This window comes from Lolium perenne, chromosome 4 (genome assembly GCF_019359855.2).
Source record: "Lolium perenne isolate Kyuss_39 chromosome 4, Kyuss_2.0, whole genome shotgun sequence".
In the NCBI taxonomy this organism is placed as follows: Eukaryota; Viridiplantae; Streptophyta; class Magnoliopsida; order Poales; family Poaceae; genus Lolium; species Lolium perenne.
The window spans coordinates 270751258-270823118 of record NC_067247.2 but is presented as its reverse complement, the minus strand read 5'-3'; the positions used below and the strand labels follow the sequence as shown (position 1 = coordinate 270823118).

The following is a 71861-nucleotide window of genomic DNA, read 5'->3' as shown; positions in this document are numbered from 1 at the left end:
TACGCGGATCATCAACCATAACCTTTCACTTACAAATCCTAGTATGAGCACCTCTCCCATGAGCTTGGCCTCCCAGTGACGACCAACTGTCAACCTGGGAACTGCACAGGGCTTGGGCCGGACATTCACCTCATTTTGCATCATATCATATCATTTCTTTTGTGGTAGAGGCAGCTTTCGGCATAACCCCGATGACGCTTGTTTAGAGGGAACCCATACTAAGACGCATAAACTTCCAGTTAAGCCCTACCCATAATCAGGTATTGTGGGGGTACTTAATAATTGGAAAGGTATCGCATTCAAACCAACATCATTGTTTTATCAAAAAAAAAAATCACCATCTTCTCTTGTTCACATTCACCTTCAAAATCATTCAATGGAATGCATCTTCATTCCAAGGTTTCAAAAATCCTTCAAATTCACATTGTTCCCATCTAGAGTAGTCAAGTTTTAATTCATTAGCACTAGCTCTAATTCATGAGGGGTGCTAACTTGCTTTGCTTGGAGAAGACTAACTCACTACTCTAGTAATCAACTTGTACTTTGACCAAAGTTAACTATAAAAGTAACTCATTTAGAAAACAAGTAAAAACTTGTAAAGTAAAAACTTGGGATGGGTTCATATAAGAAAAGATAAGAAACATGGTGCCTTGCCCCAAGGGGCTTTGCACTTTGCAAGAATATTAGCTTGCATTGGTAATAGCTTGCCTTGGTAGTTCTCAAACTGTTCCTCCTCCTCCTCTTGGTAGCGACCTTCTTCTTCGGCGTACTCTCCGGTGCTACCGTCTAAATTTGAATACGAGTATAATTACTCACTAGTTCAATGGCTATTCCATACATCACATATAACACACAAACTATTCTATGCACACAAAAAAATTAACTAGAGTACATGGGTTGTGGGGTTTAAATAGAATTCACTTCTTTGTATTTAATATGTAAATGATAGTTTCCATAGGGTTCTTGAGAAATAATTTCCTCTCATTGAAATCTTCTTAAGATTTAATTTCTCACACAATCATGCATGAACTCATATTGACCTTAGTCAAATGTTCATCATCATTATTTGGGAAAATGATTTAAATGAGATGGATCACCTCATACCATTTAAATAACCCTACATTTGATTTAACTCTCAAGTAATTCATATAAGAGAGTTTGGAACCAGGGGTCCAAACATCCCATGAATTCATGTGAGACAAGTTTAAATGAAGTGTAGGACTCCACATAATTTACTTTAATAGTTTTGGACAATATCAACTAGTTAAACTAGCCATATCATCCATTAATTAAACTATGGCATGATCATACAAAGTGACCACACCATTTTATTGCATAAACAATTAGTGTAAGTCAATTGTGAGCTATTAGAGTTGGAATTAACTTAATATCTATTTTGGTTGATTTTTAGGAATTATTTGAATAGGGAAAAGTCCCTGTCTTGTTATTTTGATCACATTTATTCTACAAAGAATCTGACCATGGGGCCAGTGGCATTGGCTAGATAATTTCAGTAGCTTTCCAACCATATAAAGTTTGTTAAATTTGGTTTAGCCAATTTAAATCTATTGATTTTCAAAGTGGAGGCAGTATTGAAATTCATTTGTAAATATTTAAACCAGATTTGAATAAAAGGGCCGGCGGGAAAACTAAACGGGCCAGATCATTTAAACAGGCCCAAGGCCAGCCCAGCCACGGTCCAGTGCCGCGCGGGCTGCCTGACAGCGGGGGCCACCCGTCAGTGGGCGTTTAAACCCGAAACGGTACAGATCAACGTGGGGCGTTGGATTAGAAATGGATCGGAGGGCCGTGGTTCATCGTCGTCTCCGACGAGAACCTGACGGTGCGGCGGTGGCAGTAGGGGGTGGGAGAGCTTACGGCAGCTCTAGCGAGGGATGGCAGTGTGCGCGAGGTAGATGTGGACGACGACGAAGCAGCTGGTAGCAGTGGCGGAGCTCGAGGTGGCCTGGATCAATGGCGATTGCTCCAGGGCTTCCGCGGCTCCGATCTTGCAATTGGCCTTGCTCCGGCGACGATCGAGGTGGCTAATGGTGCGAGGAGAAGTGGTGAAGGGTGGGGAGTGAGATGGTGTGCTCCGTTGCTTCCAGGGAACGTGGTATTTATAGAAGCGAGTGAGGGTTGCGGGGCAGGGTGGTGGTCGACATGGGCGCGGTGATTACGGCGACTGGTCGAGCTAGGCGAGGTGGCGGCAGTGCTCTACATGTCCAGGCGAGTCTAATGGCAGCGACAGCTTGGTCGGGGGAGGCTTGGTTGGGTCGCGTTGCTTCCAGGCAGGTCGCGGCAGTGGCGGGATCTTCTTCTCCGTTCACGGCGGCGGCGGTCCAGGGTCTGGTCGTGGCCATGTCTGGCGGCGTCCAGGTGGCGAGTGCAAGCTCAACGGCTAGTCAGCGGGGCCAGGGCGAGTGCGAGGTGGTGGCGCGAGAGGTGGCCAGAGCGCGTCCATGCACGTGCTGGCGCGACGCGGGCGGCGTCCAGGGCGCGTTCTGGGCGCGCTGTCTCCGGCGTGTGTCGTCGTCGAGCTCGACAATGGCGATGCTAGGGTGGCGTAGGAGTCTCGTTGGCGCACGGTGGCGAGGGGGCCAGGGCAGGGGTGCAAGGAGAGGAGAGGGAGCTCGACGAGCTCGGGGACATGGCCGGCATGGCCATGCCCTAGCTTGCTCTCTCTCTCTCTCTTAGCCTCACTATGCTCCATTTAGGGCTTAAGGGGACCAGGGAACATAATGGAATAGGTTAGGGTAGTTTAGGTTAGGTAGATTCACTATTTGCAAATAGTGTGTAATAGTGTCATATTTGGAAAATGTGAAAAATGTCCAAATTTGAATTAATTCAAAAGGTGAAAGTTTTTGAAATGTGAGTGTTGCTATTAGTTGTAATTGACCAGAGGTGATTTGAGGTGGTGGTGGAAAAATTAGAATTCAAAAGTTTGTCAAAATGGCTAAGTGGGGAATGTTCCATAAGTTAAAAAGTTGGAACTTTGGATGAGCATTGCTCATGATCAAAGATGAATTTGGCATGATGATCTTCATCAAAGTTGCTCACCTTGATGCTGACTTTGAAATGGTGCAAAGAGTTAGCTAAAGTTGGTTTGGGAAAATTGAATGGCAAGGGCTCAAAGTGGTGATCAGACTAGAATTGTCAAAATTGACCATTATCATATGTGAGTGGAATTTGTGTTTGAATTTCATTTGAAATGTGAAACTTTGATTCCAAAAGTTGTAATAAGTGTTTAATAACATTATTCAACTAATGGTGAAGACCAAATTGGTCTAGGGTCAAAATTTATAAAAATGCCATAGGGCATATGTGAGGGTTTTTAGGGTTTTGCATTTTATGGATTTTCTTCCTATTTGATTTATTTGGTTGGTGATCTTCATATGATCACACTAGGGTTTTAGAGCATATCAAATACAAGTCAAAGCAATCATCATGGAATATCACTCAAATGCACAAGTCCTATGCATGGTACTATATGCAAAAGAAAAGTTTTTGTTGGTTTGAAATTTTGCTTTCTGGAATTCTCTAACTTTCTTTTTATTGAAATTTGGGGTGTTACAAACCCTTCCCCCTTACAAAATATCTCGTCCCGAGATTGAAAAGAAAGTTAGGTACTAAAGAGATCTGGGTACTCCTTCTTCATGAAGTCTTCGCGTTCCCATGTGGCTTCATCCTCGGTATGATTGCTCCACTGGATCTTCAGCAACTTGATGCTTCGGGTGCGGGTGGTTCGGTAAGCTTCTTCCAGGATGCGAATCGGCACTTCGCGGTAAGTCAGATCCTTGTTGATATCCACCGATCGGTGATCTATGTTCTTGAACACTTCGGTCTTCTCCGGGACTTCAAGGCATTTCCGGAGAAGTGAGATGTGAAACACGTCGTGCACAGCCGACATTTCTTCAGGCAACTCCAGTTGATAAGATACTTCACCTCGGCGGCTAAAGACTTGGAAAGGTCCGACATAGCGGGGTGCAAGCTTTCCTTTCAGTTGGAACCTTTGCATTCCTTTCAAGGGGGATACTTTGAGATAGACGAAGTCTCCGATCTCAAAGGTCATCTCCCGACGTCTCTTGTCGGCGTAGCTCTTCTGTCTGGATTGCGCAGTCTTGAGGTACTCGCGGATCTTGTGGACTTTCTCTTCGGCTTCACGAAGAACATCTGGGCCGAAAACTTGGCTCTCTCCGACTTCTGACCAGTTCAGGGGGGTACGGCACTTCCTTCCGTACAAGGCTTCAAAGGGGGCCATCTGTAGGCTGGCTTGGTAACTATTGTTGTAAGAGAATTCTGCGTAAGGTAGGCAGTCTTCCCACTTGGATCCGTATTCCAGTACGCATGCTCTAAGCATGTCTTCCAGTATCTGGTTTACTCTCTCAGTCTGTCCGTCGGTCTGAGGGTGATAGGCGGTGCTGAAATTTAGGCGAGTGCCTAGTCCTTCATGCACTTTCTCGCGTAACCTTGAGGTGAACTGTGATCCTCTATCTGACACTATCGATTTGGGGGTTCCGTGCAGAGCGACTATTCTGGAGATGTAAAGTTCAGCTAACTTTGGGCCTTGATAGGTGGTTTTGACGGCGATGAAATGGGCGACTTTGGTCAATCTATCGACAACTACCCATATTGAATCATTGCCTTTGCTGGATTTGGGCAGTCCGGTGATAAAGTCCATTCCTACGGAGTCCCATTTCCATTCCGGAATCTGGAGGGGTTGTAACAGTCCGGCGGGTCGTTGATGTTCTGCCTTGACTCTCTGACAGATGTCACACTTAGCGATATAGCTACCGATCTCTCTCTTCATTCCGTGCCACCAAAATTGTTCTTTTAGGTCTTGGTACATCTTGGTACCTCCGGGGTGGATTGAATAAAGGGTGTCATGGGCTTCTTGCAGGATGACTTGTTTCAAGTCAGAGTCCGATGGTACGCAGAGACGTTCTTTGTACCAAAGCACTCCGGCTTCGTCTACGGTGAATCCGGGGGCTTTTCCTGCGGCTATCTGTTTCTTGATTCCGTCAATGCTAGCGTTGTCTTTCTGGGCTTCCTTGATCTGACCAACCAAGGTGGGTTGCAGTTCTATGCTGGCTAGGAATCCTTCACTAACAAGTTCCAGTCTGAACTGTTCAAACTCTTGATGCAAGCTGGGTGATACGTCTCCAACGTATCTATAATTCCTGATGTTCCATGCTTGTTTTATGACAATACCGACATATTTTGCTTGCACTTTATGATGATTTCATGCATTTTCCGGAACTAACCTATTAACAAGATGCCACAGTGCCAGTTCCTGTTTTCTGCTGTTTTTGGTTCCAGAAAGGCTGTTCGGGCAATATTCTCGGAATTGGACGAAATCAACGCCAAACCTCCTATTTTTCCCGGAAGCGTCCAGAACACCGAAGAAGAGTCGGAGAGGGGCCAGGGGGCCACCACACCACATGGCGGCGCGGGCCAGACCCTGGCCGCGCCGGCCTAGGGTGTGGCACCCCCAGGTGCCCCCCTGCGCCGCCTCTTCGCCTATAAAAGCCCTTTCGACCTAAAAACGCAGTACCAATTGACGAAACTCCAGAAAGACTCCAGGGGCGCCGCCGCCATCGCGAAACTCCAATTCGGGGGACAGAACTCTGTTTCGGCACCCTGCCGGGACGGGGAATTGCCCCCGGAGCCATCTCCACCGCCGTCTTCACCGCCATCTTCACCGCCATCGCTGCCTCCATGATGAGGAGGGAGTAATCCACCCCCGAGGCTGAGGGCTTCGCTGTAGCTATGTGGTTCATCTCTCTCCCATGTACCTCAATACAATAATCTCATGAGCTGCTTTACATGATTGAGATTCATATGAGCTTTGTATCACAATTCATCTATGTGCTACTCTAGTGATGTTATTAAAGTATTCTATTCCTCCTGCATGGTGTAAAGGTGACTAGTGTGTGCCCCATGTGGTTCTTGTCGTAGGCTATGATCATGATCTCTTGTGGATTGTGAAGTTAACTATTACTATGATGGTATTGATGTGATCTATTTGGTTATGTTGATCTATCTTACACTAAAGGTTACTAAAATATGAGCATTATTGTGGAGCTTGTTAACTCCGGCATTGAGGGTTCGTGTAATCCTACGCAATGTGTTCATCATCCAACAAAAGTGTAGAGTATGCATTTATCTATTCTGTTATGTGATCAATGTTGAGAGTGTCCACTAGTGAAAGTGTAATCCCTAGGCCTTGTTCCTAAATACTGCTATCGCTGCTTGTTTATTGTTTTACTGTGTTACTACTGCTGCAATACTACCACCATCAACTACACGCCAGCAAGCTATTTTCTGGCACCGTTGCTACTGCTCATACTTATTCATACCACCTGTATTTCACTATCTCTTCGCCGAACTAGTGCACCTATTAGGTGTGTTGGGGACACAAGAGACTTCTTGCTTTGTGGTTGCAGGGTTGCATGAGAGGGATATCTTTGACCTCTTCCTCCCTGAGTTTGATAAACCTTGGGTGATCCACTTAAGGGAAAACTTGCTGCTGTTCTACAAACCTCTGCTCTTGGAGGCCCAACACTGTCTACAGGAAAGGAGGGGGAACGTAGACATCAAGCTATTTTCTGGCGCCGTTGCCGGGGAGGAAAGGTAAAAGGTACTCACACTCCGAATCTCGGCTACTAAGCTATTTTCGCCGTTGTAAGTACTCAAAGCTATTTCCTTTAGATCCTGCAATTGCATCTTTTTGTTTCTTGTTTACACTAGTTTGGCATAATGGACAAGAATGAGCTTCTTATGCTATTTCCTGATTTAAAACATGGATTGTTTGATGCGAAAATTAAAAAACCTATGGAATCTTATTTGCATGCTGGTAGTAATATTAGTATGAATGCTTTGAACACCATTGTTGATAATAATATAGAAAGTTCTAAGCTTGGGGAAGCTGATTTTCATGATCTTTTTAGTCTCCCAAGCATTGAGGAGAAAATTTTCTTTGATGATACTTTGCCTCCTATTTATGATGATTATAATGATAGTGGTCTTTTGGTGCCACCTACCATGGAGAGTAAATTTTGTTGTGATTATACTATGCCTCCTACACTTGATGAGAATAATAATGATAGCTACTTTGTTGAATTTGCTCCCACTACAACTAATAAAATTGATTATGCTTATGTTGGGAGTAGTAATAATTTTATGCATGAGACTCATGATAAGAATGCTTTATGTGATAGATATATTGTTGAGTTTGCTCATGACACTACTGAAAGTTATTATGAGAGAGGAAAATATGGTTGTAGAAATTTTCATGTTACTAAAACACCTCTCTATGTGCTGAAATTTTTCAAGCTACACTTGTTTTATCTTCCTATGCTTGCTACTTTGCTCTTCATGAACTTGTTTCTTTACAAGATTCCCTTTCATAGGAAGCATGTTAGGCTTAAATATGTTTTCAATTTGCCTCTTGATGCTCTCTTTTGCTTCCAATACTATTTCTTGCGAGTGCATCATTAAAACTGCTGAGCCCATCTTAATGGCTATAAAGAAAGAACTTCTTGGGAGATAACCCATGTGTTTATTTCGCTACAGTACTTTGTTTTATATTTGTGTCTTGGAAGTTGTTTACTACTGTAGCAACCTCTCCTTATCTTAGTTTTGTGTTTGGTTGTGCCAAGTGAAGCCTCTAATCGAAGGTTGATACTAGATTTGGATTTCTGCGCAGAAACAGATTTCTATCTGTCACGAATCTGGGCTGTTTTCTCTGTAGAAAAATCAGAAAAATATGCCAATTTACGTGCGTGTTCCTCAGATATGTACGCAACTTTCATTAGTTTTGAGTTTTCTGATCTGAGCAACGGAAGTATTTATTAGAAATTCGTCTTTACGGACTGTTCTGTTTTGACAGATTCTGCCTTTTATTTCGCATTACTTCTTTCGCTGTGTTGGGTGGATTTCTTTGTTCCATTACCTTCCAGTAGCTTTGAGCAATGTCCAGAAGTGTTAAGAATGATTGTGTCACCTCTGAACATGTGAGTTTTTGATTATGTACTAACCCCTCTAATGAAGTTTATGAGAAGTTTGGTGTGAAGGAAGTTTTCAAGGGTCAAGAGAGGAGGATGATATACTATGATCAAGAAGAGTGAAAGCTCTAAGCTTGGGGATGCCCCGGTGGTTCACCCCTGCATATATCAAGAAGACTCAAGCATCTAAGCTTGGGGATGCCCAAGGCATCCCCTTCTTCATCGACAAATTATCAGGTTCCTTCTCTTGAAACTATATTTTTATTCGGTCACATCTTATGTGCTTTGCTTGGAGCGTCTGTATGTTTCTTATTTTTGTTTGTGTTTGAATAAATTGGATTACATCATGCTTGTGTTGGGGAGAGACACGCTCCGCTGGTTCGTATGAACACATGTGTTCTTAGCTTTTAATTTTCATGGCGAAGGTTGAAACTGCTTCGTTAATTATTATATGGTTGGAATTGGAAAATGCTACATGTAGTAATTGGTATGATGTCTTGAATAACTTGATACTTGGCAATTGTTGTGCTCTTGTTTAAGCTCTTGCATCATATACTTTGCACCTATTAGTGAAGAAATACATAGAGCTTGTTAAAATTTGGTTTGCATGAGTGGTTTCTCTAGAGTTTAGATATTTTCTAGTGAGGTGTTTGAACAACAAGGAAGACGATGTAGAGTCTTATAATGTTTTCAATATGTCTTTTATGTGAGTTTTGCTGTACTAGTTCGTGCTTGTGTTTGCTTCAAACAACCTTGCTAGCCTAAACCTTGTATCGAGAGGGAATACTTCTCATGCATCCAAATCCTTGAGCCAAACAACACTATGCCATTTGTGTCCACCATACCTACCTACTACATGGTATTTCTCCGCCATTCCAAAGTAAATTGCTTGAGTGCTACCTTTAAAATTCCATCATTCACCTTTGCAATATATAGCTCATGGGACAAATAGCTTAAAAACTATTGTGGTATTGAATATGTAATTATGCACTTTATCTCTTATTAAGTTGCTTGTTGTGCGATAACCACGTTTACTGGGGACGCCATCAACTACTCCTTGTTGAATTTCATGTGAGTTGCTATGCATGTTCGTCTTGTCTGAAGTAAGAGCGATCTACCACCTTATGGTTAAGCATGCATATTGTTAGAGAAGAACATTGGGCCGCTAACTAAAGCCATGATTCATGGTGGAAGTTTCAGTTTTGGACATATATCCTCAATCTCAAATGAGAATATTATTAATTGTTGTTACATGCTTATGCATAAAAGAGGAGTCCATTATCTGTTGTCTATGTTGTCCCGGTATGGATGTCTAAGTTGAGAATAATCAATAGCGAGAAATCCAATGCGAGCTTTCTCCTTAGACCTTTGTACAAAGTGACATAGAGGTACCCCTTTGTGACACTTGGTTAAAACATGTGCATTGCGATGATCCGGTAGTCCAAGCTAATTAGGACAAGGTGCGGGCACTATTAGTATACTATGCATGAGGCTTGCAACTTGTAAGATATAATTTACATGATACATATGCTTTATTACTACCGTTGACAAAATTGTTTCATGTTTTCAAAATAAAAGCTCTAGCACAAATATAGCAATCGATGCTTTCCTCTTTGAAGGACCATTCTTTTACTTTTATTGTTGAGTCAGTTCACCTATCTCTCTCTACCTCAAGAAGCAAACATTTGTGTGAACTGTGCATTGATTCTTACATACTTGCTTATTGCATTTGTTATTGCTTTGCATTGACAACTATCCATGAGATATACATGTTACAAGTTGAAAGCAACCGCTGAAACTTAATCTTCCATTGTGTTGCTTCAATGTCTCTACTATGAATTTATTGCTTTATGAGTTAACCCTTATGCAAGACTTATTGATGCTTGTCTTGAAAGTACTATTCATGAAGAGTCTTTGCTATATGATTCAATTGTTTACTCATTGCATTTACGTTGTTTCTAATCGCTGCATTCATCTCATATGCTTTACAATAGTATGATTAAGATTATGTTGGTAGCATGTCACCTCAGAAATTATCTTTTATCGTTTACCTACTCGAGGACGAGTAGGAACTAAGCTTGGGGATGCTGATACGTCTCCAACGTATCTATAATTCCTGATGTTCCATGCTTGTTTTATGACAATACCGACATATTTTGCTTGCACTTTATGATGATTTCATGCATTTTCCGGAACTAACCTATTAACAAGATGCCACAGTGCCAGTTCCTGTTTTCTGCTGTTTTTGGTTCCAGAAAGGCTGTTCGGGCAATATTCTCGGAATTGGACGAAATCAACGCCAAACCTCCTATTTTTCCCGGAAGCGTCCAGAACACCGAAGAAGAGTCGGAGAGGGGCCAGGGGGCCACCACACCACATGGCGGCGCGGGCCAGACCCTGGCCGCGCCGGCCTAGGGTGTGGCGCCCCCAGGTGCCCCCCTGCGCCGCCTCTTCGCCTCAACAAGCCCTATCGACCTAAACACGCAGGCCCACTTGACGAAACTCCACAAAGACTCCAGGGGCGCCGCCGCCCTCGCGAAACTCCAATTCGGGGACGAACTCTGTTTCGGCACCCTGCCGGGACGGGAATTGCCCCGGAGCCATCTCCACCGCCGTCTTCACCGCCATCTTCACCGCCATCGCTGCCTCCATGATGAGGAGGGAGTAATCCACCCCCGAGGCTGAGGGCTTCGCTGTAGCTATGTGGTTCATCTCTCTCCCATGTACCTCAATACAATAATCTCATGAGCTGCTTTACATGATTGAGATTCATATGAGCTTTGTATCACAATTCATCTATGTGCTACTCTAGTGATGTTATTAAAGTATTCTATTCCTCCTGCATGGTGTAAAGGTGACTAGTGTGTGCCCCATGTGGTTCTTGTCGTAGGCTATGATCATGATCTCTTGTGGATTGTGAAGTTAACTATTACTATGATGGTATTGATGTGATCTATTTGGTTATGTTGATCTATCTTACACTAAAGGTTACTAAAATATGAGCATTATTGTGGAGCTTGTTAACTCCGGCATTGAGGGTTCGTGTAATCCTACGCAATGTGTTCATCATCCAACAAAAGTGTAGAGTATGCATTTATCTATTCTGTTATGTGATCAATGTTGAGAGTGTCCACTAGTGAAAGTGTAATCCCTAGGCCTTGTTCCTAAATACTGCTATCGCTGCTTGTTTATTGTTTTACTGTGTTACTACTGCTGCAATACTACCACCATCAACTACATGCCAGCAAGCTATTTTCTGGCACCGTTGCTACTGCTCATACTTATTCATACCACCTGTATTTCACTATCTCTTTGCCGAACTAGTGCACCTATTAGGTGTGTTGGGGACACAAGAGACTTCTTGCTTTGTGGTTGCAGGGTTGCATGAGAGGGATATCTTTGACCTCTTCCTCCCTGAGTTCGATAAACCTTGGGTGATCCACTTAAGGGAAAACTTGCTGCTGTTCTACAAACCTCTGCTCTTGGAGGCCCAACACTGTCTACAGGAAAGGAGGGGGAACGTAGACATCACTGGGCTGTTCGGTTGCGAGCATGGAGTTCAACTGGCACGGCAGTCGACTCAAAGCATCCGCTACCACATTGGCTTTGCCGGGGTGGTAGTGAATCTCCATGTCGTAATCCTTGATCAGTTCGATCCATCGGCATTGTCTCATGTTCAACTCCTTCTGGGTGAAAATATATTTGAGGCTTTTGTGGTCGGAGTAGATCTCGCATCGATTACCCATGAGGTAATGACGCCAAACTTTCAAGGCTAAGACCACGGCTGCAAGCTCGAGGTCATGGGTTGGGTAGTTCTGTTCATGTTGCTTGAGCTGTCTTGAAAGGTAGGATACAACCTTGCCTTCTTGCATAAGTACGCATCCAAGTCCAGTCTTGGAGGCGTCGCAATATACGTCAAAGGGCTTTGCGATATCTGGCATGATCAGGATTGGGGCTGTTGTCAGTCTACTCTTGAGCTGTTGAAAGCTCTCTTCGCACTTGTCAGTCCACTCAAACTTCCTGTCCTTTTTCAGCAGTTGGGTCATTGGTCGAGCGATGCTCAAAAAACCTTCTACAAATCTGCGGTAGTATCCGGCTAATCCAAGAAAAGCGCGGACCTCGGTTTGTGTGGTTGGGGCTTGCCATTCCATAACAGTTTTGATTTTGGCGGGATCAACGGCAATTCCTCCTGCAGACAAGATGTGTCCCAGGAATCCAACTTCTTCTAGCCAAAACTCGCACTTGCTAAACTTAGCATACAACTTGTGTTGTCTAAGGGTTTCTAGGACAATCTCCAAATGTTGTTCATGTTCCTCTTCGGACTTGGAGTAGACGAGGATGTCGTCGATGAACACAACGACAAACTTGTCCAAAAAGTTCATGAAGATCTTATTCATGAGATTCATGAAATAAGCGGGGGCATTGGTCAGTCCAAACGACATGACGTTGTACTCATACAACCCATATCTGGTGGTAAAGGCAGTTTTTGGAATGTCGGTGGCTCGGATCTTCAGTTGGTGGTATCCAGTTCTAAGATCAATCTTGGAGAAAACTCGGGATCCGGTGAGTTGGTCAAACAAGTCTTCGATCTTGGGTAGGGGGTATTTGTTTTTGATGGTGACATCGTTAAGCTTACGATAGTCCATGCATAAACGATTTGCACCATCTTTCTTGTCGACAAACAAGACGGGGGATCTCCAGGGGGATGCACTTGGTCTAATCAAACCTTTGGCGAGCATGTCATCTATTTGCTTCTTCAGCTCCACAAGTTCGGCTGCGTTCATGCTGTAGGCTCTCTGGGCTATGGGTCCAGTTCCGGGGATTAACTCGATGATAAACTCGATATCCCGATCCGAGGGCATACCGGGTAGATCACCCGGAAACACATCAGGGTAACGACAAACGACCCTGATTTGATCCAGAGTTGGCTTGGATACACTTTGGTTGCATGTAAATTTTCTGGGTAGTTTTTCAGAGACGTGCTCAACTACGATACCGGTGCTGCTAGTCATGGTTATGGCTTTCTTGGCGCAGTCTATCAATCCATTGTGCTTGGACATCCAGTCCATTCCTAGGACAACTTCCAAACCCTTGGTTCCAAGTATGATTAGATTTGCAAAGAAATCTACATCATGGATTTTGATTGGCACATTTTTGCAAAATTTTCTGACTTTGGTGGTTGATCCGGGGATTTGGACTATCATAACATGCTTCAAACTGAGGGGTTGAATTTTACTTGTTGATGCAAAGTCTTCGGTGACAAAAGAATGAGATGCTCCGGAATCAAACAATACTCTGGCAGGGATGTGGTTGACAGAAAACATACCCAGTACAACATCTGGTGCTTCCTGGGCTTCTTCAGCGTTCATGTGGTAGAGGCGGCCGTTGCGGTTATTGGGGTTGTTGGGGGCGAACTTCTTGCCGGTGGAGACACGGCGTTGCTGCTGGGCAGGTGCAGCGGTGTTGCCGGCGAGCTTGGCAAGACGCTTGGGACACTCGTTGGAGTAGTGCCCCACTACACCACACTCATAACAAGTGATAGTGGTCTTGTCCTGCTTGTTCGCAATGGGGACGGCATTGCTTCCGGTCCTGGGAGCGGTGTTGGTGTTGGTGTTGTTGTTGTTAGGGGCTCGGGGTGGAGCGCGGTTGTAGTTGTTGTTGTTGTAGTTGTTGTTGTAGCCTCCTGGCTTGGAGTTTCCTCCACTCCGGTTCTGATAACCGGGGCGAGAGTTCTGCATCTGGGGTTTGTTGTTTCTCGGAGTGAAACCTCCGCTTGAGCTTGGGCGAAACTTTTGGGGGTGGCTTGATCCACTCTGATTGGCCAGGCGGCGCTTGCGGTTCTCATTGGCTTGGTTTAACTTGCCCTCCATCTGGATGGCAGAGTCAACAAGGGCTTCGAGGTCGGCGAAAGGGATGTTGACGAGGACAGTCTGCATCTCATCATGCAGTCCGTTCAGGAATCTCTCCTTCCTCTTCTCAACGGTGTCGGTCTCATCAGGGGCATACCTTGACAAAGTGAGAAACTTGTCGCGGTATTCAACCACCGTCATGCGACCTTGTTTCAGCTCACGGAATTCATCCCTCATCTTCTTGATAAGACCCGGGGGTACATGGTACTTGCTGAACTTGAGTTTGAAATCCTCCCAAGTCATGAATTGACCTCCGTTCATGGCACGGGTGCTTGTCCACCAAGCGCGGGCTGGTCCAGCGAGATAGTGAGTGGCGAACAAGACTTTCTCGTTGGCTTCCACTCCGGCTACCTCCAGATTGTTCTCCATAGTCTGGAGCCAATCGTCGGCGTCGAGGGGCTCCTCGGTCTTGCTAAACACCGGAGGGTTGGTGTTTTGGAAGTTCTTGAGCTTGGATCCGGGGTGGTCATGATTTCCATGGCCTTGGTTGGCGATGTTCTGCAAGGCGATGTGGTTGGCTTGGCGTTCGGCTCTTTCGGTTTCCCGGTCTGCAAGCATGGTTTGCAGCAGTTGCAGCATCGCGTCGTTGGTGCGATTCGGAGGGGCCATCTGAAGATGTAGAAGATTATGAGATAAGAGGGAACATTCTATGGTTCATTTTGGTTAAGTTTGAAAAACATTTGAAAACTTGTAATCTTTTCATGACAAACATAACATTCATTCATTCATGCAACACATAGTACAAACTACACACATACTCCAATGGTTTTAAGAACCATTCTCATGCTACGATACAAGGGACGGGATACAACTCACACCTACTATAAGTGGAACTAGTGCAACTACTCCTCATCATCGACATCAATCGGGATGTAGTCGTCGGGTCCTGCCTCCAGGAACTCGTAGTACTCCTCCTCGGTGTTCTCGTCCTCCTCAAAGTCGTTGTCGTCGCTCAGGAAGGCGTCTCCTCCCTGAATGTCGATGCCTCCATCGTCATCCTCCAGCTGACGAATCTGATCCTCCTGGGCCTTGACAGTGGCCTCAAGTGACGCGATCCGGGCGCGAAGGCGACGAATCGTAGCGTCCTTCTTGGCACGTTGCTGGCGAAGGCTCTTGCGATCGTTGTTGAGTAGCTTGATCGCCTCACCCTGCTCGGTGATGTGAGCGTGGGTCTGGTTCGCGTAAGCGCGAGAGGCGTCGAGGTCCTTCTGAGTCTGGTAGAGCATGAAGTCCAGGTGCTCAGCATGGTGCCTCAACTCCGGGTGCGGCTGCAGCTCCATGGGCACTCCCGCGGCATAACGCCTCACAAGGTGGGCGTAGCGAGAGGCGAGGATGCTCACCACGTTCTGTCCACAGAGGCGCGCAAGTGCCTCCTGAAGACCACGTGCGAGTCCGTCGAGCCAGTTGCTCTCGCGGAAGGAGAAGAGGATCCTCTCCGAGGTGGGAGGCTCCATCTTGCCCCTCAAGTCGGCAGTGATCACCCACTGCAACTCTCCTCCGGGCGTGTCGTCCAGCTGAACCCCGTGAAACTCGGGGTGTGGGCGCCCAAGGAAGTCAGAGAGGGCGTTGAGGTCGTGCTCGAAGATCAAGCTTCCTCCGTTCCCAAGCTGGTAAAACTTGGTGTTGATGGGTTCATTCAGCGCCATCTGAAAGAGAATTGGATGAGTAAGTTAGAGAGTGCAAAGTGTGGCAAAGTTTTAAGTTGATTCAAATAAGATAGATATGATTCATCAAATTTTGGCAAAGTCTCAAAGACAAGAGTGTAGTAAATTTTCACAAATAGTTTCTTTCATTTAATTTTAAAGCTAAGGTTTTCAGAACGCCCATTCTAACTAAGGTCTTCTAAGGTCAAACAATGGCTCTGATACCAACTTGTCAACACCCGGATTTTTAAGTCCGAATGCCTATTATGTCATACATCGCAATCCCAGGAATATTGTTGTTGCGAGGCATAATAGTTAAGTATCACAGTCATCATTCATTACAAACCATAAGTCTTACAAATTGGAATCACATAATCCATATTACACGAATAGTTGATCTATTGATCAACGAACAAACACAAGTTCATAATTCAACATAGCGGAAGCGTAAGATACAAGGACTCTCTAGTCCACAGGCCAACGCTTGACGTCGGAAGGCGCTTAGTTGTCGTAGGCGTCCTGCTGGTCATCTCCTTGGTCATCTTCATACTCTGGCCATTTGAATAGCCAGGGACAAAGCCGTGAGTACATTGAGTACTCGCAAACTAATACTAATGTAAGTGCTAGACATTCTAGTATGGTTTGCTAAGATCTAGTTTATTTGCATAAAGCTAGTTTTAGTTCACAAAGTTTGAGAAAAAGCTTATTCAAGTGCTAACTAACTCAAGTGGGAACATTAGTGTCATTCCCACCATTCAAGTGGTGATTTCAATTCAATTCACCCCAAGTCATTTCACCATCATCCTTTTCAACATCATTTTAAAAGATATGACATCAGAAACTGTATGGCCTTTCCAACCGTCCGTAACCGTGGACGCGGCTATTCGAATAGGTTTACACTCTGCAGAGGTTGCACACTTGTGCCACAACATTTGATTTCATCCGTCGGGATTACCCCGAATCATCGTAACAGAGTACGCGGATCATCAACCATAACCTTTCACTTACAAATCCTAGTATGAGCACCTCTCCCCCTGAGCTTGGCCTCCCAGTGACGACCAACTGTCAACCTGGGAACTGCACAGGGCTTGGGCCGGACATTCACCTCATTTCGCATCATATCATATCATTTCTTTTGTGGTAGAGGCAGCTTTCGGCATAACCCCGATGACGCTTGTTTAGAGGGAACCCATACTAAGACGCATAAACTTCCAGTTAAGCCCTACCCATAATCAGGTATTGTGGGGGTACTTAATAATTGGAAAGGTATCGCATTCAAACCAACATCATTGTTTTATCACAAAAAAAATCACCATCTTCTCTTGTTCACATTCACCTTCAAAATCATTCAATGGAATGCATCTTCATTCCAAGGTTTCAAAAATCCTTCAAATTCACATTGTTCCCATCTAGAGTAGTCAAGTTTTAATTCATTAGCACTAGCTCTAATTCATGAGGGGTGCTAACTTGCTTTGCTTGGAGAAGACTAACTCACTACTCTAGTAATCAACTTGTACTTTGACCAAAGTTAACTATAAAAGTAACTCATTTAGAAAACAAGTAAAAACTTGTAAAGTAAAAAACTTGGGATGGGTTCATATAAGAAAAGATAAGAAACATGGTGCCTTGCCCCAAGGGGCTTTGCACTTTGCAAGAATATTAGCTTGCATTGGTAATAGCTTGCCTTGGTAGTTCTCAAACTGTTCCTCCTCCTCCTCTTGGTAGCGACCTTCTTCTTCGGCGTACTCTCCGGTGCTACCATCTAAATTTGAATACGAGTATAATTACTCACTAGTTCAATGGCTATTCCATACATCACATATAACACACAAACTATTCTATGCACACAAAAAAATTAACTAGAGTACATGGGTTGTGGGGTTTAAATAGAATTCACTTCTTTGTATTTAATATGTAAATGATAGTTTCCATAGGGTTCTTGAGAAATAATTTCCTCTCATTGAAATCTTCTTAAGATTTAATTTCTCACACAATCATGCATGAACTCATATTGACCTTAGTCAAATGTTCATCATCATTATTTGGGAAAATGATTTAAATGAGATGGATCACCTCATACCATTTAAATAACCCTACATTTGATTTAACTCTCAAGTAATTCATATAAGAGAGTTTGGAACCAGGGGTCCAAACATCCCATGAATTCATGTGAGACAAGTTTAAATGAAGTGTAGGACTCCACATAATTTACTTCAATAGTTTTGGACAATATCAACTAGTTAAACTAGCCATATCATCCATTAATTAAACTATGGCATGATCATACAAAGTGACCACACCATTTTATTGCATAAACAATTAGTGTAAGTCAATTGTGAGCTATTAGAGTTGGAATTAACTTAATATCTATTTTGGTTGATTTTTAGGAATTATTTGAATAGGGAAAAGTCCCTGTCTTGTTATTTTGATCACATTTATTCTACAAAGAATCTGACCATGGGGCCAGTGGCATTGGCTAGATAATTTCAGTAGCTTTCCAACCATATAAAGTTTGTTAAATTTGGTTTAGCCAATTTAAATCTATTGATTTTCAAAGTGGAGGCAGTATTGAAATTCATTTGTAAATATTTAAACCAGATTTGAATAAAAGGGCCGGCGGGAAAACTAAACGGGCCAGATCATTTAAACAGGCCCAAGGCCAGCCCAGCCACGGTCCAGTGCCACGCGGGCTGCCTGACAGCGGGGGCCACCCGTCAGTGGGCGTTTAAACCCGAAACGGTACAGATCAACGTGGGGCGTTGGATTAGAAATGGATCGGAGGGCCGTGGTTCATCGTCGTCTCCGACGAGAACCCGACGGTGCAGCGGCGGCAGTAGGGGGTGGGAGAGCTTACGGCGGCTCCAGCGAGGGATGGCAGTGTGCGCGAGGTAGATGTGGACGACGACGAAGCAGCTGGTAGCAGTGGCGGAGCTCAAGGTGGCCTGGATCAATGGCGATTGCTCCAGGGCTTCCGCGGCTCCGATCTTGCAATTGGCCTTGCTCCGGCGACGATCGAGGTGGCTAATGGTGCGAGGAGAAGTGGTGAAGGGTGGGGAGTGAGATGGTGTGCTCCGTTGCTTCCAGGGAACGTGGTATTTATAGAAGCGAGTGAGGGTTGCGGGGCAGGGTGGTGGTCGACATGGGCGCGGTGATTACGGCGACTGGTCGAGCTAGGCGAGGTGGCGGCAGTGCTCTACATGTCCAGGCGAGTCTAATGGCAGCGACAGCTTGGTCGGGGGAGGCTTGGTTGGGTCGCGTTGCTTCCAGGCAGGTCGCGGCAGTGGCGGGATCTTCTTCTCCGTTCACGGCGGCGGCGGTCCAGGGTCTGGTCGTGGCCATGTCTGGCGGCGTCCAGGTGGCGAGTGCAAGCTCAACGGCTAGTCAGCGGGGCCGGGCGAGTGCGAGGTGGTGGCGCGAGAGGTGGCCGAGAGCGCGTCCATGCACGTGCCGGCGCGACGCGGCGGCGTCCGTGGCGCGTTACGGGCGCGCTGTCTCCGGCGTGTGTCGTCGTCGAGCTCGACAATGGCGATGCTAGGGTGGCGTAGGAGTCTCGTTGGCGCACGGTGGCGAGGGGGCCAGGGCAGGGGTGCAAGGAGAGGAGAGGGAGCTCGACGAGCTCGGGGACATGGCCGGCATGGCCATGCCCTAGCTTGCTCTCTCTCTCTCTCTTAGCCTCACTATGCTCCATTTAGGGCTTAAGGGGACCAGGGAACATAATGGAATAGGTTAGGGTAGTTTAGGTTAGGTAGATTCACTATTTGCAAATAGTGTGTAATAGTGTCATATTTGGAAAATGTGAAAAATGTCCAAATTTGAATTAATTCAAAAGGTGAAAGTTTTTGAAATGTGAGTGTTGCTATTAGTTGTAATTGACCAGAGGTGATTTGAGGTGGTGGTGGAAAAATTAGAATTCAAAAGTTTGTCAAAATGGCTAAGTGGGGAATGTTCCATAAGTTAAAAAGTTGGAACTTTGGATGAGCATTGCTCATGATCAAAGATGAATTTGGCATGATGATCTTCATCAAAGTTGCTCACCTTGATGCTGACTTTGAAATGGTGCAAAGAGTTAGCTAAAGTTGGTTTGGGAAAATTGAATGGCAAGGGCTCAAAGTGGTGATCAGACTAGAATTGTCAAAATTGACCATTATCATATGTGAGTGGAATTTGTGTTTGAATTTCATTTGAAATGTGAAACTTTGATTCCAAAAGTTGTAATAAGTGTTTAATAACATTATTCAACTAATGGTGAAGACCAAATTGGTCTAGGGTCAAAATTTATAAAAATGCCATAGGGCATATGTGAGGGTTTTTAGGGTTTTGCATTTTATGGATTTTCTTCCTATTTGATTTATTTGGTTGGTGATCTTCATATGATCACACTAGGGTTTTAGAGCATATCAAATACAAGTCAAAGCAATCATCATGGAATATCACTCAAATGCACAAGTCCTATGCATGGTACTATATGCAAAAGAAAAGTTTTTGTTGGTTTGAAATTTTGCTTTCTGGAATTCTCTAACTTTCTTTTTATTGAAATTTGGGGTGTTACAAACCCTTCCCCCTTACAAAATATCTCGTCCCGAGATTGAAAAGAAAGTTAGGTACTAAAGAGATCTGGGTACTCCTTCTTCATGAAGTCTTCGCGTTCCCATGTGGCTTCATCCTCGGTATGATTGCTCCACTGGATCTTCAGCAACTTGATGCTTCGGGTGCGGGTGGTTCGGTAAGCTTCTTCCAGGATGCGAATCGGCACTTCGCGGTAAGTCAGATCCTTGTTGATATCCACCGATCGGTGATCTATGTTCTTGAACACTTCGGTCTTCTCCGGGACTTCAAGGCATTTCCGGAGAAGTGAGATGTGAAACACGTCGTGCACAGCCGACATTTCTTCAGGCAACTCCAGTTGATAAGATACTTCACCTCGGCGGCTAAAGACTTGGAAAGGTCCGACATAGCGGGGTGCAAGCTTTCCTTTCAGTTGGAACCTTTGCATTCCTTTCAAGGGGGATACTTTGAGATAGACGAAGTCTCCGATCTCAAAGGTCATCTCCCGACGTCTCTTGTCGGCGTAGCTCTTCTGTCTGGATTGCGCAGTCTTGAGGTACTCGCGGATCTTGTGGACTTTCTCTTCGGCTTCACGAAGAACATCTGGGCCGAAAACTTGGCTCTCTCCGACTTCTGACCAGTTCAGGGGGGTACGGCACTTCCTTCCGTACAAGGCTTCAAAGGGGGCCATCTGTAGGCTGGCTTGGTAACTATTGTTGTAAGAGAATTCTGCGTAAGGTAGGCAGTCTTCCCACTTGGATCCGTATTCCAGTACGCATGCTCTAAGCATGTCTTCCAAAGATCTGGTTTACTCTCTCAGTCTGTCCGTCGGTCTGAGGGTGATAGGCGGTGCTGAAATTTAGGCGAGTGCCTAGTCCTTCATGCACTTTCTGCCAGAACCTTGAGGTGAACTGTGATCCTCTATCTGACACTATCGATTTGGGGGTTCCGTGCAGAGCGACTATTCTGGAGATGTAAAGTTCAGCTAACTTTGGGCCTTGATAGGTGGTTTTGACGGCGATGAAATGGGCGACTTTGGTCAATCTATCGATAACTACCCATATTGAATCATTGCCTTTGCTGGATTTGGGCAGTCCGGTGATAAAGTCCATTCCTACGGAGTCCCATTTCCATTCCGGAATCTGGAGGGGTTGTAACAGTCCGGCGGGCATATGTGAGGCTTTTTAGGGTTTTGCATTTTATGGATTTTCTTCCTATTTGATTTATTTGGTTGGTGATCTTCATATGATCACACTAGGGTTTTAGAGCATATCAAATACAAGTCAAAGCAATCATCATGGCATATCACTCAAATGCACAAGTCCTATGCATGGTACTATATGCAAAAGAAAAGTTTTTGTTGGTTTGAAATTTTGCTTTCTGGAATTCTCTAACTTTCTTTTTATTGAAATTTGGGGTGTTACATTTTCGATGCAATAATCAAGGATAGAAGAGACCATATCTTAAAGGTTATTACAAGCAACACAATTTTCATAATTTTTAAACATGAAGGATTCTATTTTAGAAGCTCCCATAAATAAAACAAATTGTTCTACTTCTTCAAATACAAGATGAATATAGTTATTACAATGATAGTTCACAATTAAAACTACTTTACTAAAGCCACATTGGAATTCAAGATGTTTAGTATCCTGTTCAGAGCAACAATTTATATCATGGCGTTTAAGCAAAATTTCAGCAATTTGATTCAGTTGTTTTAACACGCCTCTCATGACTTCACCCTTAATTGATTCTCTATACTTTATAAATAATTCTTTAAGTTCCATAGAGGTTATAGCATGTTCTTCCATAGCAACAGTTTTTTAGATTTTCGGTTTTTCAATTTTTATGGATTTTCGGGTATATAAGAAAAATAAAACAAGACAGAAATAAGCTAGACAAAAGTAAACTAAAAAAACACAACTAAAAAGAAATAAACTAAGTAAAATAAACTATACAAAATAAAATAAAAACAGAGAGACAAGTAAAGTGTACTCCCCAGGTGAACTTATGAGTAGAATTATGCTCCCCGATAACGGCGCCAGAAAATAGTCTTGATGACCCACAAGTATAGGGGATCGCAACAGTCTTCGAGGGAAGTAAAACCTAAATTTATTAATTCGACACAAGGGGATACACAGAATACTTATAAGCCTTAACGGCGGAGTTATCAATTCAGCTGCACCTGAAAAAGCACTAGTAACAGGGGTGATGTGAAAGTAACAGTAATACGAGAGCAATAGTAATAGTAACACAATAGCAAAAGCAGTAACACAGAGGCAATGTCATAAGGACCGGGGTTCCCAGCTATATACACTAGTGGTAACTCTCCAAAAAAAAATAACATGTGTTGGGTAAACAAATTACAGTTGGGCAATTGATAATTGTTAGAGCATGACAATGCATGCTATGATAATATAAAGTTTACTGTAGTATTTAATTGGACATTACAAAATGATACACAGACCGCTATTCAGCATGCATATGTACCTAATAATCCACCTTGAGGTTAGCATCCGCACCGCTTTCAGTATTAAGTTGCAAGCAACAGATTATTGCATTAAGTAAATTGCATACTGTAAACAAGACAATTATTCTTGGACAAAGCATTGTTGTTTTACCCCTCGTGGCAACAGCACATCCACAACCTTAGAGGTTGTTGTCACTCCCCCGGATTAAAGGAAGACTCAACCCACTATCTAGCATAAATACTCCCTCTTGGAGATACATGCAACTACTTGATCAGGGTAACCACAAGTACCGGAGAGCATGCAAGATCTTAAATAAATAATAGTATGATAACATGATGAATAATCTGATCACAATTTCATAATTTATCGGATCCCAACAAACACAACATCAATTACATCATATGGATCTCAATCATATAAGGCAGCTCATGTGATCATTGTATTGAAGTACATGGGAGAGAGAGTACCAACTAGCTACAGCCAAGAACCCGTAGTCCATGGGGGAACAACTCACAAACCATTATGAAATCGAAGTGGAGGCAGTGGAGTCGATGGAGATGGCTCCTAGGGTCAATCCCCGTCCCGGCAGGGTGCCGGAACAGGAACTTCTGACCCCCAAAACTTGTTTTCGATGGCAGCGGAGCTGCGAAACTTTTCGGGGAATATGACTCAGGTCTTTAGGGTTTTCCCGAGGATGCCAATTTATAGGCGAAAGAGCGAGGTCGGTGGGCACCCGAGGGGCCCACACCATAGCCAGGCGCGTTAAGACGTGGGCCCGCACCATGGCATGGTGTGGCCACCTTGGTGCCCTCCTCCGCCTTTGCTTTGGACTTTGTCTTCGTGTTGGGAAAATAGGACGTTCGGCTTTTGTTTCGTCCAATTCCGAGAATATTTCCTGTACAACTTTTCTGAAATACAAAAAGAGCAGAAAACATGAATTAGCACTCCGACATTTTGTTAATAGGTTAGTTCCAAAAAATGCATATCAATTGGGGTGTAAAACAAGCATGGAGCATAAAAAATTATAGATACGTTTGCAACGTATCAATGAGCATAGTGGGCCGGCCCACCACCGCCTCCTTCTCTTCTTCTTGGTCGCTCTTCCTTCTCCTTTGCTTGCGACATAGTGTTGCTGCCAAAACCCACCGGCGGGCAGCGACGGGCAACACAGTAGAGCCGGGAACAACCTAGGGCTGCGGCTGGCCGAGGTCCCTCCGAGCGATGGCCCGCAAAGCCTTCTGGTACACACGTCCGATGCTGATGCAAGGGCGTGCCACCTGACCTATACCTGGTCAGGAAGGTGATGGAGATGCCTCGCTTAGTTTCCTGCATGGCATACACGTAAACATTAAATACGAGCCTCGATCGGCTCTCAGGTTATCCTGTGAATCGGCTCAAGGAGCCGATCCACCCATGATTCGTACGAGGTGCACGAATATATGGTGGTCCTACTTGATCAAGATAAAGCTAATGAGATCTACGACGATTTAGGGTTTTCACCGCATAATCGGATCATCCTACTCAGGATTGGGCCTCGCGGCCACGCACGGTGATCATAAGCCGATCCTAGACAAGGCCTAAAAACCAACACGAGGTTGATCCCCGGAACATCCTGTCTAGGACTAGCGAACGACACCCTACGTGCCGCTGGATCCTCCAGCCCTTTGTAAGGCCTAACTATTGCAGATATTAAACTAATCCTTGATGAACAAGGAGCAACCGTAACGGATCAGATCTACTAAATAATGATCAAGCGGGGTGCCGCCCCTACACCTAAGATAGGTGTAAGGGCGGCTAGATATGCAAGGGTTGCACTACGATAGCATGTTACGCGAAGAACTATGCTAACCCTAACACATCTATGATAACTACGTTGCTCGCCATCAAAAGGCTTCGCACGAGCAACGCATGAACAACGTGGAGCTTGTGCTGCCTAGATCGCAAGATGCGATCTAGGCAGCATGTTGCTTACCGGTAGAAACCCTCGAGACGAAGGAGTTGGCGATGCGCCGAGATTGATTTGTTGGTTGAACGTTGGTTGTTGTTTATTCCATAAACCCTAGATACATATTTATAGTCCAGGGGACTTTCTAACGTGGGAATAATCCCCACCGTGCACGATACAAACTCTAACTTTTAATCTAAGATATAATCTACCATAATTAAAGATACACGGGCAATCTAGCCCAAACTCCTCGTGCAAGGCCGCTTCAGAGATCTTCCACGTGTAATCTTCCAAGCCCATCTCCCTTACGGCCCACCTCCTGATTTGGCCAAAATCTGGTGATAACACATGCCCCCCTGGTTTTGGCAATGATAATTTCAAAACCACTCTGTTTTTCCTTCAAAGGGTCATCTCGTGGCAGAGCAGACCTGTCGCAGTATTCTTCATCATGATGCCCTGTCTTTTCAGCTTCTCTGCAAAATTCGATAGCTTTGGCATCACTTCCTCGGAAACTGCGATGGCATTAAATTTCCACCAGGCTTCTCATTATTTAACCGTGCCGATTGATTAGCCCACTTCATCCCCTTCCTCTGTTCCAGCCATCGGCACCAAAAAACCCTCTTCCTCTGTAGCGATGCCTTCCTCTTCCTCTATCTCCTCCGGCCTCTCCCTCCAGTCCTTCTCTACGAGCGAGCCGGAGTGGAACTCTGACCACGCGCCAGTGGACGACCTGCCTCTGACCGATGGGGAAGAGGACCTCAAGTTCCTCATCGATGGGGAGCTGATAAGCGAAAGTGAAGACGACCTCCATCCTTGGGCGAAACCCACCTCCCCCAACGGGAAGGGGGAAGAAGTAGAGGAAGAGGAAGGAAAAGAGGAGGGCGGCCCCCCTTCCCCCGCTAAGCTTCTGCCGGCCAAGCGATTCCGCGCTTGGGCGGACAGTGAGGACGATGATGATGACGAGGAGGAAGAGGAGGAGGATGAATCCTCCTCCTCCATCGGGTATCCGCCGACCAAGCGCTTCCGCTCCTGGGTGGACAGCGAGGATGATGATGATGACGAGGAAGACGAAGCTCCGGCCAAAGGCTGGGGTAGCAGCGACGAGGAGCTTCCTGGGAGCAGCGCCGACGACATCGACGACGGCGATGATGAGGACAGCGACGACTAGTAGAGTAGGACTAGTAGTAGCAGTGCACTAGGCGCTAGATCCTTCTTTTGAGAGCCATCGGCTCTTTCTTGTAAAGCCGCTCCTTTGAATTAATGAAAATTGTTCTTTCAATTAATCCAATTTCATTCCTTCCGCCTGTCATGCCAAGACCGATAGCAACGTATCGGATTCCTTTTCTTTTGGACGCCCGTGAAGCCGGACTCACATGTCGATTAGCCCGTCAGTCAAGCTCTTCTCAAATTCAGGCTGCGATTTGATATCTGACCATAATTTTTCGCAATCCCTTAGCCGATGACTACTCATCGGCTATTTTGAGAATCCAGTCCCTTTCCTTTTCTTGCAGCGACAGGACGGTCCAAAACCTGTAAAGCCGACGGCCTCCTTTTCCGGTTCCTCTCCGTAGCTTTAGCAGTTTTCTTTTGCAACACCTGAACTACTTTCAGAGAAGATCACGATGCAGGGTCAGTCGATGCGACTCCAATCGGCTCCCAAAACAGAACATCTACCAAGTTAGCTGCCCCCCGAGCCTTAATCAAGGCGAGAATGCCGGCGAGGATGCACAGATCGTTGATCAGCTTTATTCCACTGAACGTCGATGTTGATGTGAACTTTGAGCACATAGCCAGTAGGTCTTGGTCTTGTGTAACTGTACTAGAGTTGATGGCTGCGCATCGGCTTTGTTTCTTAATTCTAAAGTCGATGCCCTTGCATCGGCTATAAAAAAAATTTTACTGGCCGATTTTTCCTAATCGGCTCCCAGTGTTTCACTGCACACATGTTTACACACATGTTTACACATGTTTATCTGCACATGTTCATCTGACTATATGCCCCCCGAGCCGAATCTGCCAGATGACTGCAGATATCGGCTTTTGTGGTTAGCCAGGGCACTGCACTTGCACGTCGGCTCCGCGAGGATTCGTGCTAACTTTCATCCGCCGACGTGGCCGCTGCCCAGTAGCTCGATGCTGAACACAAGCAGAACATGTGGTGAAGATAATTTTGGCCGATTACTGGGATCGGCCACCATAATGATTGAAGCGCTGACTGAAGGTTCTGTAATGCTCCTTCATAATTTTTGGGGCCGATCACAAGGATCAGCCTCGCCACGTTTGCTCATCGCTTTGCTTCAGCTACTCGGTCAGGCTGGTGGATAAAACCAGCCCAACCTCTGACTTGATGCGCTTGCCGTCGTCCACCTGGAGTGCATCGTGTAATCGTGGAGCACTAAGCTCCGTCGGAAGGACGAGCACCATGTTTGTACCAGCCGATGTTTCATCATCGGCTTTCCTTTGCTTGGGGCGCCACTCCATTTTCCGTGGACGACCCTCTTCGTCCAGGGTTCGCTGAACTTTCGCAGCCAGATCAGGTCGTGCCTTCCTTAACGTATGCAAGTATAACCTTTCGGCTTCCTCCAGGCCGCGCAATCGCTGAACCCTGCGCTTTTGTGAACGGCTAAGTCCATCAGGGCACCACCTTGGCCGGTGGTACCTGTCTTCTTCTTCTTGTCCCTCATCTTCTGAATCCTCGAGATCTGCCCACCGAGGGGACTCAGCGCGTTTGCTTTGTGGCGGGAGAGGCCCTAAGCGCCTGAACACAGACACGTTGGCTGCCTCCTTCTTCTTCTGGTTGCATTCTGGGCAATTGCCGATTGTGGGCAATCGGCTCATTCCTGAATCCCAGCGGTGTACGAAGAAGGGCAGTCCCGATGCTGTCGTTGTCGTCTTGCTCCCTTGATTTTTCTTTGGCACGGCGCTCGTGCTCCTCCTCATCGCGATCATGCCGACGATATCTTCTGGCTTCTCTAGCCAGACGATCTCTTTCATCATCATCGCTGGATCATCGGCGTTGGTCATACTGACTCACATATTTGTTGAGGAGGTGATCAGAGAGGGGTCGCTGATATCTCATGTTCTTCACTTCTCCCTCTGTGACGTAGCGCTTGCCATCATGACGGAGCCGATCGCGTGGAGCGGCCTCCTCTGTGTCCTTGCTACGAGAGCAGCTGCCCTCGTCTCCATCCTTTCCAGAGTGGTGCCCAGGTCCTACCATGTTGATGCTGAACGAGGACCCTGGCTGGCAACCTTCAGGGTAAGTGCATTCTACCATGTTAACGGCGGGGAAGGGTTGGGTGTCGACCTTCATGGCGCACTGATTGAAAATCAGACGCCCTTTTTCTATCGCCGCTTGGATGTGCTGACGCCATACCCTGCAGTCGTTGGTGGCATGGGAGAGCGAGTTATGCCATTTGCAGTATGGCTTTCCGTTCAGCTCTTGCACCGTGGGGAATTTGAGGCCTTCGGGAATCGTCAACTGCTTCTCCTTGAGCAGGAGGTCGAAGATTTGCTCAGTTTTGGTCACGTCAAAATCAAACCCCCGGGGCGGGCCTGGTGGCTTTACCCATTTGCAGGACACGGGGGTTCCTCCCGAGTCCATTCAGCCACTGCTATCTCTTGATCTCCCGCGAAACTTCGTCTTCCTCTGCATCGACCAGGACTACGCACGCTTGAATTTGTCCTGGTACAGTCCGGGTGGCGCTGTTCATATGCCGACGGTTTACGAACCATGTGCGCCGGTGAGGGATAGTACGCAGGAGGCCATGTCCTTGAGCGGTGTTGCAAGGCCCGCTACTGCCAACTCGACTGCTTCCTTTTCAGTTATACGAACCGAATAACATCGGTTCCTAAGATTCCTGAAGCGCTGGATGTATTCTGTCACAGTTTCTCCGCGCTTCTGACGTAGTTGTGCTAGATCGGCAATGCCGGACTCGGAAGCCTCTGAATGGTACTGCATATGGAACTGTTCTTCCAACTGCTTCCAAGTCCGGATGGAGTCTGGTGGCAACGAGGTGTACCACCCGAAAGCCGATCCCGTGAGGGACTGTGAGAAGAGCCTCACGCGTAGCTGATCCGACACTGAGGCCGGTCCTAGTTGTGCCAAATATCGGCCTACGTGCTCGATGGAGCTGGAACCATCTGATCCACTGAATTTGGAGAAATCAGGGAGCCGATATTTAGGTGGTAGCAGGATCATCTCGTAGTCGTCGGGGTACGGCTTGGAATAGCCGATTGCCCTCCTTTTCGGCACCATGCCGAACTGATCTCTCGATATGGTGCTGATCTGATCCATTGTCTTGGCTGCGGGAGTTGAACTACGAAGATTCGCCGGGGTGGCGTACTTAGCCAGCCATGTTTGCTTTTCCAGCTACGAGCCAACCGCAGGAGCTGAGCTGCGGAGGTTCGTCGGGGTGGCGTACTTGGTTAGCCACGTACGCTTCTCAAGATCTGTTGTTGCGACGTCCCTCCTGTTTTCCCGTAAGTCCCTGATGTTGTGGCCTGGTTTGTGAGCGCCCGATTACCGCCATCCGGCACATACGTGCACGTGTATTTGTGAGGATCTCCTTAGGCGCCTCGAGGCAAGAAGCGGTAGTCACTAGGGTCACCACCGATCTTGTAGACGACGAATGCCGGTGAAGCCGGCACTCTGGTGCTGCCAACGCAAATGGCGGCGGTGGACGGGACTGGAGTGGCAACTCTCCTTGATGCGTCCCGAGAGCTGGTCCTGACGACGAGTACTGGTGCCTCATGATCTCCTGGATCACGCGAAGAGCGACACGCTCCAACGTGTTGACCAGGTTCTCAGAGTGGCGGTGTAGCGAGTGAGCCACCAAGTAGTTGATCTCCTGCCGCAGGGACCTGGTGCGTTCTTCCGACGGGGCAGAGAGGTCTATCCCATCTAGTGCACCATTAGGCGAGAACCCCTTCCACCGATGCCATGTGAACGGGTTACGTGGAAAGAGCCGATGAGGTCGGCTTCGAGGATGACTTTGATCTCGTCATACTTCTTCTTGAGCTCGTCGGTCAGATCCTCGTACGTGACTGGCGTGCCGTCCGCCATCTCAGATGTAGATGGCGATGTGGTTGATGTAGAAGCTGGTTCCACCGGGCGTGCCAGAATGTGTTGCTGCCAAAACCCACCGGCGGGCAGCGACGGGCAACACAGTAGAGCCGGGAACAACCTAGGGCTGCGGCTGGCCGAGGTCCCTCCGAGCGACGGCCCGCAAAGCCTTCTGGTACACACGTCCGATGCTGATGCAAGGGCGTGCCACCGACCTATACCTGGTCGGGAAGGTGATGGAGATGCCTCGCTTAGTTTCCTGCATGGCATACACGTAAACATTAAATACGAGCCTCGATCGGCTCTCGGGTTATCCGTGAATCGGCTCAAGGAGCCGATCCACCCATGATTCGTACGAGGTGCACGAATATATGGTGGTCCTGCTTGATCAAGATAAAGCTAATGAGATCTACGACGATTTAGGGTTTTCACCGCATAATCGGATCATCCTACTCAGGATTGGGCCTCGCGGCCACGCACGGTGATCATAAGCCGATCCTAGATAAGGCCTAAAAACCAACACGAGGTTGATCCCCGGAACATCCTGTCTAGGACTAGCGAACGACACCCTACGTGCCGCTGGATCCTCCAGCCCTTTGTAAGGCCTAACTATTGCAGATATTAAACTAATCCTTGATGAACAAGGAGCAACCGTAACGGATCAGATCTACTAAATAATGATCAAGCGGGGTGCCGCCCCTACACCTAAGATAGGTGTAAGGGCGGCTAGATATGCAAGGGTTGCACTACGATAGCATGTTACGCGAAGAACTATGCTAACCCTAACACATCTATGATAACTACGTTGCTCGCCATCAAAAAGGCTTCAGTACGAGCAACGCATGAACAACGTGGAGCTTGTGCTGCCTAGATCGCAAGATGCGATCTAGGCAGCATGTTGCTTACCGGTAGAAACCCTCGAGACGAAGGAGTTGGCGATGCGCCGAGATTGATTTGTTGGTTGAACGTTGGTTGTTGTTTATTCCATAAACCCTAGATACATATTTATAGTCCAGGGGACTTTCTAACGTGGGAATAATCCCCACCGTGCACGATACAAACTCTAACTTTTAATCTAAGATACAATCTACCATAATTAAAGATACACGGGCAATCTAGCCCAAACTCCTCGTGCAAGGCCGCTTCAGAGATCTTCCACGTGTAATCTTCCAAGCCCATCTCCCTTACGGCCCACCTCCTGATTTGGCCAAAATCTGGTGATAACACATAGACAAAGACAACTCCCGCGCCACAGAGATTCTCCTCCTTGTCGTCGACCCTCCCACCCGCCACCCATGGTCGGGGTCGCTGCCGGGATGCCTCGCAACACCACCCTGCCCGAGCTGCCACCTCCGCCGGTCATCTTGTAGGATAACGTTGCATAGAAAACAAAAATTTTCCTACCGCGAACACGCAATCCAAGCCAAGATGCAATCTAGAAGACGGTAGCAACGAGGGGGTATCGAGTCTCACCCTTGAAGAGATTCCAAAGCCTACAAGATGAGGCTCTTGTTGCTGCGGTAGACGATCACTTGCCGCTTGCAAAAGCGCGTAGAAGATCTTGATCACGATCGGTTCCGGCGCCACGAACGGGCAGCACCTCCGTACTCGGTCACACGTTCGGTTGTTGATGAAGACGACGTCCACCTCCCCGTTCCAGCGGGCAGCGGAAGTAGTAGCTCCTCTTGAATCCGACAGCACGACGGCGTGGTGTCGGTGGCGGTGTAGAAGTCCGGCGGAGCTTCGCTAAGCAAACCGGACAATATGAAGTGGAGGAGCAAAGCTAGGGTTTGGGAGGGGGTGGCCGGCCACTCAAGGGGGGCGGCCAAGCTATGGTCTTGGGGTGGCCGGCCCCCTCCCTTGGCCCCTCATTATATAGGTGGATCCCAAGTGTTGGTGTCCAAGTCTTCGAATAAGACCCGAAACCAAAACCTTCCATAGGAGGGGGCAAACCTAGCCCAACTAGGACTCCCACCCAAAGGTGGGATTCCCACCTCCCATGTGGGGGGGGGTGGCCGGCCCCCTATGGTGGAGTCCACTTGGGACTCCACCCCCACTAGGGCTGGCCGGCCATGGAGGTGGAGTCCCTTGTGGACTCCACCTTCCTTGGTGGTTTCTTCCGGATTTTTCTAGAACCTTCTAGAACCTTCCATAGAACCTTCCGCGACATTTTATTTCACATAAAATGACATCCTATATATGAATCTTATTCTCCGGACCATTCCGGAACTCCTCGTGATGTCCGGGATCTCATCCGGGACTCCGAACAAATATTCGAACTTCATTCCATAATTCAAGAACTACCATTTCAACATCCAACTTTAAGTGTGTCACCCTACGGTTCGAGAACTATGCGGACATGGTTGAGTACTCACTCCGACCAATAACCAATAGCGGGATCTGGAGATCCATAATGGCTCCCACATATTCAACGATGACTTTAGTGATCGAATGAACCATACACATATATTACCAATTCCCTTTGTCTCGCGATATTTTACTTGTCCGAGGTTTGATCTTCGGTATCACTCTATACCTTGTTCAACCTCGTCTCTGACAAGTACTCTTTACTCGTACCGTGGTATGTGGTCTCTTATGAACTCATTCATATGCTTGCAAGACATTAGACGACATTCCACCGAGAGGGCCCGAGTATATCTATCCGTCATCGGGATGGACAAATCCCACTGTTGATCCATATGCCTCAACTCATACTTTAGGATACTTAATCCCACCTTTATAGCCACCCATTTACGCAGTGGTGTTTGGTGTAATCAAAGTACCTTTCCGGTATAAGTGATTTACATGATCTCATGGTCATAAGGACTAGGTAACTATGTATCGAAAGCTTATAGCAAATAACTTAATGACGAGATCTTATGCTACGCTTAATTGGGTGTGTCCATTACATCATTCACACAATGACATAACCTTGTTATTAATAACATCCAATGTTCATGATTATGAAACTAATCATCCATTAATCAACAAGCTAGTTTAAGAGGCATACTAGGGACTTCTTGTTTGTCTACATATCACACATGTACTAATGTGTCGGTTAATACAATTCTAGCATGATATATAAACATTTATCATAAACATAAAGATATAAATAATAACCACTTTATTATTGCCTCTAGGGCATATCTCCTTCAGTCTCCCACTTGCACTAGAGTCAATAATCTAGATTACATTGTAATATACCTAACACCCATGGCATTCTGGTGTTGGTCATGCTTTGCCCTAGGGAGAGCTTTAGTCAACGGATCTGCTACATTCAGATCAGTGTGTACTTTGCAAATCTTTACTTCTCCATCTTCGATGTACTCGCGAATCGAGTGGTAACGCAGCTTGATATGCTTCAGCCTCTTGTGTGACCTTGGCTCTTGTGCATTGGCGATGGCACCCATGTTATCACGATAAATGATTAATGGGTCCAATGCACTCGGCACCACACCGAGCTCTACAATGAACCTCTTCATCCATACCGCTTCCGATGAAGCCTCGAAGCCGCTATGTACTACGATTCTGTTGAAGACTTCGCCACCGTGCACCGCTTCGAGCTTGCCCGACTTCTTTGCAGCACCATTCAATATAAACACGTACCAGATTGTGACTTAGAGTCATCGGGATCAGTGTTCCAACTTGCATCGGTGTAACCGTTTACAACGAGCTCTTGGTCACCTCCATAACAAAGAAACATATCCTTAGTTCTTTTCAAGTACTTCGGGATATTCTTGACCGCTGTCCGAGTGTTCCATTCCTGGATCACTTTGATATCTGCTAGTCAAACTAACGGCATGTGCTATATCCGGTCTAGTACATAGCATGGCATACATGATAGATCCCCTCTTGAGGCATAGGGGATGTTACACATCCTTTCTCTTTCTTCTGCCGTAGCCGGTCCTTGAGTTTTACTCAATACCTTGCACAGTAACATAGGTAAGAACCCTTTCTTACTTTCGTCCATTCTAAACTTCTTTAGAATCTTGTCCAGATATGTACTCTGTGATAGCCCTATTAGACGTCTTGATCTATCTCTATAAATCTTGATGCCTAATATATACGATGCTTCACCAAGGTCTTTCATTGAAAAACTATTATTCAAATAACCCTTAACACTGCTTAATAGTTCTATATCATTCCCGATCAATAATATGTCATCTACATATAATATCGGGAATGCTACGAGCTCCCACTCACTTTCTTGTAAATACGAGCCTCTCCATGACACCGTATAAACCCGAAGTCTTTGATCACCTTATCAAAGCGTCGGTTCCAACTTCTCGATGCTTGCTTCAGTCCATAGATTGAACGCTGAAGTTTGCATACTTTGTCGGCATTTTTAGGATCGACAAAACCTTTGGGTTGTACCATATACAACTCTTCCTCAATGTCTCCATTAAGGAACGCCGTTTTGACATCCATCTCGCCAAATCTCATAATCGAAAAATGCAGCTATTGCTAACAAAATCCTCACAGATTTCAGCTTCGCTACGGGTGAGAAAGTCTCATCGTAGTCAACTCCTTGAATTTGCTCGGAAACCCTTTGCGACAAGTCGAGCTTTATAGACAGTAATATTACCATCAGCATCTGTTTTTCTCTTGAAGATCCATTTATTTTCGACAGCCTTTCGGCTATCAGGTAAGTCTACCAAAGTCCATACTTTGTTATCATACATGGATCCCATTTCGGATTTCATGGCTTCTTGCCATTTGTTGGAATCTGGGCTCATCATTGCTTCTTCATACGTCGCAGGGTCCTCATCATTGTTATCCACAATCATGACATTTAGACAAGGATCATACCAATCAGAGTGGCACGTTCCCTTGTCGATCTGCGAGGTTCGTAGTTTCCTCGTTCGAAGTTTCATGATCATTATCATTAGCTTCCTCTGTTGCCGGTGTAGGCGGTACAGTACAACTTCGATCTTTGCGCTACTCGATCAACGAGTATAGATTCATCAATCTCATCGAGTTCTACTTTTCTTCCAGTCACTTCTTTAGTGAGAAATTCTTTCTCAAGAAAGGTTCCGTTCTTAGCAACAAAGATTTTGCCTTCGGATCTGTGATAGAAAGTGTATCCTATAGTTTCCTTAGGATAACCTATGAAGACGCATTTCTCCGCTTTGGGTTCTAGCTTGTCCGGTTGTAACTTCTTTACATAGGCTTCGCAACCCCAAACTTTCAGGAACGACAGCTTAGGTTTCTTATTAAACCATAATTCATACGGTGTCGTTTCTACGGATTTTGATGGTGCTCTATTTAAAGTGAATGCGGCTATCTCTAATGCATAACTCCAAAATGATAACGGCAAATCAGTAAGAGACATCATACTACGAACCATATCTAAGAGAGTTCGATTACGACGTTCGGACACACCGTTTCGTTGAGGTGTTCCCGGCGGTGTCAATTGTGAAAGTATTCCGCATTTCTTTAAATGCATGCCAAACTCATAACTCAGATATTCACCTCCACGATCAGATCGTAGAAATTTGATCTTCTTGTTACGTTGATTTTCTACTTCACTTTGAAATTCCTTAAACTTCTCGAAAGTTTCGGATTTATGTTTCATGAAATAGATATACCCATATCTACTCAGATCATCTGTGAAGGTTAGAACATAACGATAACCACCGCGCGATGCTACGCTCATTGGTCCACATACATCGGTATGTATGATTTCTAATAAGTCAGTAGCTCGCTCCATCATACCAGAAAATGGAGTCTTTGTCATTTTTCCCATTAGACATGCTTCGCATCTATCAAGTGACTTAAAGTCAAGTGATTCAAGTAATCCATCAGTATGGAGTTTCTTCATGCGTTTCACTCCAATATGACCAAGACGACAGTGCCACATATAAGTAGAATTATCATTAAGTTTAATTCGCTTAGCATCAATGTTATGTATGTGCGTATCACTACTATCGAGATCTAACGAAATAAGCCATTCTTTTGTGGTGCTCGACCATAAAAGATATTATTCATAAAAATAGAACAACCATTATTCTCAGACTTGAATGAATAACCGTCTTGCATTAAACAAGATCCGGATATAATGTTCATGCTCAACGCAGTACATAATAGCAATTATTTAGGCTTAAAACTAATCCCGAAGGTAGATGTAGAGGAAGTGTGCCGACTGCGATCACATTGACCTTGGATCCATTTCCAACGCGCATCGTCACTTCATCTTTCGGTAGTTGTCGTTTATTCTTTAGTTCTGTTTCGAGTTACAAATATGAGCAACCGAACCGGTATCAAATACCCGTGTACTAGAACGAGAACTAGTGAGATAAACATCTATAACATGTATATCAGATATACCTTCTTTCTTCTTCTTGACAAGGCCGCTCTTCGGATCAGCCGGATACTTGGAGCAATTACGCTTCCAGTTGTCCCTTCTCCTTGCGATAATAGCACTCAGATCGGGCTTAGGGCCGTTCTTAGGTTTCATAGGAGGCGTGGCAGCTTTCTTGCCACCCTTCTTGAATTTTCCCTTAGACTTGCCCTGTTTCTTGAAAGCTGGTGGTCTTGTTGACCATCAACACTTGGTGCTCTTTCTTGATCTCAATCTCGCAGCTTTTAGCATGCCAAAGAGTTCGAGTAACTCCTTGTTCATGTTACGCATATTGTAGTTCATCACAAAGTTCTTGTAACTTGGTGGCGGTGATTGAAGGACACGATTAATCCCCGATCTGTTAGGAATCACTATTCCCAAGTCATCGAGTTTCTTCGCATGCCCGGTCATGGCGAGCATGTGCTCACTAACGGAGCTGCCTTCTTTCATCATACAAATTGAAGAAATGTTTCGATGCTTCATAGCATTCCATCACCGCATGAGTCTCGAATATAGCTTTCAGCTCATTCATCAACTCATGAGGATCATGGTGCTCAAAACGTTTTTGAAGATCGGATTCCAGAGGCTGCACGGGATGGCACACCAGACTTGAGAGTACCGAGTTTTCCGAGTTGCGTAAACAGCTTTTACTTCATCGGATTCATCTTCTGCGGGAGGGTCACCTAGCGGTGCATCAAGCATAAATTGCAGATTTCCGCCGAGAGGAAGATCCTCACATGACGGAACCGATCGGTGAAGTTGCTACCGTTGCTCTTAAGTTTCTCTTTCTCTAGGAACTGATTAAAATTGATTGAGGACGCCATCTCTACAACATATATTTGCAATAGTTTAGACTAAGTTTATGACAAATTGAGTTCAAATTTTAATTCAACATAATTAAAACCCTAGGTGAACTCCCACTCAAAACAATATCCCTCGCATTGTCTTAGTGATCACACGAACCAAATCCACCGCACCTAAACCCGATCATCACGAGAAAAGGTGTGATTTCAATGGCGAACACTCATAGTGTTCATCATATCAACCATATGATTCATGCTCTACCTTTCGGTATCACGTGTTCCGAGACCATGTCCGTACATGCTAGGCTCGTCAAGGCCACCTTAGTATCCGCATGTGCAAAGCTGTCTTGCACCCGTTGTATGTACTTATCGAATCTATCACACCCGATCATCACGAGATGCTTCGAAACGATAAGACTTAATAACGGTGCTACTGAGGATGAACACTTTATTATCTTGAGATTTTAGTGAGGGATCATCTTATAATGCTACCGTCGCGATCTAAGCAAAATAAGATGCATAAAAAGGATTAACATCACATGCGGTTCATATGTGATATGATATGGCCCTTTTGTTCTTGTGCCTTTGATCTTCATCTCCAAAGCACGGATATGATCTCCATCATCTTCGGGCATGATCTCCATCATCGTCGGCGTAGCACCAAGGTCAATGGCACCGTCTTCATGTTTGTCCTCCATGTAGCAACTATTACAACTACTTTGAAATACTACTCAACATGAAATTTAAAGACAACCATAAGGCTCCTGCCGGTTGCCACAATACAATAATGATCATCTCATACATATTCATCATCATATCATGGCCATATCACATCACCAAACCCTGCAAAAACAAGTTAGACGTCTCTAATTTGGTTTGCATATTTTACGTGGTTTAGGGTTTTCGAGAGAGATCTAATCTACCTACGAACATGAACCACAACGTTGATACTAATGTTTTCAATAGAAGAGTAAATTGAATCTTTACTATAGTAGGAGAGACAGACACCCGCAAAGCCTCTTATGCAATACAAGTTGCATGTCGAACGAGGAACAAGTCTCATGAACGCGGTCATGTAAAGTTAGTCCGAGCCGCTTCATCCCACTATGCCATAAAGATGCAAAGTACTCAAACTAAAGATAACAAGAGCATCAACGCCCACAAACCATTGTGTTCTACTCGTGCAACCATCTATGCATAGACACGGCTCGATACCACTTTGTAGGATAACGTTGCATAGAAAACAAAAATTTTCCTACCGCGAACACGCAATCCAAGCCAAGATGCAATCTAGAAGACGGTAGCAACGAGGGGGTATCGAGTCTCACCCTTGAAGAGATTCCAAAGCCTACAAGATGAGGCTCTTGTTGCTGCGGTAGACGATCACTTGCCGCTTGCAAAAGCGCGTAGAAGATCTTGATCACGATCGGTTCCGGCGCCACGAACGGGCAAAGCACCTCCGTACTCGGTCACACGTTCGGTTGTTGATGAAGACGACGTCCACCTCCCCGTTCCAGCGGGCAGCGGAAGTAGTAGCTCCTCTTGAATCCGACAAAGACGACGGCGTGGTGTCGGTGGCGGTGTGGAAGTCCGGCGGAGCTTCGCTCAGCAAACCGGACAATATGAAGTGGAGGAGCAAAGCTAGGGTGTGGGAGGGGGTGGCCGGCCACTCAAGGGGGGCGGCCAAGCTATGGTCTTGGGGTGGCCGGCCCCCTCCCTTGGCCCCTCATTATATAGGTGGATCCCAAGTGTTGGTGTCCAAGTCTTCGAATAAGACCCGAAACCAAAACCTTCCATAGGAGGGGGCAAACCTAGCCCAACTAGGACTCCCACCCAAAGGTGGGATTCCCACCTCCCATGTGGGGGGGTGGCCGGCCCCCTATGGTGGAGTCCACTTGGGACTCCACCCCCACTAGGGCTGGCCGGCCATGGAGGTGGAGTCCCTTGTGGACTCCACCTTCCTTGGTGGTTTCTTCCGGATTTTTCTAGAACCTTCTAGAACCTTCCATAGAACCTTCCGCGACATTTTATTTCACATAAAATGACATCCTATATATGAATCTTAGTCTCCGGACCATTCGAACTCCTCGTGATGTCCGGGATCTCATCCGGACTCCGAACAAATATTCGAACTTCATTCCATAATTCAAGAACTACCATTTCAACATCCAACTTTAAGTGTGTCACCCTACGGTTCGAGAACTATGCGGACATGGTTGAGTACTCACTCCGACCAATAACCAATAGCGGGATCTGGAGATCCATAATGGCTCCCACATATTCAACGATGACTTTAGTGATCGAATGAACCATACACATATATTACCAATTCCCTTTGTCTCGCGATATTTTACTTGTCCGAGGTTTGATCTTCGGTATCACTCTATACCTTGTTCAACCTCGTCTCCTGACAAGTACTCTTTACTCGTACCGTGGTATGTGGTCTCTTATGAACTCATTCATATGCTTGCAAGACATTAGACGACATTCCACCGAGAGGGCCCAGAGTATATCTATCCGTCATCGGGATGGACAAATCCCACTGTTGATCCATATGCCTCAACTCATACTTTCCGGATACTTAATCCCACCTTTATAGCCACCCATTTACGCAGTGGTGTTTGGTGTAATCAAAGTACCTTTCCGGTATAAGTGATTTACATGATCTCATGGTCATAAGGACTAGGTAACTATGTATCGAAAGCTTATAGCAAATAACTTAATGACGAGATCTTATGCTACGCTTAATTGGGTGTGTCCATTACATCATTCACACAATGACATAACCTTGTTATTAATAACATCCAATGTTCATGATTATGAAACTAATCATCCATTAATCAACAAGCTAGTTTAAGAGGCATACTAGGGACTTCTTGTTTGTCTACATATCACACATGTACTAATGTGTCGGTTAATACAATTCTAGCATGATATATAAACATTTATCATAAACATAAAGATATAAATAATAACCACTTTATTATTGCCTCTAGGGCATATCTCCTTCACATCTGCCCCGGGCAGACCATCTCTCTAAATCTCCCCTCTTTTGGCTCTAGTGGGACCCCCACCATCCCTCCTAACCCTAAGTTGGGCCAGCCACCCTGACGCCTAAGTCTGACAGCCACCCGGACCCCTACACCCCAACCCTAAGTACTAGAGCTCGAATGCCACCTCACTCCAACCACTCCAGCTCCTTCTCCGCAGCAACTCCCTCCGGTCTTAGAGGCTTCGTCGTCGCCTGGCTCGTCGCCCCTAAGATCGTTAGCCGTCACGAGGAAGATGTGACCCCCACCCGCACCCTCCACCTTAACGGGCCTAGCCCACCACGACACACACGCCTAGGAGGGTATGCTGCGCGGGCGATCGGTGCCGCAACGGACGGTGTATAGGAATTGCCATTTTTGTGCACTACTACGTTTTTTTTTAGATTAATTTTCCACTACTACAGTACTACGGAGTACGTGTGTAGGAGGAGATGGCCCAACACTGGGTACCAGTCCTTTAGCCTGTGAGTCGATTATAGCCCAAGATGGTATCCCAGGAGAAACTGCCAAATCCTCTGGTAAGGCCCAAAATCACCAAGTAGGCGGTCTCTGCACTGCTGTCCAGATAAGGCTTCTCTAGTTCTCTCTACTTCCGTACTGGATTCCCAACTTCTTCCGTTCCTCTATCCTCTTCGACTCTGTTCAGTTCGACTCCATCGGCGGTGTGCCTCCGCCCTGAGCCAATGGCGGCTCCGGCGACGCTGTCCCTCCGCCCCTGCGCGACCCTCGCGCCTTCTAGGTCCGCGCTCCCCGCCGCGCGTTTCGCGTCCTCTAGTCGCCCCGCCCCCTCGCTCTCCATCTCCTGCCCGCCGAGGCGTTTCAAGAGCCTCCGCCGCGCCCTCGCCGTCGGATCCGACCAGCAAGCCTCCGCAGCCTCTTCCGTGAAAGTAAGCAGTAGCGTAGCACGCCGCACGCTCCCCTTGTTCCGCATTTCCACCCCGCGCAAAGGAATTTCCTGCTGAATTTTGAGACGGTCGGTGGTGGTGTTTTCAACAGGAGGTGAAGCCGCGGACGTACTACTTCCTGGTGGCGAACGCGAAGTTCATGCTGGACGATGAGGAGCACTTCCAGGAGCAGCTCCAGGAGAAGCTGCGGCTCTACGAGGAGCGCAGCATGGAGCAGGACTTCTGGCTCGTGATTGAGCCCAAGTTTCTTGACAAGTTCCCCAACGTCACCAAGCGGCTCAAGCGCCCCGCCGTCGCGCTTGTATCCACCGACCGCAACTGGATCAGGTATGTCACCAAGTCAGGTTCTCTTCAGCCATCATTGCAAGGTCGAGTAATGCATGCTTTCCCTGTAACACTTTGCGAATTGCAACTAGTAAGAGCTGACTTTACGGTAGTTGCCTATCGTGCCCAGTGCCCATATGCCATTGGCATCGTGGCATGCAGTACTGCAGTATGGTATATATCCAGTTGCAGATGTCAACACAGTGCATCAGTAATGGTTTGTGTCTGCAACTCCCATCCATTTCCTGCTTGGCGGCTAGCAGTAATGTGTGTCAGCAAAAGCATGCACTTTCAAATGTACATGTAGTGATGTAGGTTGATGAGCCCTCTACATACTTCAATTTGCTTCAGATGATTCTGATTCCACGAATATACTGTTTCTGACTAACAATATATGGCGAAAAAGGAGACTAGTTTGGTTCATATTCATGCATGCCCTTCCTGTAAAGTTCAGATTCAAGAATGAGGCATGTCTAGATGCTGCCACTAGTCAAGTTTGAGCTCATAATGGTTATTTGAAGGAAAAAGAACCTGATGTAAGAAATATAAAACAAAGCTTTTGGCCGTACTTTTTGAAGTTGCCCAATAACCTTTCCTAGTGCTTTGGATCTTTTTTCCGCGTCATGACCCACCGGTAAAGTCTTTTTTTTTGCGGGAATGTGTGTATTGGTGGAACAAACTGGATAACCGCCGCTATGAAGATGGTCAGACGGCATGGCGTCGGGGACTGGGGAGTATTCTATTATTGATAACTATTCTATTATTGATTCATTCATAATCGATATATCTCATGTCCCTTATATAGGAGGAATTACTTGACCCCTAGGTAATAATCTAAAGGATACAGATCCGATCTCTAACTCTAATACTCAATGTATCTCAATATAGCATTATTTCTTCCCTATTTAAACAACTTCCATATATCTCAATATAGCATAATCCTATATTCCTACACATAGCAATTGATTAGTACTCCCTCTAATCCATAATAAGTGTCGGGACTTTTGTTCAAATTTGAACTAAAGTCCTGACACTTATTATGGATCGGAGGGAGTAGTACTTTGGAGGTTTTGTTGCTTTATCTACCTCCATTCACTAACGGGTATGATCTGGTTATGAGTGGATTGCATTCTGAAAATAGTGATTAGATGGGGAAGCGAGTAAAAGGAAACTGAAGGAACATAAAGAAACTTATGTGATGATAGAATTGACAAACATGACACCACCAATGGATGCTGACTGTGTGCATCCAATCGTCCTGTTGATTTTTCATGTTCAGCTGGTATGGTTTGCTTTGAGACAACCCTATTTGTTTTGCTTTTGTCCACATGAACAGTCTTAAGACAAACAATAACCGAGATAATCAGCATCTGTGTGGATTTTGTTCTTGCCGATTCTGTTTCAGCTTAAACTGGAAGCAGCATCAGTTCAATAATAAACCGTCAATGGTCTCATGTTTATCTCCTCTTTTGCTCTCAGATTCATGAAACTAAGGCTGGACAGGGTTTTAGCAGAGCAGTTCGATGCAGAAACACTTGAAGAAGCACTCGCTTCTAACCCTGCTGAGTTGAATTTTGATAAGCCTGACAAATGGACAGCTCCATACCCAAAATACGAGTCTGGATGGTGGGAGGCCTTCTTACCTCCAAAGTCTAGCAATGGCACGGCATAGAGAATCTATCCACGCTGTGTAAGATTTTCTCCATGTAAGTTTTGATTTTCACTATGTTTATGTAGTCCTCGAGTTTGTGAGAGTACAGTTAGCTACATTAGCTGCAGAGGTTGTTCTACTTTTTGATAATACCAAATAAGCAGTGGTGATATTCGAAGTCATGGTGCTGTTATGGTTGTTTGTATATTTTCTGCAATGATTCATATTCATGATTTCTGTATGTTGTCATTTGAGGAAACGCCAATCTGCGAGGTCGGAAATATCTCTATTGTCTGAACAAACATGTGAATCAATAATGCACAGTGCACACACGCTTTCCCTTTCCAGTCTAGCGGCAACAAAAATGAGGAAAGCAAAGTTGCAATGCCAATCATGACAGAAAAGAATTTGAAGGGCAACTTTTCAAATATTTTATAATCACAACATTTAATTCCACATTTTCATATGGGGAGTAGCAAACTGAAAAGGGACATTTAGCTAATTTTAAAATAGCAATTGAATATTGTGTTAGTTCATGATATGTTTGAAAGACGACGCTGATAAGCATTCCCTTTTTTTGGGGAAATAGTTGATACCCTAAAATTGACAAAAACTGACCAGTGCTCCATATATGCACTTCCCAAAACCTAAGAACACATGAATTTAACAAATGTGCAAATATATTAGGGAAGTCAAAATAGTACAGTACATTATACAATTTTGATAAACGAAATGGATGAAACGGGTGTCCCATGTTATGATGTACAGAGAGATTATCGTACTACAAGGCACACGCATCAGGTGCAAAGTACCTACATGGTTTCATGTGTGAAAGATAGAGCCATCGTAGTTAGAACATGCTAAAATTACAAGCCAATTTGCGTGCATTCTGAGCTTCTGACCAACGCACACCAACTCCCTAGGGACCGAAGAAACTAACACGAGTTTGCACAAGGCTACAGGCTTCAACTTTGTAAGGCTGGAGCAATCTTCTGATGCTTGAGAATCTGCAGACCAAGGAAAAAACATTGCTTAATGGCTTTGGACAAACTTCAACTCAAAGCAAAACGCGTGATGAAGTACATTTATAACTATATTTTGAATTGCAGACCATGTGGATACTAGTTGCTTTCGACAAATGGCGGGTCCTCTTAGAAAGGAAAATGCATCCTGGTTCTGGTTGGTATAACAACCTTCATGTGCCTAGCACTAGCACCATACTATACATGTATACAGTACTGCTAAATGTGGAGCGAAATGTCCCATGTGAAACCCCTATTTCGTGCATGTGTCTCACTGGGATTAATAAGTGCTACTGTTGAGAGAGAAAAAAGTTATGTCCAAAGGATGGACATGGAGAAAAAGGAGTGACCAACTCAGCCAGATGATGTCATCAAATTTTAGTTGCAAACTCATAACTAACACGAATTTTAAGTATTTTTTGCGAAAAAATCTTAAAGTAATTTAATGGTCTAGATTAATTTTTGTCAGTTGAAAACCGTTTTGCAAGTAGTAAAATTTCAGTTGCAACCTCGTGTGCAACTCGAAAAATCTCGTTGCCAAACACATTCAATCCAATGGTGAGAATTAGCGAAACCTTAGATAAAATCATAATGAATAGCAACATAGCGATATATGTATAAATTAATGTACACTTCATTGTCTCCCATTTTTATTGAATTTTTTTTAGCAATTTGCTAAATAAATGTTGATTTTGAAATGACAAAATATAACGTCAACGCGCAAACGAGTAGGAGTTAGGCAGGAGCTCGAAAGCCGCACGAAACTGAGAGCGAATATTTTTAGGAGCAACTGGTCAATACATTTGCAGAAATAAAAAGAAGGAATTAGAGTTAATGAAGAGATTGATTTAGTACATGCGGCCATGGTTCTCAAGAGGAACAATTCCTCAAGACTACGACTACGAGCATATCCAATCAAGGATAGGAATCTCGATGAAGAATTGCCGGGTAAAAATCGCGCTACAATGCCTAGGAATGATCAATGATACATACATGAGAAACAGGAGATGGACGAAGGCCAGGCGCGCGCCGCCGGCGTCAAGCGCCCCACACGGTGATCCCCTGCATCATGGTCTTGAACTCGCCGAAATCGACCTGGCCGTCGCGGTCGCGGTCGACGTTGCAGATCATCTCCTGCACCGCGGCCAGGCTCCGCGCCTCCGCCAGGCCGAGCTTCTTGAGCACGGCCTGCAGCTCGGCGGCGGAGATGAAACCGTCGCCGTTCTCGTCGAAAACCCGGAACGCCTCCTTCATGTCCTCGTCCTCGCCCTCCTTCTGGGGCTCCTCCTCCTCCACGATGGGGCCGAAGAGCGCGTCGCCGAGAGCGCGGTGGAGGCTCTCGAAGTCGTTGAAGCCGAGGCCGTTGGCGCCAGCCGGGATGTAGGCGCCGACGGTGGCCTCCAGGCCGGCGCGGTCGGCGCCGAGGCCGAGCGTGTCCAGCGCGGACTCCATCTCGTCGAGGGTGATCTCGCCGTCGCCGTTGCGGTCGAAGAGGTCGAACACGCGGCGCAGGCGCAGGGCATTGAGGCTGCCGTTGCGGAGGCGGAACGACGGCGAGGGCTTCTTGGACAAGGACGGCTTCGTGGGAGCGGTCTCCATGGCTTGAGCTCGCGGTGTCTCTTTTCTTTTCTCTCGGGGAACGGGGATTTGGTTTGAGTGAGAATGCGACTAGTAACATAGGAGAGCCAAGGTTTTATAGAGGCGCCAGTTCTTGTAAAAGAATTGGTCTTGTAAGGCAACTCGGAGATCGTGATGGCGATCGGACAATCACAACTCACAACGAATCAAAGCATGTATTGATCGAGAAAACGACGTCAATAGTAAAAACCTCTCCGTCAAATATATAATGTCAACACTTCGCCAAAATGAGATTTTGTACTCTCTGTTCCTGTAAATAAGACGTATACAAATCCACTTAGACCTTTACGGCTAAACTAAAGAGAGAAGCGGTGCGACACTAACCACTAACCACCCCATCAAATAATGTCAACACATATCGAAAAATGAGATTTCACAGGTACTCTCTCTGGTCCTGTAAATAAGGAGTATACAAAAGCACTTAGACCTTGACTGCAAAAAGAAAAGAGGGAAGCGGTGCGACACTAACCTCCCAGTATACCTGTAAACGGACACGTCCGTGGCGCTCCACCAAATGCCGCTCGTGGCCTTTTAAGCTGAACGGGACACTGCAGCTAGCCCGTTTACTCCCGCCAGGATTAGTGGCCGGCCGGTTGCCCGCCACTAATCGTTGCTGAACGATCCTGCTGAACGATCCTGCTGCTCGCTTCGCTGCCTGCCGATCCCTGCTGCTCGCTTCGCTGCCTGCCTACAGTTCGCGTTATTGTGCTAATTTGATGCCTAGCTGCATGCCACAGTTCACGCTACTGTGCAAATCGTTGATGCCTCCGCTGCCTCACGTTATTGCAATCAACATGACATCACATATAATGCTTCAGTTCAAACTCTCATAAATCATAATCACTATCAAGGCAGACAAGAGCAAGCTCTATTCTCCAGAAATTATCAATCACTCAAATAATACACACCCTTACGAGCTCTCGGATAAAAAGGAAATGTCAATAATCGTATCACACAGAAAAACAATGAACAACTGGACAAGTACTGTCCCATGGAAAGAACAGAGTACCCCCTAGAAGATTTCATTTGGACAGAAATAAATAATGGAGTTCCAAAGTGGCTAAGCAGGTCTCTTCCTTGTGGAAAAAAATGCTTCTCTTCCATAGCCAAATACTGACAATCATGTTTCACTAACATCAGTAGGAATGACAGGAGGGCAAACTCTTGCATAGCCAAATACTTCCATTCTTATGAAAGTGGCAAACTCTTAAAGCAAGAAACAAAAAAAAACAGAAGACAATTTGCTGCATCAGTAAATCCCAAGTTTAGTAAATCCCTGGTCTCCAAAATATTACACTAGGATTCTGATACACTAGGATGATCTTCATTCACTCTCTTTTGCTTGGACCATGAGATCTGCTTGCATTTTCTTCATCTTTGGCAACCTTTCCATCCTTTCTTGCTGAAACGTAAGTACACAAATATGAGAGTTACTACAAGCCATTAATCTGGAGTGACCACAAATTAACATGGGAGAACTCATGTAGCAAGTCATACTCTGACCACAAATTAAAGCATGTGAATAATTGTATCTTGATGGACATAATCAATTACCACTGCATTAAAAAAATATTCTGTATTGGTGATTCACAAACATGCTTCACAGAAACTGAAAATGTTCTGCCTGAGGCTGCCTACTGTATAAAAATAAGATGGGGATGGACATTATGTTTACCCAGTAAGCTTTGTAAAATATACTTGCCTCATGTACAACTCTGAGATGAACACTCACGAAACCTCATCAGGTTTGCTTTCTTCGCAAGAAGGTTCTGCAACAATTATAATCAAAATAAGCCAGATGATACATATTAACCAAATATATTAGCATATTTACGAAATATAGTAGACGCTAAAAGAAATGCTTACCACCACGCCTAATCCAATCCCCAAAACACATCAATGCTTCAACACTTTCGGCTCCAAGGCTAGTTCTGTGATCAGTTATAACTCTTCCGCACGTGCTAAACGCAGACTCAGAGGCAACGGTCGAAGCTGGTACAGCCAGTACATCACGGGCAATGTTGCCAAGTACTGGATACCTTGGAGAGTTCACAGCCCACCATTTCAAAATGTCGAAATCGGGTGTACGGGGATGAAAGTCTTCTTCTAGGTAGCGTTGCAGCTCGTTGCAGCTATTAGCTTTCTTAAGCTTGATATGTTCATCAAAATCTGAAAGGGCATCATCAGCCAAACCAGTTTCCTCGCCACTTTGCTCTTGTGACATGCTATTGAAGTCTTCAACTTCAGCTGCATATGCGAGAAACAAGGCAGCGATAGCTTCCTTTACTTCTAGGATATGTTTATCTGCACCAACTCCAAAGTATTTTTTCAATCGAAACTCGACAAGCTCCATTTTAAACCTTGGGTCGAGAACCACTGGTATGCAATTTGTCAAATATGACTCCATGAAGTACTTATGAAACTTCTTTTTCATTTCTCTCACCATGATTCTTATTGTAGCGTTGCTGCTCTTTTCTTGTTCATCTAATACAACTTTCACGCTCCAGATTTCGAGGAAATAGAGATTTGAGGTTGGGTAGTTTGAGCCTGAAATGATATTGGTCGCATGGCAGAATACTTTTAGAAGCCGACAAATATCTACAACCATCTGCCATTCCTGGTTTGAAGGACCAAATGTATAGCTTGGCTCTTGTTGTTGTAAGGTCTCAAAGACTTTTCTAAATGGTAATGTGGACTCGAGCATAAGAAACGTGGAGTTCCATCTTGTAGACACATCTAATGAAGGTTGATGCTTGCATTCTATTCCATTTTGCAGAACCATCTTGTCAAATTGTTCTATTCTGTGTTGAGAACTCCTGATGTACTTTACACTGTTTCTGATGTTGTCCACAACAGAATCCATGGATTTCAATCCATCTTGCACTATCAAATTTAACACATGCGCTGCACACCGAATGTGTAGAAGTTTTCCTTTGTGATGGATAAGCTTTCGATCAACAAGATTTGTCCTAAGATGCCCAATCATCTTGGTGTTTACTTCTGCATTATCTAGTGTGAAGCTACATATCTTACTTTCAATGTTCCAGTCACGGATGCTCTGCAGCACCACGCCAAATATATTCCAAGCATCATGGGGTGTTTCAACTAGACAGAATCTTATGATTCGATGCTTAACTTTCCAGTTCTTATCAATCCAGTGACACGTGATACAGAGATACCCAAGTTTTTGGTTTGAGGTCCACATATCGCCAGTTAGTGATACTCTATGATTGCAATTCTTGAAGAAAGTTTCATTGTAACTTCTATACTGATGGTAAGCTTCTATGCAATCATTTTGAATTGTTACTCTACTGATTGGTTTAAACCAGGGATTTACTACTGCACAAAATTTTCTAAAGCCAACATACTCGACGAATGAGAAAGGCAGACCATGCAAGACAACTAACTTGACAAGCTCACTCCTTGCGATTTCTTGATCAAATTTCCAATCAGGGTCTATTTCATCAGAATTTTTCATTTGTTGCACCAACCCATCCATTGAACATTTGACCTCACATACCTTGAGGTGTCTAGCAAGTTGACTAGTACCTGAGACCTTAGAGGCTGGAAATATATTGTTGCAATAGTTGCATTGGCCTTGCATCAGAAATCCATCAATATATATTGGCTCAGCCTCCCTCCAAATGATAGAGGTCAACTTGCGTGGTCTGCGCTTGGATCCTACAAGTATGAAAGTTTCAAATGTTAGGAAATGGGCAGGAAATCAACATACTTGCATGCAACCATGTTACAACCATGTCATGCGTTGAACTTACCGTGGGTAGGAGCAGGAACAAGACGATCACGCATAGTGGATGGAGCACCATGTCCAGGAATAGGCGAAAGAGCATGCAAAGAAGCTGGAGTAGCATGTACAGAAACAGGCGAGAGAGCATCCAAAGACGGGGATTTCAAAGTCCCAGTGGACCTTGGAGACCTTACAAGCTGGTTTGGTGACCGTCCGGATGTTTGTGCTTTCTTTCTTGCAATCAGATTCAACATAGGAGACCCCGAAATAATTGGAGGCAATTTTCTTCCTTTCATTTTGGTCTTCAATTGGGTCATGACAACCTGCATTTAGAACAATTTGACTATGATTGCAATCTCATGGTAGGAACTAGCAGAATAGAATTTCCATAAACTATAGTGAACTACATTAGCAATCTCAAGGTTAGTACCAGCAAGACAAAGAACTTACTTTTGAATCAATAGTTCTCGCAACCTTTGCTGCTCTTGAGCTTTCACTTGCACGAGATAGTGACCTTTTCCCCCCATGGACATCTCTGGACCGCTGCGGCTCCTCACAGGCCTCACCGGACTCCTGCAGTTAATGAAAAAGCAGTATGCATTATCATGTCTGCCAAAGAATAGTGAAAAAGCAGTAACTGTAAAGCATACTACATCACTGCCTCTTTTTGAAAGAAAAAAAAAGTTAAACGTTAAATTATCATTCATGTCATTTATAGTAGCCATCTATTTTCATCTCTGATGCAACAAATTATATTTGATTCAGTAAAATGCCAATTGAACAAGACGAATTCACGACTCTTTTCATGTATGTGCTCAGACTAGGGCCACGGTTGGAGGGTGCTGCTGCAAGTGGATCAGGTACAGACATTCGCCTGCATTTCCTGAATAGTCTGACTCCTATTTACAGAGGAGAACATAACAGCTCAGCTGAATGCACCAGTCAGAATTGGTATATTTGGAGGTAACAACTTGATCACTGCAGGCCCACCTTCGAAGAAGAAAGTTGTAATGCTGGTACTCCGTGGTGAGTTCTCCAATGATGGTAAACTTGATGCTCTGTCAGATTTCTTGCTATTGTACTCCTGGTTCAGTTCTTACTATTAATCTTATTCTGATCCATTGTCCTATGTTTGCTTCAGTAAACGACAACAGGCACCCTACCAAAACTGGATGATGAAGTTTGTCGCCTGGAAGGTATCTCCGAAGACAGAACTTTCCACACCTCCAAAGACAGTACCACCGCGGATTGTTGATTCAATTTTTGTGTGTTTTTTGCAAGTTTTTTCAGTGACATATCATGGGCTAAGTAGTAAGTACCACCAACACCTACAAATCACCTGAAGTTTTTCTCTTTCTGAAGCAACATGACTAAATTAGTCTGTGCACTATTAGCACTAAGGTGTCATGGAACGAATAAGTCAATACATTATGCATAATAACTAGTTGTCCTTCTGCTACACCTACCATGTAAAGCAGTTTCGTTTGAGAAGGACATGGGCAACAATTTCACAGTAATCAAATCGCTTTTAGCTCCCCAAATTTGTGGAACAATTTCACATGTATAACAAGATCATGGCCTCATTGGCGAGTACCTGAACAACGGTGTCACGACTATTTCCCTTCACCACCTGCCTGAGCTTCTTGCCATCCGGCTAATCAAGAAACAAGGTCAAGATCACGGTCAAAATCTTAGTAAGCATCCAGAATGCGTGCTTCTAGGACGAGGATATCAAGGTCAAGATGAAAAATCGGATACCTTTTTCCGTATCTTCTTCTCCCGAATATGGCTGCCATCCTTCTCCTTCTTCTGAACTGGACTGGTTCCCTTCTCCTCGAATACCTCGTCGGACACCGGCTGCTCAACGCACGGGATGGAGGCGGCCGGATAAGAGGAGTTCACGGGAGGATCGGAGGGATGGAGCGGCGGCGGTGGTTCTGTTCCTTGGGGGAAGAGCGACAAGAGGGGCGGCGATGGATCTGATCCTTGGTGGGGAGAGCAGAGGGATGGGGCGGCGCCCGCCTCCATCGCCATGGAGGCCTCCATCGCCATGGAGGGGGACAGGAGCGGCGCGGCGGCGGTAGCGGGGAGCCGTGATGAGCCGCTACGTTTTTTCTTTTCTGACTGGGTGTCTATTTAGCAAGTTTACTGGGCTTGGGCTAGCGGCGCCGTGGGCCGCCGTTTCCATTTACAGATATACCTCCCAGTTAATCTATACCTAATAATAAAGGAGCTAACGTTTCCTTGGTTTGGTCCGTACAATTTCTGCCAAAAAGTTTCGTCAACGCTTTTTTTTGGACCGTTTTGCCCTCCCACCAAATTCCATATTACAGCAAAATACCATGGTACCGGTTCGCTCTTTATTTTCGTCTCGCCCCAAAAAATCGCTCGCTCAGCCGAATCCCCAAACTCTTCCCAGTTCGGACGCCGCCGGCACATACAGCACCCGGCCCCCCCCCCCCCCCCCCAGCCCCAGCCCCGGCGCCCCTACTCGCCGTCGATAATTTCCCTCTCCCATCTCCGCCGCACTCGATTTCTGCCGCCGTCGTGCGAATCGACGCCACGCTGTGAGTGGCCAATCTGCGCCCCCAGTACGAACCTGTGTGGCGGAGGTTAGGATCCCGGGTGCCGTACTCGGGACCACTTGCCGGCCCGGCGAGGTCGCGATGCTTTAGATTGTCCCGCGATACGAGCCTGTGTGGCGGAGGTTACCAGCCGGACGAGGTCGCGATGCTCCAAATCGCCCCGCGGTACGAGCATGTGTGGCGGAGGTTAGGATCCCGGGCGTCGTACTCGGCACCACCTGCCGGCCCGATGAGGTCGTGATGCTCCAGATCGCCTCGATCTGGTCCACACCGGCTAGCATGTTTCTATTCCCATGGGGAGAGTCGACGGTGACACTGGAGGACGATGTGCTCGGGGGCCTGCCCTTGCTCAGCCGGCCGAGAAGAGATGTACTGTTGCTGCAGCTGTTTTTCGATTGGAGCTGCTGCTGGTACTTTCTTTTTGGCTAGGAGCTTCTGCTGCTGCCACTTTTGGGGTTCGGTGTGTTCGAGATCAATATCCAGGGAAAATGGGAGACAATGAGACAGGTTAATTTTAGCTACTTCCTGAAGGTTTACTGCTCTGATCCTTGAGCTAGCCGAGCTCCCGGATGCCGCCGCCCTGATTACCCCGACCGGCAATCCAAAGAAAGCACCGCGTGAAACATTGATGTGAAATCTCACGACAACCGTTATTGGCCATCAACCGTCGGGCCAAGCAGATGATCGCATCGGGAAAGTTCCGTTGAATCGAGCGGACCAGCCACCACAGTGAGAGCTGTAGTCTCGATGGAAGCAGCAGTGGAAAGGCAGTGCTTGGTGGGATTGGTGATGCCTGAAGTTTCAGTATAATTATACTCAACCAATTCTGAGCAATTTTCACCACGCCAACCGTGGAAAGGCAGTGCACGCGCTGGCTGTCAGGCAGGCCTGGCGCGTGTTCGTCATCAAAACTATATTAGGAGGAACTGGAAATCTGCTTGATGTTCGTCATCAGAGAGCTTCTTAGTCTGAAAGGAAACAAAACATGATGTACATCACGTGCTGCCAAGGAGATGAGATAATCATGTCATGGTTTCTATAGTTGAAGCTATGTGATCCTATTCTGGTCCACGGAAGAGCTAGATCGCAGTGCCTGGGCACTCCAATCAAAGATTCGAAGCTGAACCGTGAACTGTGAAGCAATCGTTCTGATAACTGATCAGCTCAGTCATGTAGAAATATTGTGTACACTCGGTTGGATGAACCGGAGACCGAAAGCCAGAACAGTAGCGGCCGACACACGCATGATCACTCCATTCTCAAATAAGTGGACGTTTAACTTTAAACTTTGTCCACAAATAAGTGGACGTTTAGCTTCAAATTTTATCCATTTAAGAGAATTTTAAACTTTGTATAGTCTAACATAAGATTTTTTCATCTAATTTTTACTATAAATTTCTTATGATTCACCAAAGAATTTCAAACTTTATATAGAATTTTATAAACCGGCAAACCAACTCGTATACGTTGGTAAGTCACCTCGAATATCAGCCAACAGAAGGATGGCCTAATAAAACGGGTTGTAGCGGCTTCAGAGAAGAACGCTCCATAGATGCAGCGGGTAGATGAGGCAGCTCAACGGAAGGCTTGAGGAAGTATTTAAAATCCGTCGCATCGCGCGGGCATTGTCCTAGTTAATATAAACACGTATTAAAAGGAGATTTTGGAGAACTCTCTGTTCCTGTAAATAAGGCGAATAATGTTTTCAAAAAGTTTAACATTGTAAAGTTTGACTAAATTTATAGATGAAACTATCGATATCTATAATGCCAAATCAATATCACTAGATACATTGTGTTATATACTTTCATATTATATTTTTATAGTATTATAGATATTGATAGTTTTTTTCTATATGATTAGTCATATTTTACTATGTCAGAATTTTAAAAAATATTATACGGGACAAAAGTATTTCCGTACGGGGCACAAATGGAGCATAATGTTCTTGAGATCCTTACAGAGCAACGGAAGTACGGAACATTCTCGACCAATTTTAAGCCTTGTCAAAAGTATGATGAGCTCTTTCATCATAAAAGAATTAACTCGAAATGCAATCAAGACTTCATAATTTCCACCATGATTTTCGAGTTTTAAGCACTTTACAACATATTTTGACTAATTTTTAATCCGCAAAGCATTTTATTTCTTGCCAAAGTGGTGAGATGGCGCGGTAACCCCGCGTTCCAACTTAGAGGTGTATTCTTCTTGTATCTCGTTTTGAAGTTGGCAACATTGGCAAAACTTGGTTGAGCCCACCAGGATCGCACTTATAACTCCGCGGCACCACCTCGCCTCTCCGCTTCCGACATGATAAGCTCTTAACTTGGTCCGGGGTTGCTAGGTCTAGCGGCCACGTTGGCAAAGATGCCTTATATTTAGCTACTAAAATGTCCAAAATGATTGGCATGCATACATATTAGGACGAGCAATCCCAATATGATGCAATTTGTTTAGCTGAAATACAAAATGTGGTTCAAAGTGGGCAAGTTTTCGGCGAAAAATTTGAAGCATCACACGTATTTGTTTCAAATTAGAATGAACCCTTATCAATCTGCATTTACTCTCACAAAATATATAATAAAAACAAAAGAATTTCAAAACATTTGAGTAATTCTTGAGCACATTTGCGGTTTTGAGTTTCCAAGGCTCGGTTGGTGGCCAAATTATTGTACCGTGCTGAAATTATTTTTTAGTTTCGTTTGGGAAAGTAGATGCAGTGATAATTTAAAAGTTGGTTAGCTTAACTGTAATAAGATAGTAAAAATAGTTACATAAACGTGATTAAGATAACCCTCCCTCGCGACAAGCATAGCCTAAGTCTACGAGTCTATCCTAAGTCAATGTTATTCTTTACTCACCGCAAAAACACATGTATTATTTGCAAGAGTGTGAATTCTTTACCTTCAATTTGGTAGAGCAGTTTTGTCAGTTTCAGAGTTTCTAATCCTATCGTAGTAGGTTGTTTGAGCATGCACCTCCGAGTCTCCCATGCATGTATATGCATGTGTCATCCACTCACGCATTAGTGCATCATCAGCATCCAATGATCGATCAGACGATCACTCCCACTGGCCGAAACTGTAACAGTCCGGATTAGGCACCGACGAGCTGGTTCCTATCGCATCATTTCGCTAAGCAAGAAAAGTAGCAGTGGTAGTAGTTAGAGCCACATGTGCGATCTCCTGAATAACGTCTACCCGGTCGGACCTCGGTAGTTCGGTTAGGTTCAGGAACGCGGCCATCATTTTCCGGCTCGAGTCAACGCCTGTTATGTCATGGCTTTAGCGTATAAGCACGGTTACTAGCGTTGAAGGACGCAATGGGGACAAGTCGGAAGTTTGATCAGCATACGCAAAGGCATATGATCGAGTTGGGCTTCTGGATTATCATTCGTCGGTGTCAAGCAAACGCCAGGCATGGCGAAGCTGCTGCCTAATTTCGGCGGCCGAACACCGGCATAAAAGGCGAAAAGCCGCCGCGGAAATGTTTGGTCACAGCTCAAGAGAGAAGCTCATCTAGAAACGTTGATTTGATCAATGTAGTAAGAAGAAGAAGAATTAGGACGAAAAAACTGAACAGCCAGGGGAGAAGGTGCGTGCATACTGCATAGTAGACTCGTACGTAGTAGTCGTCCACGCTCCTCCGAGTATCGATGTGTAAACGCGAGTCGGCGCCTCGACGTACGACCAACGTGAGGCCCATATATGCCCGTTGGCGTCCGTTGGAACTCTGACTTTGGTTGCAGCTACCGCGCGCGCCCTGGCCTCTGGCCGGTTTGTGCAGCCACAGCTGCTTGCTTCCCTGTCTAGGGTCGGGAAGGTTGCTTGCTGGGTCCAGGTCGTCCCATGTGGTGGTGTGGGTGCGTGCTTCAGCTTGACCCGGTCGCGAGGAAGTGGGAGGGAGCAGCGTAGGGTGTTTCGTAGAAACGAAAAAACTGTCCACCAGACTCATGGCACCAGGGCCGTACCTGAGAAAACGGAGGCCCCGTGTGAAACAAAAAATTGGGCCCTCAACATAACCATCGGCAACTAGAAAAAACATCGATTTATATTATATTTATTCTCAGGTTGTACAACTTTTTTTGGATGAATTACATCTTGTGGGAAAACCTTCTCATAATTCAAAAGTACTATGTTCTTTAGCAGAAACGTGACATCCTTCTGGCATTTCTTGAGATGAAATCTTCAATTAGCTCTTCATAAGAAACTTTCTCCAAAATGTCGTTTTCAATTGCTATCATAGCCAATCCACTAAGTCTTTCTTGTGTCATTGTCGAACGCAAGTACGACTTCAACAACTTTAGCTTAGAAAAACTTCTCTCTGCTGATGCAACCGTCACTGGAATAGTCAACAAAATTCTATATGCAATGGTTGCATTAGGAAAACAACCCATTCGTTTTAAGAAATTCAAAATGTCAACAGGTCCCAAAGTTTCCCTTGGGATGAAATTTTGGAGTAACTTTAACTCTACATATAGCTCATTACCATCGATGTCAGATTTTAGCTCGTCACCATCAGCGTCGGATTTTTTATCCTTTTTAAGTGCAGTCTCAAGGCAATTACAAGAAGATCTTAAACTTTTATCATCCAACAGGCGTAGTGCTTGAGAAGTAAACAAGAAACCAAATATTTTTTGATATGATTTATATTGTTCAAACCTCGTAGTAAGTGAAGCAATAGCTTGATCAACAACAGGTAAAAAATACTTTATCCTGAACGAATCATATGCAGATTGTGAAGCAATCGGCACAACATCAGGGTTCTCATCAAATTGTTTTTTTCTCTTAATTTCACGCTTTTTCCGAAATGTTGCATCTATATCAAGTTCAAGTGCAATTTCTTTTGCTATTTCCACAGAACTTGTAAAACCAGTTTCTCTATAACCATTGAAAAAGGTAATCAGCTTCTGGACATTTTCAATAGCAACATCAATGATCATATCTTTTGACTGTAAGCTCTTGCTAACCAAGTTTACCGCAGCCAATATATCATGCCAAATTATTATGGCTACTACAAACTCAAAATCACCAAGATCATTAGTTGCTAAAGATTTAGCTTCACTACTAGTTATGTCATCTGTATCAGTTTCAGCTACTTGTAGTAGAGCCTCGCGTATATTGGAAATCTGAAACCTGATAGCTTTCACCAGGCCCGTCTCGGAGGCAGGTGCAAAATGTTCTACGCACAGGGCCCCCAAAATTAGAGGGCCTCCAATTTTTCATGTTCAGCTATTAATTAGTAATAGGATTAGATGGGCCTAGCATTAGTAGTACCGCTTGGGAAGTTGCACAATTAACTCCACGAGCCCTCCAACCAGAATCCAACTCACGCACTCCTCTTTATTTCTTTGACTCTTCCTCATCTAGCACGACTGCCGATCCCCAAGTTCCTTCGTCTCCTACGCTCGATTTAATCCTGTCACAATTTACACGGAATAGATCCGTTGATGCAATGAATCGATTCAAGGTCCGTTGCAGGCTCCACCCTCAATACACCACCTATTTATTTGGTGATTTCTTCTCAATTTCTCATCTCTGAATCTCTCTGTTCTAGCGCTCTACTTCTTCCCAGGGCCCTGCTTCTTCCGATCCGGCGACCATCTTGCTATTTATTGCCGGACCTGCCATCTCTGGGTGCATCAATTCGAGTTGGAGGCCCGGCTGAAATCTCTGGGAATGGTGTAGCAGCTCCGCCTCTGAAATCTGTAAGTCTGGAGGAGCCCGGCTGAAATATCTGGGTGTATCTCTGGCCTCTGAAATCTGAATCATCAAGAGGAGGAGGTGGACTGGAGTCTGGAGGAGCAACCAGCCACACGCTTCCAAAATCCAGGTTGTTTCATCTCATTTTGTTCCATGGTCTATTTTTGATACATGATATTTGCATGATTGCATCCTAGTTTCATTTTCTGTAATGTCTTCTAGAAATAGGAAATACCCTTCAGGACATGAAAAACGTCAGAAAAAACAAAAGATTGATGAACTTACTCGATCTCAAAGGGGTGCTCTTGATAAATATTTAGCAAAAGAATCAGGCATTTCTTTTGAAAATCGGACTGCAGATGTTGGTACTGACAGTACCAATGTTGATTCTCAGTCTGGGGATACTAATGTTGATAGAAACATGGATGTAGTTGTTTATGACGAGAGTACTAATAATACCGATGACATAAATGTTAATGTTTCTTTGCAACCTGACATATTTGATCCACGAAATTGGGGTGCCCTTGATTCTAAATCATTTGACATATTGGTAGAGAGGGGTCCTAAGAGAGATTTATCTATCAGAAAGGGTCCCAAAGATAAATCTGGTAGAAGATTTTCTGCAATGTTATACACTAGAGTTTTGCCAAATGGAGAGGAATCTGATAGAGACTGGCTTGTTTTTTCTAAAGATCTCAATAGAGTTTTTTGTTTTTGTTGTAAATTATTCGGGAAGGGTCGAGGCAAAGGTCAGTTGGCTAATGAGGGTTTTAGTGATTGGATACACCTTACCGCTAGACTTAAAGAGCACGAGGTTGGAGCAGAACATGTTAAAAATATGGTCACATGGTATGATTTGCGTCTCAGGTTGCAAAAGAATGAAACTATTGACAACGTAGCTCGACAACAACTTGAGAAAGAAAAGGACCACTGGCGAAAAGTTTTATTTAGAATTCTTTTGATTGTTAAATTTCTTGCAAAACATAATCTTGCATTCCGTGGTACTAATTCCAAATTGTATGAAGATAGCAATGGTAATTTTTTAGGCTTGGTTGAAATGTTGGCCGAATTTGACCCGGTTATTAACGAGCATGTTCGACGCATAACAAGTGATGAAACTCACACTCATTACCTTGGTCATGGCATCCAGAATGAGCTAATACAACTGCTTGCTTCTGCGATTAAATCAGAGATCATTAAAAAAATAAAAGACGCAAAGTATTACTCGGTGATACTTGATTGTACCCCTGATGCAAGCCACCAAGAGCAAATGTCTTTGATTATAAGATATGTTGATGTATCTTCGAGTTCTGTTTGTGTTGTTGAATCTTTTCTAGGATTTTTGAATGTAAATGATACCACCGGGAAAGGACTTTTTGATGTTTTGCAGAATGAACTAAAGCAACTTAATCTAGACATAGATAATGTGAGAGGGCAGAGCTATGATAATGGGTCAAACATGAAAGGTAAGAATCAAGGTGTTCAAAAGCGGCTTTTAAATATAAATCCTAGAGCTTTTTATACAGCATGTGGAGCTCATAGCCTCAACTTAACTCTCTGTGATATGGCCAAGTCTTGTGGTAAGGCTAAGGACTTTTTTGGAATCATACAACGTATCTACACAATATTTGCTAAATCAACTAAGAGATGGCAGATTTTAAAAGATAACATAGAAGGCTTAACTCTTAAGTCAGTATCATCTACTCGTTGGGAGAGTCGTATAGATAGTGTGAAAGCTATCAGGTTTCAGATTTCCAATATACGCGAGGCTCTACTACAAGTAGCTGAAACTGATACAGATGACATAACTAGTAGTGAAGCTAAATCTTTAGCAACTAATGATCTTGGTGATTTTGAGTTTGTAGTAGCCATAATAATCTTTAGCAACTAACTTCTCTCTGCTGATGCAACCGTCACTGGAATAGTCAACAAAATTCTATATGCAATTCTGCTGACTCTTGCTAACCAAGTTTACCGCAGCCAATATATCATGCCAAATTATTATGGCTACTACAAACTCAAAATCACCAAGATCATTAGTTGCTAAAGATTTAGCTTCACTACTAGTTATGTCATCTGTATCAGTTTCAGCTACTTGTAGTAGAGCCTCGCGTATATTGGAAATCTGAAACCTGATAGCTTTCACACTATCTATACGACTCTCCCAACGAGTAGATGATACTGACTTAAGAGTTAAGCCTTCTATGTTATCTTTTAAAATCTGCCATCTCTTAGTTGATTTAGCAAATATTGTGTAGATACGTTGTATGATTCCAAAAAAGTCCTTAGCCTTACCACAAGACTTGGCCATATCACAGAGAGTTAAGTTGAGGCTATGAGCTCCACATGCTGTATAAAAAGCTCTAGGATTTATATTTAAAAGCCGCTTTTGAACACCTTGATTCTTACCTTTCATGTTTGACCCATTATCATAGCTCTGCCCTCTCACATTATCTATGTCTAGATTAAGTTGCTTTAGTTCATTCTGCAAAACATCAAAAAGTCCTTTCCCGGTGGTATCATTTACATTCAAAAATCCTAGAAAAGATTCAACAACACAAACAGAACTCGAAGATACATCAACATATCTTATAATCAAAGACATTTGCTCTTGGTGGCTTGCATCAGGGGTACAATCAAGTATCACCGAGTAATACTTTGCGTCTTTTATTTTTTTAATGATCTCTGATTTAATCGCAGAAGCAAGCAGTTGTATTAGCTCATTCTGGATGCCATGACCAAGGTAATGAGTGTGAGTTTCATCACTTGTTATGCGTCGAACATGCTCGTTAATAACCGGGTCAAATTCGGCCAACATTTCAACCAAGCCTAAAAAATTACCATTGCTATCTTCATACAATTTGGAATTAGTACCACGGAATGCAAGATTATGTTTTGCAAGAAATTTAACAATCAAAAGAATTCTAAATAAAACTTTTCGCCAGTGGTCCTTTTCTTTCTCAAGTTGTTGTCGAGCTACGTTGTCAATAGTTTCATTCTTTTGCAACCTGAGACGCAAATCATACCATGTGACCATATTTTTAACATGTTCTGCTCCAACCTCGTGCTCTTTAAGTCTAGCGGTAAGGTGTATCCAATCACTAAAACCCTCATTAGCCAACTGACCTTTGCCTCGACCCTTCCCGAATAATTTACAACAAAAACAAAAAACTCTATTGAGATCTTTAGAAAAAACAAGCCAGTCTCTATCAGATTCCTCTCCATTTGGCAAAACTCTAGTGTATAACATTGCAGAAAATCTTCTACCAGATTTATCTTTGGGACCCTTTCTGATAGATAAATCTCTCTTAGGACCCCTCTCTACCAATATGTCAAATGATTTAGAATCAAGGGCACCCCAATTTCGTGGATCAAATATGTCAGGTTGCAAAGAAACATTAACATTTATGTCATCGGTATTATTAGTACTCTCGTCATAAACAACTACATCCATGTTTCTATCAACATTAGTATCCCCAGACTGAGAATCAACATTGGTACTGTCAGTACCAACATCTGCAGTCCGATTTTCAAAAGAAATGCCTGATTCTTTTGCTAAATATTTATCAAGAGCACCCCTTTGAGATCGAGTAAGTTCATCAATCTTTTGTTTTTTCTGACGTTTTTCATGTCCTGAAGGGTATTTCCTATTTCTAGAAGACATTACAGAAAATGAAACTAGGATGCAATCATGCAAATATCATGTATCAAAAATAGACCATGGAACAAAATGAGATGAAACAACCTGGATTTTGGAAGCGTGTGGCTGGTTGCTCCTCCAGACTCCAGTCCACCTCCTCCTCTTGATGATTCAGATTTCAGAGGCCAGAGATACACCCAGATATTTCAGCCGGGCTCCTCCAGACTTACAGATTTCAGAGGCGGAGCTGCTACACCATTCCCAGAGATTTCAGCCGGGCCTCCAACTCGAATTGATGCACCCAGAGATGGCAGGTCCGGCAATAAATAGCAAGATGGTCGCCGGATCGGAAGAAGCAGGGCCCTGGGAAGAAGTAGAGCGCTAGAACAGAGAGATTCAGAGATGAGAAATTGAGAAGAAATCACCAAATAAATAGGTGGTGTATTGAGGGTGGAGCCTGCAACGGACCTTGAATCGATTCATTGCATCAACGGATCTATTCCGTGTAAATTGTGACAGGATTAAATCGAGCGTAGGAGACGAAGGAACTTGGGGATCGGCAGTCGTGCTAGATGAGGAAGAGTCAAAGAAATAAAGAGGAGTGCGTGAGTTGGATTCTGGTTGGAGGGCTCGTGGAGTTAATTGTGCAACTTCCCAAGCGGTACTACTAATGCTAGGCCCATCTAATCCTATTACTAATTAATAGCTGAACATGAAAAATTGGAGGCCCTCTAATTTTGGGGGCCCTGTGCGTAGAACATTTTGCACCTGCCTCCGAGACGGGCCTGCATGGCACACGCACGTCCTAGAGGCCTAGAGGGAGCACTACTTGTGAATTGTGATTGATTCATGGATTACACGAGCTCTACACGTCGAATCGCACGACGCGCACAACGGCTCACTCAGCACTCCTCGAATCGCCGTGATCGAGAGCCTTCTACGGTTCTACACACCGTTTTCCGCGTTGTGTGCCGTCCTACGCGCGGGCGACTGGATACGATCGACCATCCGTTATCGGGCCCCGGTTGTTGGTCAACGTAGAGACACAAATGCGCCACCACCGTCGCCGTCGCCTGCGGTCACCGAGCGCAAGTGGTGACTGCATTATGAGGTAGACGACGACGCAACGGACCTTTCTAATGTTTTAGCATAGCTGTGGACGTACTATAGCTAGCGCGTGACGTAACCACTGCGTGCCATCACGTTTTCTCAAAGGAAAGAAAACGCTACTACCACCCATCAACGCGGTTTGTACGCGGCGCTTCCGGCGGTTGCATGTTTTGAGAGTTTGAGCTCGCCGTAGTAAAGAGCAAGTACAAGGCCTAGTCAGCAAGCTGTAAAAATTTAAATATTACTAATCTCCCAACCCTAACACACCCTCCCGCAGTTACCCAACCTCCCCCAACCCTAACCCACCCTCCCACCGCCGCTGCCGCCACTAGTGGAAAACGGGGCTATAGGCCCGGTCCATTTGGGCCTTTAGTCCCGGTTTCCAAACCGGGACCAGTTAGGCGGGACTAAAGGGTCCCCCCTTTAGTCCCGGTTCAAAGTTGCACCGGGCCTAAAGGCCGCGCCACGTGGTGCGGCCAGGGCGCTCGCGGTGGATGGCCTTTGGTCCCGGTTCGTGGTACGAACCGGGCCTGGAGGTTCTCTGCCGCGGCAGAAAATTGCTATTTCTCTGCCGCGGCATAGGTTTAGGTTGTAGCAGCGTTTCTCTGCCGCGGCAGAGAAACATGGCGTTTCTCTGCCGCGGCAGAGTTTCAGCAATGCATATATATCATTCAAGAAACCACAAAATATCGTCGTGAACATATATAGACATCGTCAACAGTACACGTAATGCATGCATATTTACAATATAAAGCTAGTCGGATCTGTTTACTAAATCTATAAGCCTCTACGGAGTTGCGCCTCATCTATGACCTCCACATAGTGCTCTCCACCTCGGGTAATGACCTCGGTAAGAAAGAATCCCGCGATTTCCTCTTGAATTGCTCGTATTTGATCCTCCGTTATGAGAGTGTCCCGCAGGCGTATCATCTATATTTAAAAAAGGAGATCAATATATGAATGGAACTCAATACAATAGATGGTACTAATTAAGATAATTGTGAGAATTTGTTATCGTACACGAGTGTGGTGTATACGGGCATCCCCACCCTTGGGACAGACCATGTCACGAATGAAGGTGCAGACGTAGTATCCACATAAGTTATTCCCGGGTTCCTGCCTCATACACTTTACGAAAAAATAGTTCGATCAAACTAATAATCAAGCATCGTATTGAAAGTAAATATCATATATAGAGTTTCACGGACATAGCTATATATATAGTACTACTTACAGGGTAATCTTGAAATGTAAGCTCCGGTTTCCATTTACCCGGAACAGTATTGATGAACCATTTCCAAGCCCTGCCCGGCAAAAAATAATGAGTAAATGAGTTATTGATTAGTTGATGATATCGTCGAATTAGAACAAATGAAGATGCCAATACGAAATTGATTGAAATTACCTCTGGAGGATGGCAGCGATGTCCGCCCATTCCGCATGTTCTTTACGTTTCGAGTCCATGACATTTACGACTCCTTTGTGAAGATCAATGATTAGGAGAATAAAGTAGAATCTGCACAAGCATAGCTCAATGATTACGAGAATAAAGTGGAAGCTGCACAAGCATAATGTATGTTATATATAACACTCACTTGAAGTTGTAGGGAAAGAATATATCCTCTTTATTTGCTTGCTTCACTAAAAACATTACCATGTTGTCCTCTGTGTCCTTGGCGAAATCTCGAACCGTAACTTCATGAACTGTGTCTGGGTCAATGAACCCCAGCGGTAGGAGCTTGCCTCTTTTGCATTCGAGCTTCTTCATTCTGCATAATTAAATGTATAGCGTACACAAAGAATATAGTGAGGATAATTGTTAGTGCAAATGAATTAGCTGAGTGATACGTCTCAAACGTATCTATAATTTCTTATGTTCCATGCTACTTTTATGATGATACTCACATGTTTTATACACATTATATGTCATTATTATGCATTTTCCGGCACTAACCTATTAACGAGATGCCGAAGAGCCAGTTGCTGTTTTCTGCTGTTTTTGGTTTCAGAAATCCTAGTAAGAAAATATTCTCGGAATTGGACGAAATCAACCCCCAGGGTCCTATTTTTGGACGAAGCTTCCAGAAGACCGAAGAGTCAACGAAGTGGGGCCACGAGGTGGCCACACCACCAGGCGGTGCGGCCCAGGCCCTGGCCGCGCCGACCTATGGTGTGGGCCCCTCGGGCGGCCCCCTGACCTACCCTTCCGCCTACAAATAGCCTTCGTCGCGAAACCCCCAGTACCGAGAGCCACGATACGAGAAAACATACTGAGACGCCGCCGCCGCCAATCCCATCTCGGGGGATTCTGGAGATCACCTCCGGCACCCTGCCGGAGAGGGGAATCATCTCCCGGAGGACTCTACACCGCCATGGTCGCCTCCGGATTGATGTGTGAGTAGTTCACCCCTGGACTATGGGTCCATAGCTGTAGCTAGATGGTTGTCTTCTCCCCATTGTGCTATCATTGTCTGATCTTGTGAGCTGCCTATCATGATCAAGATCATCTATCTGTAATGCTACATGTGTGTTTGTTGGGATCCGATGAATAGAGAATACTATGTTATGTTGATTATCAATCTATGTGTTGTTTATGATCTTGCATGCTCTCCGTTGTTAGTAGAGGCTCTGGCCAAGTTTTTGCTAGTAACTCCAAGAGGGAGTATTTATGCTCGATATGTAGGATAACGTTGCATAGAAAACAAAAAATTTCCTACCGCGAACACGCAATCCAAGCCAAGATGCAATCTAGATGATGGTAGCAACGAGGGGTTATCGAGTCTCATCCTTGAAGAGATTCCAAAGCCTGCAAGATGAGGCTCTTGTTGCTGCGGTAGACGTTCACTTGCCGCTTGCAAAAGCGCGTAGAAGATCTTGATCACGATCGGTTCCGGCGCCACGAACGGGCAGCACCTCCGTACTCGGTCACACGTTCGGTTGTTGATGAAGACGACGTCCACCTCCCCGTTCCAGCGGGCAGCGGAAGTAGTATCTCCTCTTGAATCCGACAGCACGACGGCGTGGTGTCGGTGGTGGTGGAGAACTCCGGCGGAGCTTCGCTAAAGCTATGCGGGAGATATGGAGGAGAGGGGGGCGGCTAGGGTTTGGGAGGGGGTGGCCGGCCTCAAGGGGGTGCGGCCAACTTGTGGCTTTTTGGGGTGGCCGGCCCCCTCCCCTATGCCCCTCATTATATAGGTGGATCCCCAAGTGTTGGTGTCCAAGTCTTCGAATAAGACCCGAACCAAAAACCTTCCATATGAGGGGGAAACCTAGCCAAGCTAGGACTCCCACTAGAGGTGGGAGTTCCACCTCCCATATGGGGGGGTTGGCCGGCCCCTAAGGGGGAGTCCACTTGGGACTCCTCCCCCACTATGGTTGGCCGGCCATGGAGGTGGAGTCCCATGTGGACTCCACCTTCCTTGGTGGTTTCTTCCGGACTTTTCTAGAACCTTCTAGAACCTTCCATAGAACCTTCCGCGACATTTTAATTCACATAAAATGACATCCTATATATGAATCTTATTCTCCGGACCATTCCGGAACTCCTCGTGATGTCCGGGATCTCATCCGGGACTCCGAACAAATATTCGAACTCCATTCCATATTCAAGTTCTACCATTTCAACATCCAACTTTAAGTGTGTCACCCTACGGTTCGTGAAATATGCGGACATGGTTGAGTACTCACTCCGACCAATAACCAATAGCGGGATCTGGAGATCCATAATGGCTCCCACATATTCAACGATGACTTTAGTGATCGAATGAACCATTCACATACGATACCAATTCCCTTTGTCACGCGATATTTTACTTGTCCAAGGTTTGATCTTCGGTATCACTCTATACCTTGTTCAACCTCGTCTCCTGACAAATACTCTTTACTCGTACTGTGGTATGTGGTCTCTTCTGAACTTATTCATATGCTTGCAAGACATTAGACGACATTCCACCGAGAGGGCCCAGAGTATATCTATCCGTCATCGGGATGGACAAATCCCACTGTTGATCCATATGCTTCAACTCATACTTTCCGGATACTTAATCCCACCTTTATAACCACCCATTTACGCAGTGTCGTTTGGTGTAATCAAAGTACCTTTCCGGTATAAGTGATTTATATGATCTCATGGTCATAAGGACTAGGTAACTATGTATCGAAAGCTTATAGCAAATAACTTAATGACGAGATCTTATGCTATGCTTAATTGGGTGTGTCCATTACATCATTCATATAATGATATAACCTTGTTATTAATAACATCCAATGTTCATGATTATGAAACTAATCATCTATTAATCAACAAGCTAGTTAAGAGGCATACTAGGGACTTCTTTGTTGTCTACATATCACACATGTACTAATGTTTCGGTTAATACAATTATAGCATGATATATAAACATTTATCATAAACATAAAGATATAAATAATAACCACTTTATTATTGCCTCTAGGGCATATCTCCTTTAGTCTCCCACTTGCACTAGAGTCAATAATCTAGTTTACATTTGTAAAGATATAACACCTTGGCCTTCCGGTGCTTTATCATGTTTTGCTCACGGGAGCGGTTTTAGTCAACGGATCTGACACGTTCAGAAACGTATGTATTTTGTAATTCATTTGCGTCTCAACGCATCACTCATTTCCAAATGAGTCGGCATTAAATATGTTTGGTCTTCTGGTGGAACCTTAATTCCTTGATCTGAAATATGTCACTAATATTGTCACACACAATATAGCTTCAAAGTTACGACACTATCGGAACTACACCAAGTTCTCAAAGAACTTCTTGACTTAACATCCTTTGTCATTGTCAAAACAATGACATACTGCCTTCTTTTGTAGAATCCGTCACAATATTTAGAACTCTTCTAAATCTAGCATAGACAACTTCTAGCTCATTGTGCTACCTTTTAAACAACACTTAGTCTAATTTGAGATTTGAAATTTTATTTTCATATGTGACAAAATTAGTATCGGTGCAACACCTTACAGCGATTTGTTTTGTCATTTCTCCATATAAAACTATATATATATATACTTGGTTCTTCTTAAGTACTCAAGAATATTCTTACTGTTTTTCAGTGATTATCACATGAATCATGCTCATAACACTCTTAGAGCATAGGATATCTGATTGTGTACATATTATTCGTGATCTATAATCACTCATGTGTTTTTACTCATTGAGTGTCAGATACACTCAAGTCTTGTTAAAACTTCACATGACAAGAACATCTTCTTAATATTTCTATATTGAACTATTTCAATATCCATTCTATGTACTTTGACTTAAACTTATTTTGTGTTTCAATCTATCTTCATAGATCTTGACACTAAATTTGTTTCAGTCCATATCTTTTCATTGAAGTTAATTTCTCAATGAAACCTTTTTAATCAAGTATATAATTACATTATTTATAACCAACTATATGTCACCTACATAAAGTATTATAAATATGTCTTAGCGCTCCCACTTAATTTCTTGCAAATGCAAGCCTCTTCATCGTCTGTGATGAAATCAAAAACTCTTTGACTATTTCATCTGGTGAAGATTCAAACTCCACGATACTCACTTCATCAAATTGAAGTTTGTATACCTATCTAATATTCCACGGACCAGCAAAACTCTTGGTTGTATCTTGTATACACCTTTAATACATACTTCTGATAAGTAATGTATTTTGCCATCCTACTAGAATAATCCATATAGACTATAAGCATTTCTACGGAAGATCTAATCTTATCGTAGTCAACTCTTTGAACTTTGTCGTAAACAATTTTTCGACAAGTCGAGCTTCTTCAAGGATATTTCATCCAAGTCTATAGATCCATTTACTTTCAAAAAGTATTCATCTATTATGGATTTCATGGCGCATGGCCATTTTAACGGAGTCAGGGCCCATCATAACTTCCTTGTTTGTAGTTGGTTTATCATTGTTCAAAATCAATCATTTGTCCACAAATCATTTATTTGATCACAAATAAACCATACCTACAAGGTTCAATATGTACTTCGATCTCCATGACTAAAACACTTTGTAGTCATGGGAGCCATGATCGTTGTGGCCGCTTCCGAAACCAATTCCGATGCTGCGCTACTCTGATCACTATGCTCAGGTTCATAAACCTTATCAAATTATATTGTCCTCCCACTCAAATACTTCACTAGAAACAATTTCTCGGAAATAAGAAACATTGACAAACACTTTTGTCTTTGTCTCGTGGGAAGAATTCCCGATCTAATCTCTGGGATAACCAACAAAGACATTCATCCGATTTTGGTTGTAAACTTATTTACTTATGCTATGCATACCAAAATATTAAGAAAAGACTATTAGGATTCATACCCATACCATAACTCGTATGGTGTCATTTCAACGGATCATGATGATGCTCTATTAAGTGTAAAAGCGGTAGTCACTAAAGCATAATCCACAAAATATAATGGCATCAATATTTTATCTCATCATTGATCCAACAAGGTTTGGATACGTCTTTTGGATACTTCATCATCACTATGATACTCCAAGAAACGTGAGTTGTAGAACAACTTCATAACTCTCTTAGATGTTCGCTAAAACTCGTAATTCAAATATTTCCACCATGATCCAATCATAGATATTTGATTTTTCTATTACGATGATTTCCACTTCATGCTGAAATTTATTTGAATCCATTCAAATGTTTCAAACTTTTCCTTATTGAATATATCCACATATATACTCAATTCATTGTTTGAAAGTTTTCATGAAGTAGAAGAATCTCCCGCACACAACTATGCCTAGTGAACCACATACATCATCATGTATTTTTCACTAAGTTTGTTGCCTGTTCAACTTTTGGCCTATGAACGGTATTTTAATCATTCTCTTTAGAAAAGATTTGCAAGCGCCAAATGATTCAAAAATCAAATGACTCCAAAAATCCATTTGCATGGAGTTCCTTCATGCGTTCCTTTCTAACATGACCTAAATGGCGGTTCCACAAATAAGTGGAATTCAAATCATTTGCCTTATGGCATTTTTAGCGTCAGTGTTATGTATGTATGTTTCACCATTAAGATTTATAATAACTTATCCATCGTACATGGAGTAATGTCATAATTTGAACAACTCATTGTTTTCATTTGACCAGAGCAAAATAACAATTATTAAGTTCTTTATTATAAATTCTAAGGTCTAGATAGAATGCCAACGACGAACATAATAACACTTTATTTTGTTCCAGACGTGCATTCCTATCATATTCCTTGTCAGTTACTTAGGTCATTGTATTCTTGTATTGCGTTGTTTTGTATGACACTTCATACCAACCAATATGGTACTAATACCCAAGAATTTCATTGTGTGACTTAACTAGGAATACAACCATAACATGTATATCATTTATATACACCTGAGCTAGACTTTCTAGTCTTTTCTTTTCTTTTGCCAAAATATCTTTTGCAGTTTCTCTTTTAGCTTTCCTCATTATTCAGAAAAACATTTCAATATCAATAACTTCTAGGTTTGTTGGTCAAATACCAATAACTTTGAGGTTCTTACTTTGAAGTTGATCATCATATGACAAGTGTTTCAGATTTCACTATTAGTAACTTTGTAATACGATGAACAATTTCACTCATAATTTTATCCATCAATTCATGATAACTTTCTGAGACCATGTCTGTACATGCTAGGCTCATAAAGTTTAAACCTTAGTATTCGCATATGCAAATCTGGCTTGCACCCGTTGGAAGCACACGTAGAATCTATAACATCCGATCATCACGTGATGCTTCGAAACGACGAGTCTTAGCAACGGTGCATACTAAGGACAATCACTTCATGGATATGCGAATATCGTTAGTGCCCCAATAGTTGGAGGATTGGGACGCCTTGCGTCTTCAACCTTCGTACATTCCCATAAAACTTATGAGTTTATGTAGTCTCACCAAATTTATATTCTATCATCTTGCAATAAGGTCTTAGATATCACATATATCTCGTACCTTGATTATTTCTGAAAACTAAATTTTCAGCTCCTTACTTTTCAAACAGATTTGAACTTCAAGTTTCACGGAGACAAGATAACTTTAGGTACTAATTGAAACCATAGCTTTCTGAATCAACAAAGTGAGGTTTACTAAAAGTTTGCAATAGGACTTAATCATTTCTTGATTCATTAACAATACGGTACCAATCCGTAAAGTTTCTAGTCAGATTTTAACAGTATTTCTATCTCAATTATAAGACTAGCGCATAGTAGTAAACGAATGCCAATACTACAAAATTAATTCAAAATACTACTCAGACTATGTTTATAATAATTAGTTCATGTTTTAATCTAATTACTAATGAACTCCCACTTAATACAACATCCCTCATAGTTGTTAAGTGGTACACGATCCAAATCCACTACACCAAAACCGATCATCACGTGAGATGATGTAGCTTTAATGGTGAACATCAACATGTTGATCATATCATCCATATGACTCGTGTTCAACCTTTCGGTTTCCATTGTCCCGAGGCCATGTCTGTACATGCTAGGCTCGTCAAGCAAACCCAAGTATTCCGCGTGTGCAACATGGCTTACACCCGTTGTATGTGAATCGTTGAATCTATCACATCCGATCATCACGAGATGCTTGAAGCAATGACTGTTACAACGGTGCATACGAGGGGAGAACACTTTATTATCTTGATATTAATGTGAGGGATCATCTTATAATGCTACCGTCGCGATCTAAGCAAAATAAGATGCATAAAGGATTAGCATCACATGCAGTTCATATGTGATATGATATGGCCCTTTTGTCTTTGTGCCTTCGATCTTCATCTCCAAAGCACGGACATGATCTCCATCATCAACGGGCATGATCTCCATCATCGTCGGCGTAGCGTCAAGGTTCATGGCGCCGTCTTCATGGTTGTTCACCTCATGTAGCAACTATTACAACTACTTTGAAATACTACTCAACATGAAATTTAAAGACAACCATAAGGCTCCTGCCGGTTGCCACAATACAATAATGATTATCTCATACATATTCATCATCATATCATGACCATATCACATCACCAAACACTGCAAAAACAAGTTAGACGTCTCTAATTTGGTTTGCATATTTTACGTGGTTTAGGGTTTTCGAGAGAGATCTAATCTACCTACGAACATGAACCACAACGTTGATACTAATGTTTTCAATAGAAGAGTAAGTTGAATCTTCACTATAGTAGGAGAGACAGACACCCGCAAAGCCTCTTATGCAATACAAGTTGCATGTCGAACGAGGAACAAGTCTCATGAACGCGGTCATGTAAAGTTAGTCCGAGCCGCTTCATCCCACTATGCCACAAAGATGCGAAGTACTCAAACTAAAGATAACAAGAGCATCAACGCCCACAAACCATTGTGTTCTACTCGTGCAACCATCTATGCATAGACACGGCTGCGATACCCTTTGTAGGATAACGTTGCATAGAAAACAAAAATTTTCCTACCGCGAACACGCAATCCAAGCCAAGATGCAATCTAGAAGATGGTAGCAACGAGGGGTTATCGAGTCTCACCCTTGAAGAGATTCCAAAGCCTACAAGATGAGGCTCTTGTTGCTGCGGTAGACGTTCACTTGCCGCTTGCAAAAGCGCTAGAAGATCTTGATCACGATCGGTTCCGGCGCCACGAACGGGCAGCACCTCCGTACTCGGTCACACGTTCGGTTGTTGATGAAGACGACGTCCACCTCCCCGTTCCAGCGGGCAGCGGAAGTAG

At 44.3% G+C, this 71861-nt stretch overlaps 3 protein-coding genes and 3 long non-coding RNA genes across 7 annotated transcripts; 3 read left to right on the top strand and 3 right to left on the bottom strand.

Annotated features, from left to right (window-relative positions):
- The first annotated feature begins 40361 nt into the window (after positions 1-40361).
- LOC127294952 (protein YCF54, chloroplastic) lies at positions 40362-42839 on the top strand. The gene is made up of 3 exons (XM_051324868.2): positions 40362-40664; positions 40774-41009; positions 42486-42839. Exons 1-3 carry the CDS (start codon positions 40461-40463, stop codon positions 42676-42678), a joined length of 633 nt encoding a protein of 210 aa, XP_051180828.1. The 5' UTR covers positions 40362-40460; the 3' UTR covers positions 42679-42839.
- A 480-nt stretch (positions 42840-43319) lies between these two features.
- LOC127294953 (probable calcium-binding protein CML27) lies at positions 43320-45352 on the bottom strand. The gene is made up of 2 exons (XM_051324869.2): positions 44673-45352; positions 43320-43664 (listed from the first exon to the last, which is right to left on the bottom strand). Exon 1 carries the CDS (start codon positions 45276-45278, stop codon positions 44718-44720), a length of 561 nt encoding a protein of 186 aa, XP_051180829.1. The 5' UTR covers positions 45279-45352; the 3' UTR covers positions 43320-43664; positions 44673-44717.
- An 832-nt stretch (positions 45353-46184) lies between these two features.
- LOC127294950 (zinc finger BED domain-containing protein RICESLEEPER 2) lies at positions 46185-51259 on the bottom strand. 2 transcript variants are annotated; one of them, XM_051324866.2, is made up of 7 exons: positions 50824-51259; positions 50660-50719; positions 49516-49638; positions 49094-49388; positions 47184-48998; positions 46993-47086; positions 46185-46719 (listed from the first exon to the last, which is right to left on the bottom strand). In XM_051324866.2, the coding sequence occupies exons 1-6, from the start codon at positions 51115-51117 to the stop codon at positions 47046-47048; spliced, it is 2628 nt and encodes an 875-aa protein (XP_051180826.1). In that variant the 5' UTR covers positions 51118-51259; the 3' UTR covers positions 46185-46719; positions 46993-47045. The 2 variants fall into 2 exon arrangements, with proteins under 2 accessions (XP_051180826.1, XP_051180827.1); XM_051324867.2 differs by lacking the exon at positions 50660-50719.
- LOC127294951 (uncharacterized) lies at positions 49837-50514 on the top strand. Its single transcript, XR_007847271.2, has 3 exons — positions 49837-49925; positions 50050-50091; positions 50207-50514. It is a non-coding gene; the product is annotated as an uncharacterized lncRNA (long non-coding RNA).
- A 5732-nt stretch (positions 51260-56991) lies between the features above and the next one.
- On the top strand, positions 56992-57539 carry LOC139830649 (uncharacterized). The gene is made up of 2 exons (XR_011743614.1): positions 56992-57119; positions 57207-57539. It is a non-coding gene; the product is annotated as an uncharacterized lncRNA (long non-coding RNA).
- A 3501-nt stretch (positions 57540-61040) lies between these two features.
- Positions 61041-61588, bottom strand: LOC127294949 (uncharacterized). The gene is made up of 2 exons (XR_011743613.1): positions 61461-61588; positions 61041-61373 (listed from the first exon to the last, which is right to left on the bottom strand). It is a non-coding gene; the product is annotated as an uncharacterized lncRNA (long non-coding RNA).
- Positions 61589-71861: the final 10273 nt, after the last annotated feature.

Bases quoted from the DNA above. Each gene is read 5' to 3' on its own strand.
- LOC127294952 (XM_051324868.2), top strand. From the start codon at position 40,461: ATGGCGGCTCCGGCGACGCTGTCCCTCCGCCCCTGCGCGACCCTCGCG. The intron at 40,665-40,773 runs GTAAGCAGTAGC...TGTTTTCAACAG, and splicing joins CCGCAGCCTCTTCCGTGAAA to GAGGTGAAGCCGCGGACGTA. The intron at 41,010-42,485 runs GTATGTCACCAA...TTTTGCTCTCAG, and splicing joins ACCGACCGCAACTGGATCAG to ATTCATGAAACTAAGGCTGG.
- LOC127294950 (XM_051324866.2), bottom strand. From the start codon at position 51,117: ATGGCGATGGAGGCCTCCATGGCGATGGAGGCGGGCGCCGCCCCATCC. The intron at 49,639-50,659 runs GTACTCGCCAAT...CATTAACTGCAG, and splicing joins GTCGTGACACCGTTGTTCAG to GAGTCCGGTGAGGCCTGTGA. The intron at 48,999-49,093 runs GTAAGTTCAACG...TCATACTTGTAG, and splicing joins TGTTCCTGCTCCTACCCACG to GATCCAAGCGCAGACCACGC.
- LOC127294953 (XM_051324869.2), bottom strand. From the start codon at position 45,278: ATGGAGACCGCTCCCACGAAGCCGTCCTTGTCCAAGAAGCCCTCGCCG.